Genomic DNA, 69230 nt, shown 5'->3' with positions numbered 1-69230 from the left:
ATCACCAAAAAAGACAGATTAAATCTGTGGATGAAGAGAAAACAAACGATAGGAGATTCAAGTTGGTAAAGAAGATATTTGCATGTTTTGATAAAAAGAAAAAGGGAAATTTTATTAAAACTCATTCAACCTCTTTTTACATCCAACTTTAAAAATATTTTATTCAAATTCTTAATTCACCCTTGTATAAAACTGAAAAACAAAAAACAAAATCAAAATGTATTTCCACACCCACCATTATTCTACCTCAAACCCCACGATTTTCAAGGCAACTTCAAATCAAACTGCCTTCCATGGCAGCCCATTTACCTTCCGTACAAGCTTTGACATCGAATGCCTTCCATACAACATAAAAGCACCCTTGGTCGTGATTCTCCACATCACCGTCAAAAACTCTATAAGCCCCCATGTGCGTCGGCATTTGTCGGTTGAAGGAAGTGAGCAATAAAAAGAGAGAGAGAGAGAGAGAGAGAGAGAGAGAGAGAATAGAGGATGAGAACAAAGAGAAAGGAAAAGGAGCCTGAAAATAGAAGACACCGACACGAAAAATTTACCCGATCAGTGAAGAAGTTGCCGGAAAGCGGTGAGAGTTGGGGGCTGATATGGGTTCATCTCCTTTCAATATATTTTTCTTATCTCACATTAATTTTGGGTTAAATTGGAGAGTTCAATGATAAAAATATTTAAGTTGGGTGTGGAAATAAGGTTTTAGGGTCTAAATAAAATTTCCCTTAAAAATATATATGGCAAAACGATTGGACCCATTAATCGCTCGGTAGTGTTCAGGTTGTAACTTATTTTGTGGTGTTGAAAAATGGTTGGACTTATTAGTCACTCGTTATAGAAAAAATATAGATATGAATTTCTTTTTGGTGAGGCGGTGTTGACCCTAAAATCTACCAAGCCTACGTGGCGCGCAGGCCGAATATATTCTAAGCTAACTACGTCCTTCGGTGATTGCGGGGCGTGCCAACTCGTCGGCCGAGGCTCGGCCGAGGAGTAAATTTGATGATGCTGCGTTGGGTCGCGCTACTGACTTCTGCGTCTTGCGATTGCGGCCGAGAAAGGAACGCGTCTCGGCCTCTTGGGTTCTCGAGCCTGAAGACAAGGCTGCTATTTCTTACAAAGTTCACGAACCGAATTCGGCTTACAATGTGCCGAATGTAATAACTGTAACACCTCACCTCGCCGAGAAGGCTAATGAGATGACCTCGACCAACAAGGATTCGAAAACCCTTCTCGACCGAGACTTGGATAGGCAATCGACCGTTCTCGCCGCAGTGCTGTTGATGCCAACGGAAGATACTGCGAGACCGACCGACTCTACGGTGACAGAGCTATCTATGCCGACTTAAGATATCACCGGTTGCTTCCACAGTGCTGTTGATGCCAACGGAAGATGTGTCAGCGAAAAAGGAAAAGAAAAAGATCTCAAGTTGTGAGAGTTTGCGCAGGGCAATTTTGTATTGATTTTTGTGGGGCTTTTCCTGATGCACAGCTTCCGCTATTTATAGCACTGGACCCCGAATCTGAGATAGAATCCCATTCGGACTAGGTTTTCCCTCTCCGGATCAATATCACCTCGACCAGTCCTGTTTTCATTAGGATTGTGAACCTAGTCCTTATTCGAGCCCTATCCGCTTCTAGGTTGTTAATCCTGCCGAGAATCCCTATTGTATCAGGACTCGGCTTGTCATTGCATTTTGACCTAACTGGCCTAGGTTTGGAAGCCCATAAGCTGAACGATCCATGGTCTTCTTGTCGCAAGGCCTTCCGGGCCGAGAATGGCTCTACACTCGGCCCAAACTATTATTTTGGGCCCAAACATTGCCCCCTCGCTTCTGAGGTCCTCGGCCTGCAATCTTCGGCCGAGTTCCGGCCTTGAAGAAGCGAATCTACCACTCAGAATCCTCATACCCGAGTTCCAAGGCGCATTTATTGAGCACGATCGCACGATCTTGATCCTGCTAACCTACTCACCACGTGGCGTCCTCTAATATGGCCAATCCTACATAATGACGTCTAAGGCGTGCGGCAGCCTGAACTGTCTTGCCATTATGACCACTATCTCAATCCGCGAGCCACTACCTCAGTCCGTGAGCCCATTTGTCATCGTGCGGTCGTCGAACCGTCTTTTCGTCATTAATCTAGCCGTCACACGCAATCGTGCGCCCCCAAAACCCTAAAACCTTCGGTCTTCTCAACCGCATTCCCCAAATGTTCATCATGATCAACAATTCCTTTGGTCGATTTTGCCCTTTGTTTTGAATTTCGAACGATTGCTCTTCCCCCCACAACTCTATAAATACCGAAGTTTCCTCCTTTGTACTTTTACGCTCTCAAACTTCCCGAAATTCTCTGCCATTGATTTCTAGTGCCTCTCCTATTCCGAGTCTTCGTCTTTAAATCCCCAACCCAGAAAAACCCTTTTACTCCGTGCTTCTTTTTTCATAATGGCATCCTTCATCTCCAAGCTTTCCAGGGAATGTGACCAACATCCGAAGATCCCTGATCGGAGCTCGATCAAGACCATCCGGTTTGAAAACGACATGAACACCCAGTACCAAATCCTGGGTCCTCTCTTCAAGGCTACAATACCGCCGACTATCATCGGCCTTCTACAGGAGCACTGCCTAAAACCCTTGCTTCGAGGGTTTGAATGGTCGCGATGGGATGCGGCTAAACCCCAGGGCTCCTGGCCCTCGACGACCACATCCTGGGCAGCCTGGGTCGTTCGAATGGAACGCCTCTTCGGCGAGCAATGGAAGGCCCTTGGCATCTACGACGCCATCCTCCTTTCGTCCATGGAAATCGTCCCCGACAAGGAACTTCTCCAAGCCGCTCTGTGCTTCTGGTGTTCGGCTACCAACACAATGGTCCTTCCTCTGGGTCCCATGGGTCCCACCGTCCTGGATATTACTGCCATTCTGGGGACTTCGGCGACCGGGATCCCTGTCGACGTGACCCTCTCTGGGCATCCGTCGAATATCGACCTGAAAACGCTCTTCGACCGTCGGGCCTTCGAGACCTTGAGCCGTGACGGTCATATCCCGTCGAAGGAAGATATTCAGAAGCTCCACAAGAACTTCTGTAATTACAACACCCTCTATCTTCACTTCGCCGGCCGAGGAGAAGAGGACCTGCGAGAGGGAGAGCATGAAGCTTTCCTCTTCTACTGGTACAACAAATACATTTGTTGTACCAAGTCAAACAAGTGTTTGGTCGAGAACATGCCGGTAGCCGAAGCCCTGGCCAGTGGTCACGTCTTGGCGCTGAGTTCCAACATTCTCGCCCAACTTTTCCGCTGCCTGGCCGAGGCGACCCTCCAAAAGGTCGACCCGCACCAGAATGGTCCTCTCTGGGTCTTCCAACTCTGGTTGCAGGTATACTTCACCTCCCTTCGGCCGGCCATAGCCGAATTCTCACCAACAGAGGCGCTTGGGTCTCAATTGGCCTCTCGACCGACACCTCCCCATCAAGCCGAAGAGGTATTTCGGTACCTCTTCGCCCTCGACGACTTCTCCAACGACGAGTTCCTAATATGTCGTCGTCGAGACTATCCTTCCTCCATCAGGCTGCCTATCTCCTCATGGAGCGCGGAGGAGGACGCCGATCTCCGTCAGACCTGGGGGTCGTTTGTGCTTGCCCGCGACCTCCCTCTCGGCTGCGATGGGAAACGGTCAGGATGGGAAGTATATCATCCGAACTTCCTCGCCCGACAGCTCGGCTACCTTCAGGGCTGCCCTATCCCCCTTCTCTTCTCCCGAACGGTCCTAAGCCGTGGACGCGAACCTCGTTCCTCTGAGAAGGAATGTAGAATCGCCGTGAAGGAGTTCCAAGAGCGCTGCCAAAAATTCCGCCTTCGACCAGCCACCCCGGAAACCCAATGCACCGACACCTTTGGTGAGTGGTGGGAGCAATACACCCAGGAATTCTTTGGTGCGCCGGTCGAAGACGTGCTTAGCAGACTCTTTGGTGACCGGCCTAAGAAGGCCTCGGCCCCTCATCCTCAAGGTACCGGTTTCATTTTCTTCCTTTCCATCAACCTTGCATATTGAGTTGCCTTACTGAGTTGTCTTTATCTTTTTAGGTAGTCGGCCTTTGAGAAAGACGGAGGCAGTTGCCGCTGCCACGACCGGGAAAAAATCGGTCGTGGCCCAAAAGGACAAACCCGCTGGTAGGGCCGTGCTGATCAAACGGCCTCGCCAAGAGGCCGAGCCGGCTGTCGAGCCTTCCCCGCCAGCCAAGCGGGTCAAACAAATGGCGAAGAAGGGTGCCCGGGAGATCCACGTTATCTCCAGTCACACGACGACTCCCAGTGCTTCTTCTCCCGCCGCCGGCCATTCTGGGGTCGAGACACAGCCGGCCTCGGCCGCAGAGACGGCACCAGCGCGGCCTGCCTCTGTGGCCGGCGCATCAGTTGTACCTCCTTCTGCCGAGAAGGCACCTGTCTCTCAACAGGCGGTTTCTACGACCGAGGGAACTTCTCCCAAGAATCCAAAGCCCTCGGTCCTTGTGTTGGACGAAAGCGAGGGGAGCGACGAGGTCCCGCTGGCGCACCGTCCTCATACTCGTCGACAACCTCCTCCAATACCCGAGATGGCGGTTCAAACCGGCCCCTCCCCGGTTAATCGTGGCAAGCGCACGGTCGAGGAACCGATCCCGGTGGCCGAACCTCTCGTTCCTTCTCAGGACCAGGGCGTCCCTGCCTCCTCTGAAGCAGTTGCGCCAGTCGGCCCATCGGCAGCCGACCGGGGCAAACGGCTGCTCGAGGAACCCGAGGCTACGGCGGAATCGCCGGTCCATCCCCAAGACCAAGGCTTCCATATTCCTCCACAGGAGGTTACCTCGGCCTTTGTAAGTACCTTCACTCGTCTCCTCCTGATTACTTTTCCGCTTTAGACCTCTAAACAAAGAAAATACCAAATGTCAGGTGCCTATACATTCTTTTCACCGTCAATTCTATGCGCCGAAGGGCGTTATCTATATTTCCTGGCCGCCTCAGTGGCCATCAAACGTAGATAACCTCCATCGGCCGCGTGAAGTGAGAAGCAATCTGAGACACTGGGCTCGGCCATTGAGTTCTTTAGGTTCGAGCAACGATCCTGGGGACATGGCCGAGGTCTCCTCTCGGCAGGTTAACACACGACACCTTCTTGCTATTCTTGTCATGACTTCCTTTAAACTTAACCTTGTTTATTTGTGCAGGCTTCATGGGAGGTTGAATTCAAAGCCCTCCTCTCCAGCACGACTGCAGAGTCCGGCCCTTCGGCCGCTTCGACTGATGCTGCCGATCCAAGTGCCCTAACCCAGCTGCGAGAAGTCCTAGCGCTCTCATCATCGCAAGTTCTTGAGCGCAACGGTCTCGATTTGCTCGGCGTGTGTCTGAACGACCTTGGAGCCGATGGTCGCCTGAGCGGAGATGCCATTGTCCGGGCATCGTCTGCCTTGGAGCGCGTTCGGGAGACATTTAGTATCTTCCAGACTGCTCTGAAGGCCGAACAGGACCTGCAAGCCGCCATGGCCGTTCAAGACACCCTCCGTCCGAAGATTGACGATCTACGGGCAAAAGGAGAAACGTTAGCCGAGCTCGACCGTCAGATGGCCGAACTAGCAAAACGTCGGTCGGCCATTGCTTCTGAGCTTGCGAGGGACTTCGAGTCAGGCGGGAAGGATCGCCTAACTGAGTATGCGGCGGCCAACAAACGAGTCGAGCGGCTGAAGCTGGATAAAAAGAATCGGCAGGCCGAAGTCATCATGGCCGACGTGCGGTGGTTGGAGCTGAAGGCTTTGCTCAGCACTCTTCTTCCCTCTTCTCCTTAGATATATTTGAATGTAAACCAACCGTCCTACTCATTTGTAAATACTTATCAATTTTAATGGATTGATTTTTTACTCACGCATTTCCCAAGTAACTGGATAGTATTTCTTCAAAAACTTCCCATTAATCGGTAATTTGTGAATCACACCAGTCCGATCTTTAAGATGATACGCCCCTTTACCGTATACTTTATGCACAATGAACGGCCCTTCCCAATTCGGCGACCACTTGCCGAACCTAGGATCTTTTAGTCCTACGGGCAACACCGTTTGCCATACCAATTCACCCTCGCCGAACGTTTTCTGTCGCACCTTTTGATTATAGGCTCGCTCGGCAATCTGTTTTTGCGCCACTAGTAAGTTATACGCGTCAAGTCGCGCTTCTTCCAAATCTTCTAGTTCCTGTCTCATGGACTGATTGTATTCGGCGCTAAACAAACTACTTTGTTCAATTAATCGCAACGAATTTATGCTCAACTCGACTGGTAGCACTGCATCGTGTCCGTAGGTTAATGCGTATGGGGTTGTTGCAGTCGCCGATCGGGGCGACGTTCGGTATGCCCATAATGCCTCGTTCAACTTCAAATGCCACATGCCAGGCCTGTCTTTTATTATTTTTTCGAGGATGCCGATCAACACTTTATTACTTGCTTCGGCCTGCCCATTCGCCTGTGGATAATACGGTGTGGACTGCTCCAACCGAATGTTCAAATTTGCCGTGTATTCTTTAAACCTTTCGGCTGTGAAGATTGTTCCATTGTCGGTTATGATTGTTTCTGGTACACCGAACCGAGTCACAATGTGTTCCTCCACGAAGTCGCAAACTTCTTTAGATGTTAACTCGGCATATGATTTTGCTTCGACCCACTTAGTAAAGTAATCAGTTGCGACTATTATCCATGCATGCTTAGCAGCTCCAGAAGTCGGCGTGATTTTGCCGATTACGTCCATGGCCCATCCTCTAAACGGCCACGGCTTAATGACCGAATGTAGTGATTCGGCCGGGACCCTTTGTATAGGCCCATGGATTTGGCACTGCACGCATCCTCGTGCAAACTCGATACAATCTTTCAGTATTTTCGGCCAAAAATAGCCGTGTCGTCGGAGTAGCCATCGCATTTTCCGTCCAGATTGGTGAGCTCCGCATACCCCTTCATGAACCTCTGCGATCGCCCGAGCACTCTCTTGGGGGCCGAGGCATAGCAGTAACAAACCATCTTCGCCCTTTCGGTACAACTCGTTCTGGTACGTGACATAGTTCATGGCGTGAACCCGTGTCCTGCGACTATGTGTCCCGTTAGGATTATCAAGGTACTGCATAATGGGTTTCCTCCAATCATCTGGTATAGCCTCGGCCGCGCAAATTTCTATAGAGTCCTGCCGATCCAACAACGAAGGCAAGAACATGACCCTGGTGCGGATCACATTGTCTCGACGGAGGATTTGCTGATTAACCAAGGCCGGGTATAGCTGTCGTAATATTGGTATCTCCCGGCCTAGCTTGCCCCCCATGAGTTGAGCACCGGAGGCGATCTGAGCCAACTCGTCTGCGTCGGTATTATGAACCCGAGAAATATGCTCGAATGTAATACCGTCAAAAGACTCGGCCAAATAGCTGGCGACCATGTGGTAGGGCGCCAGAGTACAACTCATGCAACGAAAAGACCCATTAATTTGGTTAATCACGAGTTCAGAATCACCGAGGACGAGGGCACGAGTGGCTCGAAGGTCAAGAAGGAGGCCAAGACCAATGACAAGAGCCTCGTATTCGGCCTGATTATTGGTGCACTCGAAATCCAGTTTGAGCGAAAAATACCAGCGATCGTTGTGAGGAGATTGAATGACGATGCCCGCGCCGGCCGAAGACGAAGTACTGGAACCATCAAAATACATCGTCCAATAGTTGTCGCGGGTCACCACCATGCCGATTTCGACGTCAGCATCCCCGAAACCATAAGGCGAAGGGTGCTGAGCAAGGAAATCGGCCAACGCCTGTCCCTTCACAGCTTTCTGCGGCACGTACTGCAAACTAAATTCGGACAACGCCATTGTCCACTTCCCAATTCGGCCTTTGACGATTGGTCGGGTAAGCATGTACCGGATAACGTCGGTCTGGGCAATGACTTGGGTGACCGACGGGAGCATGTAATGCCGGAGCTTGGATGCGGCGAAAAATACGGCGAGACACAGTTTCTCGACGGCGGGATAATTGATCTCTGGTTGATTGAGATTCCGGCTTAGATAAAATATAGCCTGCTCTCGGCCGGCATCATTGTCTTGCGCGAGGAGGCAGCCGATAGATTCTTCGGCCGCCGAGATATAGAGCTTCAGAGGTTTACCACGCCGAGGGGGAACTATGACAGGGGGTTTCGTGAGGGATACTTTGATCTGTGTAAACGCCGCCTGATGCTCGCCGTTCCACACGAATTTATCCGAGTCCTTGAGTTTCAAAAGCGTGGAGAACGCTTTCATTTTACCGGCCGAGTTAGCAATAAATCGGCGGAGGAAATTGATCTGGCCAAGCAAGGACTGGAGTTGTTTCTTCGTCGTTGGGGGTGGGGCATCGACGATTGCGCGTGCTTTATTCGCATCGACTTCAATTCCACGGTGATGCACGAGGAAACCAAGGAAATTTCCGGCCGACACGCCGAAAGCACATTTGGCAGGATTCATCTTGAGGTTGTGCTGACGCATGCGGAGGAAAGCCTGTCGGAGGTCGTCCAGATGTGTCCGTCGGCGTTTAGATTTGATGACAACGTCGTCGATGTAAACTTCGACGATGGTTCCGATTAAGTCGTGGAAGATGGTGTTCATCGCTCGTTGGTATGTGGCGCCGGCATTTTTGAGGCCGAATGGCATAACAACCCACTCGTAAGTACCGAGTGCCCCCGGGCAACGGAAAGCAGTTTTATGCACATCGGCTTCGGCGATGAATATTTGATTGTACCCAGCATGCCCATCCATAAAGGATAACATCTCATGATTCGCCGCGGCGTCGATTAACAGGTCTGAAATCGGCATTGTATACTCATCTTTGGGAGTTGCCAGATTCAGATTTCTGAAATCGATGCATATGCGCAGTGCACCATTTTTCTTTAAAACAGGAACGATATTCGCCAACCATTCAACATATCGAGCTGTCCGAATAAACCCGGCTTTCAAAAGCCGAACCAGCTCGTCCTTGATGCTGAGTTGCACTTCCGTCGAAAATCGACGCGGTGGCTGACGGAAAGGTTTACATCCGGGTTTAATACGTAACTCATGCTCGACAAGAGTACGATCTAAGCCGGGCATCTCATGGTAGCTCCAAGCAGAGCAATCTTTGAACTCCGTAAGCAAGGCACGAAGCTCATCTTTCATTTGTTGGGGAAGTAAAGCACTAATAAACAAAGGCCGTGGGTCCTCGGCCGTCCCAACATTAATCTCTTCCAGGGGATCCTTAACTTGGGGCCGATGGTCTTCGAGCGCGGCCGGGGCGGCTTGAATTTTATCAAGAGACAAAACAGGACCATTATCTCCTTCGGCCAGGAACTCGACGAGGTTAACGCCCGAATTTGGCTGTTTAGATATAGTATACCAATGGGCCAGCAGTCGTTCCATAGTAGATGAAACCGCGGCCCTACGTGCTTCTCGATCGGTGTCAGACATCGGCCTCGGGGAGGAAATTGGCTAATCCGAGTCTCGCCGAATCCTGGTGGACAGTCTCGGCGCCAACCTCGATAGCTTTCTGTACAGAAATCCGAGTCGGCCGGCCTTCATCATTGAAGCCTTGCAAAGTAATGTAGCCGACGTGGTCATCATAATACCGTGCTTGGATCATGTTAGTTTCAAAGGGCTGGTTATCGGCTGGGTGAACAGTGACCGATTTGCCGTCCCAAAAAACAAGCACTTGATACAATGAGGAAGGAATACAACTGGTTTGATGAATCCAATCTCGACCGAGCAGTGCATTATACTCGGTTTTGGAATCAACTACAAAAAAAGCGGTCATGTGAGTGCGACCGGCAATAGTCACAGTTAACGGAAGTACACCCTTGGTTTGCGATTTGTCGCCGACGAAACTACTCATTGTGATCCCTGACGGAATAAGTTCGTCGTTCGAGCGACGCAAGGCCTTCATGATGTTCAGAGGCAGGATATTGACGGTCGCGCCACAGTCGACAAAAACTTTAGAAACGGGATATCCCTCGATGTGGGCCGTCACATACAATGGCTTTAAATGGTGGAGTGCGGCCGATGACGAACGAGGAAATAATTCGGTCAAAGCGGCCTTCAGACTGTCATCTTTCGTTGTTGACTCATCTTCAGCAATAGACACAAAATCCACATGGCCAGTTTCCTCGGCGACTACATCACCATCGAGGAAATTCGGTTGAGCCGTGCTTGATTGAAAATCAGCAGGTAACACATGGACCATACTAATTTCCATGTTATCCAAGACTGACGGGCCCATCGGGTTGGGACCCTCCTTGCTAACCTCATCCCTCGTTTGGTCGACGACTGCGGGCTCTGTTTTTGTCAGAGTTGGACAAAAAGACTCCTCTGTCCCTTCTTCGAGGGTTTGAACCTGCGGTGCTGCTTCGGCAGCTTGTTGGTTCTGTGTGACCGCCGCAGGCGAGGTTGAGATTGACAGTGTGCTTGGGGTCAGGACCTGCACCTGCTCTTGGTAGTATAGCCGGGCATCTCTGGTATCGAGATAAGCATCCAGACGTGCAACACGTGCTACTTCATCGGTCGTGAGGCCGAAGAGAGAAACCGCCGAAAATACTTCGAAGTGATATCGTAAATACTGAAGATCCTCCATTGAGAAAGGAAGGTCGGCTGCAACGATATCAGTGTATGGGTCGACTTCAAATCCAAGGACACGGGCTTCTCGTATGTGCTGGAACCTTGCCTTCAATCCCGGGTCAGAGGTCTTCTGGATGACGCGCTCGGCGTCCGGACAAGTCAGGACTAGATCAATGGTGTCCTGGCATGCTTTCGGCAAACCATACAGATCGTTGGCCGAATGTTTCTTATGGAATTCGCGCATATATTCTAAAGCCTCCCCAAGGAATGGTGGATGCAAATTCCGTCGAATTTTAATCAACGGTTCTTGTATAGCTGGCTGGGCTAATTTGCTCTCGGCCTCTTGCCTGAAATGCTCGAGGCGTGCCTTCATCTCCTCTGGGCGAAGAAGAAGTTTGATCCGTTTATCGGCTTCTTCGAACGTGGTCTCGATATCTCGGTCGACCAACCGTTTCCCCTGACCCAACTCTGTCATAATAGCTGGAGATGGTCGTTCATCACCAGTAGCAACTGTGTCCTTCGGCCGCCATTTAGGGGCCGAAGTTTCTTGGGCTGCCTGCCGACGGGCCATGCAATCTATCCTCTGGTGCCGGCATTTCTGGGATTTGGACAACGCGGTGTAGACGCCTTTCAAAGAATGATACGTGTACCAACGTTGATCTTTAGGCTCGGGAGGTTTGAAGGTTTTTTGACTCCGCGACGATTCCGAACTACCAGAATTACGCGTATAATAGTCCTCGTCATAAAATGAAGCGCCAAAATCGAGGCGCCGCCTGACTGAGGATGTCTCTTCCATCTTCACTTTTGGGCCGAGCCTATCAAAAACCCCTTGGTGTCGGCCGACGCCGGCTGCTTTTTGCTGAATTGCGGCCGTAGGTCGTTCTGTGATAGGCGAAGATGGTTTCTTCTCTGGCTCACTGCCGACCTTCGCTCTACATTTACTGCAAAAAACCGCCGTCCCACTATCTTCATCGGTGCTATAATCCCTCATAGGTTTAACAATAGCAGGTCCTGTTAAAGCTGTAGGTGGTTTGTTCGAACGAAAATCGGCCATGAAACGTGGCCGAGAATTCTGAGTACGAAAGTCTTGCGTCGCAACAACTTCGGCCTTCCCTTTTCCTTTGTCCTTAGGTAGGTATGCACCGACCATATTCACGGTTGCTGTGGGGAAAGGATCAGCATCAATACTCATCTTCTTCTCTGGAAATTTCAGTTTTCCATTATCAATCCAGCTCTGGACGTTGTCTCGAAATACGACACAATTGTTTGTCGTATGTTTACTTGAATTATGGTATTTGCAATACACCTTTCCTTTAAGCTCTTCGGCCTTGGGAATGTTGTGACCAGGCCGAAGTTTGATGATCCTTGCTGACAACAGTTGATCAAAAATTGCGTCAGCCTTTGTAATATCAAAAGTATACACTTTTGACGATTTCAATGTTCCTTCAGTGGCCGAGCGGCTTTTGACTTCCCTGGAGTCAACTTGAGTCAAGGCCTTGCAAACGTATGGCTTATCTATTACTATCTCAGCCGCATCCACACTAACGCATTCATCCTCGGTTGACGCATAACTGACGGTAGGATTCTTGTAAATCGTCCCCCGAGACGGAGTTTTCGAAATCTTTTCCTCGCGGAGCAAATAATCATACTGTTCGACATGTTGGGCTAATTCATACATATCCCGAACATTTGCCCCCAAGAATTTCTTTTTGTATTCGACGTCGAGGCCGTTCAAAGCAAGCCGGACGAACTCGACTTCGGGCAAGGGTACTCGGCACCAATTCCTGGCTGATTTGAACCTGGTAAGATAATCCATTGGGGACTCATCTGATGCCTGAGCCATCCTTGCTAATGAAGAAACCGACACCTCCAACCCTGGTCGATAAAACTGCTCGTGGAATTTCTCGACCAACTCCTCCCAATTTTGGATGGAATTAGGAGGGAGATTGATATACCAAGCAAATGCCGAGCCGGTCAACGAGAAGTTGAACAGCCGTAATTTATGGAAATCACTATGAACATCGCCGCATTGCGCGGTGAAACGAGCCACGTGCTCCAACGAAGACAAGGACGATTCACCGGCAAAAAGGCTAAAATCCGGAATCTTGAAACCTTTCGGATATCCGAACGTTTCTATGTAGGCCGGGTACGGATGGATAAACTTAGGAAACTTCGGCCCTTTCTTCATGGCCGAGTCGATCATCCGCTGAACCTCGGTCATATCAACAGGTGTTGCTTCGACCCTCTGGTCGATTCCGTCCGACCTACTATTTGACCCTCCGACCTTTTCCAAGTCAATTGGTTTGGGCCGAGCAGGAATTGGCTCGGCCTGTACCATTGGTAACGGATTATTTCTTGGTGGCAAGCGCTGGAGAGGATCGAAAGGCCTGCCGTCACTGAATTTACTAACCAGCATTTCGAGCAGTCTGGTTTGCTGCTCAGTGGAATTGAGTATCACGTCATGTAGCTTGTCAATACCTCGGCTAAACGTCTGCTCAACTGACCGAGACTGCTCGTCGAGTCGCTTTCGAAGAAACGACCTTGTTGGTGGGTCAGATCCTTCACCGCCATCCTCGTCGCAATCCTCCACTATCCCTTCATTGAGAACACAAGTGTTCCTGTTAGGGATTTCTAGACTGCGGTGTTGACCGCCGAGATTAACTTCCCTTTCTCGGCGAGTCGCACTTGTGGACTCAGGTGTCCCGGTGCTAAGGGGATTCTGCGCCTGTGGCACACTTTGTCCTACGTTCTGAATCGGTAAATCGGCTGTTGATTTTCCCATAGCTGTTTTCTTTTTTACCGATCGCGTTTCAATTGGCATGAACTTCGTAGTTTTAGCACTGGGTCCCACTGGGCGTGCCAAAATGTTGACCCTAAAATCTACCAAGCCTACGTGGCGCGCAGGCCGAATATATTCTAAGCTAACTACGTCCTTCGGTGATTGCGGGGCGTGCCAACTCGTCGGCCGAGGCTCGGCCGAGGAGTAAATTTGATGATGCTGCGTTGGGTCGCGCTACTGACTTCTGCGTCTTGCGATTGCGGCCGAGAAAGGAACGCGTCTCGGCCTCTTGGGTTCTCGAGCCTGAAGACAAGGCTGCTATTTCTTACAAAGTTCACGAACCGAATTCGGCTTACAATGTGCCGAATGTAATAACTGTAACACCTCACCTCGCCGAGAAGGCTAATGAGATGACCTCGACCAACAAGGATTCGAAAACCCTTCTCGACCGAGACTTGGATAGGCAATCGACCGTTCTCGCCGCAGTGTTGTTGATGCCAACGGAAGATACTGCGAGACCGACCGACTCTACGGTGACAGAGCTATCTATGCCGACTTAAGATATCACCGGTTGCTTCCACAGTGCTGTTGATGCCAACGGAAGATGTGTCAGCGAAAAAGGAAAAGAAAAAGATCTCAAGTTGTGAGAGTTTGCGCAGGGCAATTTTGTATTGATTTTTGTGGGGCTTTTCCTGATGCACAGCTTCCGCTATTTATAGCACTGGACCCCGAATCTGAGATAGAATCCCATTCGGACTAGGTTTTCCCTCTCCGGATCAATATCACCTCGACCAGTCCTGTTTTCATTAGGATTGTGAACCTAGTCCTTATTCGAGCCCTATCCGCTTCTAGGTTGTTAATCCTGCCGAGAATCCCTATTGTATCAGGACTCGGCTTGTCATTGCATTTTGACCTAACTGGCCTAGGTTTGGAAGCCCATAAGCTGAACGATCCATGGTCTTCTTGTCGCAAGGCCTTCCGGGCCGAGAATGGCTCTACACTCGGCCCAAACTATTATTTTGGGCCCAAACAGGCGGCTTCAAACGATAGATCGAATTAAAACAATAAACATAAGAACTCAAAATATGGTTTCATATTATTTTTCAAGGAACACATTTATGATTCTCTTAAGGCAATCATGACACTACAAATTTTATAGAAAAAACCTTCAGGAAATTTGGAAAAAATAAAAGAAATCCTCGTTCATTCAATTATTATGTTTTGATTGATTTTTAGTTATAAAATTTTTGTGTTGTTGGAAAGCATGAAACTTGTTATTTAAGTTTGAGAGTGTGTCTCTAAACCACAAATCACTGGTGCATTTTTTTTTCACTACCATATTTATTATTATTGACTGAAGTTAAATTTTAAAATTTGTATCTGTCCATTTCACAAACTTTAAAACTTAAACTGATCCAATGATGAAATTAAGCGATGAGCATAACCATTCCCTACAATCAGGTGCACTAACTGTTTATCCAATTAAAAATCGATTTTATACTTGTCAATTTTGGCTCTTAAATTTATATAAATTTCTTAACCATTTATTTATCAGAACTTTAACAAAAAGCACCCGGTACTGTTCACTTTAACGAAAAACCACATTTTTACACTAAAAAGTCAATCATGGTACTATTCATTTTACTCTTTATTTTGTCCTTATCATTAAAACTCAAAATTTTCAAACCCTTTTTATTGGTTTTCTTTTTATTTATTTATGAAAATGACTTGGATTCCTATTTTGAGTATAGGTGAAAATATCAAAATATGTTACGAAAGTCAACCAAAATCTGATAAATTTAATTAGACAAAATTAAAAATTTCTCTGCTATTTAACTAATATATCGAAAATATCAACAAAACTTGTTATTTTAATCAAAATTAAAAAAAATTCAATTGTTTGAAATATCAAGATTTGAAACTATGGCACCTTCGCACATTTTATCCAAAAAATAAAAAATAAAATAAAGCTCGTTGTTCCAGGAAGGCCTCAAAGACATATGATTTTATCATTATCTCAATAAAATGAGATAATCAAGCAATGTAGGCAAAATATGTTTTGATCATCACCGGCCTCACCCAACAAAATTGCAAAAAACCCATATGATTTTACTTTTCGGATAAAAAAAACAAGCTGAAAATCTGAAATATGAATGGCAAGGATAAAGGAAATTGCTCAAATAATTAAGTAAATAAATAAAAAAGAAACAGAGGCGATGGTGCAAAAAGATGGAGCAGTTGGAAAGGTTTCTCCGACGGAGAAGCAACTGGGAATCCCATCGCCTCTGCGAGGGATTAGTGTGTGAAGGGGAAGAGAAAGGAGCATTTGGGTGCCTCCTGCGGCGGATGTGAAGGGATTTATAGGGCCGAGGTTTTGCTAGGGTTTTGTAAAAGAGAGGGAGCGTGAGCCGCATTTTTTGACTCCGAGGTGGGTTTTGCCAATTACCACCGTTGGATCAAATGTAATTTGAATTTGATTATCAAATGTGAGCTCGAACTTCGGAACCCGACCCGATATGCAGAATCCGGATGCATGAGCTAATGTGCTCAAGACCTTGGTATTCCCTATTTGGTTGTATCTCTTTCCTTGTGTGACTATTTCTGTCATGATATGATGTAATGTACAATTTATTAAGGGTGATGAATTTAAATGGGATTTTGAAAATTTTTAATTTTTTTTAATGAATTTAAGGGTATTTAATCAGATTTTTAAGCGATTCTTTAAAATTCAAAGTATTCAATAAGAATTTTAAGATGATTTATTAAAATCTTTAGAAATCTGGGTGCATTCAATTACGATTTTAAAGAAATTTACAACATTCAACATGTATTCAATTAGAAATTAATTTTACATAATTTGAAAAAGTTGAAGAATTCAATTTGAGATATTTCGTAGTGTATTTTAAGCATCCTCAAGCCTCACATCTCCTTATGAGATTTCGAGAGAATTGAATCAAAATTTTACATGGAATATCTACAAATTAATTAAACTCCATAAAAATCTATAGATTTATAACTCTATTAAAATCTCTCAAATCCCAAATTGAAAACACCCTAAGTATGTTAAGATGTTTGATAAAATAAAATTAAAAAAAAAAAAAAAGGTATTTAATGATGAACTTTGGCACTCAAACATGACACTAGAGAAATGCGACCCAAACCCATGGTTCGAATCCAAGAGTCGGATCTTAGGCTTTTATTCACTGATCGCGAGAAAGATGATAGTGACCTCCAATGGTTACCTTACCGAATAATGGAGCTTTCGGTATGGTAGCAGTATTTTTTTATTTTTCTTATTGATATATGCTCTGTGATACCGTTTGGATTTGCCTTGTTGACACTTACTGTTAGATTGTTCAGTATATCATTTGTGGTAAATCTAGTGATTCATGTTTGCTTTTTTACCCTTTCATGTTTCACCTGGAAAGTAGTACTAGTAGTTTTTGAATCCGGATCCTTTGTGTGAGGATCCCTAGGATCCATAAATCTTGTTAGTTTATCGTATATTGTGCGATCAGAAATTATTTTAAATATTTTTATTTAAAATTAAACACAAACAGTACTTAACAAAAACTGACCGCATGATGTACGATAAATGGACATAATTCACGGATCCTATGATCCTCACCAAAAGAACCCGGAGAGGATCCTCTTGGGTAGTTTTTGATAACCTCGTAAAATAGTTGGATAGATTGAGTGTTTATGGACTAACTGAATGGTAATCAATTAACTTTGGACTACTAAATGAGAATTCTTTGGATTAAAGCTTGGATGTGTAGTTTTTCTTTTTATATTTTATTTTAACATGATTATTACATCCATGGAAGAAAATGCCGATAATATCGGCGAAATATCGCCGATATTATCGGTTTTTCGGGGGATGGATATTTTAAGTGGTATCCGAATGGTTTTCGGCCAAATATCGCGATATTATCGATAATATCGCGATATTTTGGAAATATCGCGAATTTTTTTTGAGTTTGGTGCAATCGGACTCCGAGGTGACGTCGGAGAAGAACGCCGGAGATGGTGTGCCTATTCCCGGGCCGATTTCGTCCCAAAAACCTTGCAAAAACACGATTTTTAACATCAATTTCACATATAAACTTCAGATTTCACGCATGCAAGAGGTAATAAACGATTCAACATATGTGAAGTCGGTTTAGGGTTTAGGGTTTCAATGGAATCTCACCTGACGAAGACGAAGACGAACCAGATGACTGAACGTGATCCTTGCTCAGCGGCGCACCACCACAGACGACTGAGCCAACTCCGACTTCGCCAGAGCCACGATCAACGGCGAAGGGAGAAGAAAGATCGAGAGATCTGTGTGTGTGTGTGTGTGTGTGTTTGGGAGAAGAGAGATCGGAGATCTCTCTTTGTATGTGGGTGTTTGGGAGAAGAGAGATCGGAGAAGGGAGAAGAGAGATCGGAGAATGGAGAAGAGAGATCGAGAGATCTGTGTGTGTGTGTGTGTGTGTGTTTGGGAGAAGAGAGATCTCCGATCTCTGTGTGTATGTGTGTGTTGGATCGGATGTCAACCTGTGGAGCTCTCTGTGTGAGTGTGTGTGTGGGAGAAGAGAAGGGAGAAGAGAGATCGAGAATGATCGAGAGAGAGAGAGACTGATGAGCTCTCTGTGTGAGTGTGTGTGTGGGAGAAGAGAAGGGAGAAGAGAGATCGAGAAGGATCGAGAGAGAGAGAGACTGAGGTCGTGTCTGCGTGCGTGCGTTGTGTGCGTGCGTTGTGTCATTTGTGTGTGTGTGTGTGTGTGGGTTCCTCCTGTCAGGAGGACACATGACTCACTTAATATTCCCGACAAGTTTTACAATTATTTGGACAATTTCATGCAGCTTTTACAATTATAATTTGTATTCTTTTCAGACCATGGATGGTGGTTTCATTCAAAACCGTGTGCCGATATTGTTTTAAAAGGTGGAGTATCAGAGCCATTGTGATATTCTTTCAAAGTTGTCATTGTGAAAAAATTTCAAGAGGTGGAGTATCAGAGGAGCCTTTTCAATTATTTTATTTCCCTTACCCCTTTCAAAGTCATTCCAGATCCAGAGTTTAAACACAAAGGGTTCCATATTTAAAGTAAGTTTACAAACTTATATTTATATTCTTATAATTTATACAACAACAACAACAACAACAACAAAGCCTTTTCCCACTAAGTGGGGTCGGCTATATGAATCTTAGAACGCCATTGCGCTCGGTATATTCTTATAATTTATACAACAACAAAAAAATTTGTGTGAACTCGTATGTTAATTTTTTAAGTAATTAATACTTGCATGTTAGTTTTTGTAAGTAATTAAGTAATGTTAACAATTACATGTTAATTTTTTTTAAGTAATTAATACTTGCATGTTAGTTTTTGTAAGTAATTAAGTAATGTTAACAATTACATGTTAATTTTTTTTAAGTAATTAATACTTGCATGTTAGTTTTTGTAAGTAATTAAGTAATGTTAACAATTACATGTTAATTTTTTTAAGTAAGTAATACTTGCATGTTAGTTTTTGTAAGTAATTAAGTAATGTTAACAATTACATGTTAATTTTTTTAAGTAATTTAAGTAATTAATACTTGCATGTTAGTTTTTGTAAGTAATTAAGTAATGTTAATACTTGCATGTTAGTTTTTGTAAGTAATTAAGTAATGTTAACAATTGCATGTTAATTTTTTTAAGTAATTAATACTTGCATGTTAGTTTTTGTAAGTAATTAAGTAATGTTAACAATTGCATGTTAATTTTTTTAAGTAATTAATACTTGCATGTTAGTTTTTGTAAGTAATTAAGTAATGTTAACAATTACATGTTAATTTTTTTTAAGTAATTAAGTAATGTTGTATAATTATTCCCTAGGATAATTTTAATATGTTTAATGTTATTTATTATTTTATTTCCCTTACCATTTTCAAAGCCATTCCAGATCCATTCCAAAGCTTGAACACAAATTGTTCCATATTTAAGGTAAGTTTACAAACTTATATTTATATTATTGTAATTTATACAACAACAAATAAATTTGTGTGGACTCGTATGTTAATTTTTTTAAGTAATTAATACTTGCATGTTAATTTTTGTAAGTAGTTAAGTAATGTTAACAATTACATGTTAATTTTTTTAAGTAATTAAGTAATGTTGTATAATTATTCCCTAGGATAATTTTAATATGTTTAATGTTATTTATTATTTTATTAATATTAGGTTTTATTATCAAATAGGATTATTATTCATTAATATTAGGTTTTTTTATTATCAAATTGGATTATTATTCATTAAATTAGATTATTATCAAATTGGATTATTATTCATTAAATTGACTTATTATCAAATTGGACTATTCATTAAAGCCCACTCAATGTAGTCTCCAAACTTGAGTTTGTTGAACTTAGACCTTAGGCCCAAATCTCAAACATAAGTTAACCACACTTGGGTTGGGTTGGGTTGAACCAAAAGGTCCAAAACTTAGGCAAAAAAAAAAAAAAAAAAAAAAACAGATGGGTATTCTTAAATATCCTCCAAAATTGTCTCACTTGGTGTCTGGCTTTTTATTCATTAATATTAGGTTTTTTTTATTATCAAATTGGATTATTCATTAAATTGGATTATTATTAAAGTGGATTATTATTAAATTGGATTATTATCAAAAAGGAATATTATTCATCACTATGTTTTATATTAGGATTATTTTCATGAAACATAATTATCATCATTTATAGTAGGATTATTTATATTAGGATTATTATCAAAAAGGAATATTATTCATCATTTATATTAGGATTATTTTTTTATCAAATTGGATTATTATTCATTAATATTATGTTTTATTATTCCATATTATTTTTTTAATTACTTAAATTTTTACAATCATTTTCTTTACTTCATATTTAATTCTTCTGTAGAATAACTTTATTATTTAGGTTCTCTTAAATAACTTTATTATTTAATTCTTTTGTCTAATTTTCATGAAAAATAAATGTAGGTACATTTACGATGTCCAGTGGAGCTATTAAACGTGATCCAGCTTGGGAACATGGATACCCAATAGACGGAAACAAACATGGCACAATTTGCAAATATTGTGGTCGGGTAATGAAGAGTGGCGGAGTGACACGACTTAAGTACCATCTTAGTGGATTAGATCCAGCAAAAAATGTCCAACGATGCAATAATGTCCCCCCAGAAGTGAAGGCATTCATCAGCACATTATTAAAAAATAAAAAACAGCAGAAGGAAAAGATAACACAGGGAATGAAAAATATTCGAGCTGGGCTACGGGGAGAAGTCTATGGCCAAGAGCTTGACAGTGATGATGATGACGATGAGGACGAATGTGATGATGACATGGGACCTGAAGAACGACGCAGTTTGAAACAAGCATTACGTGCCTCCAAACAGTCAGCATGGGAAAGAGAACACCTTCATAAAATTCCTAACAGAGCACAAGGTTCCGGGACAAGTGGTGGTGCACAAATGAGACGGGGAGGCAGTCTTAGAGAATCACAACCAACACCACCACTAGCCCCAAGTTTATATAAGTCATCCAAAGCACGTCAAAAGAGTGTTTGAAGTTATTTCACTGGAGGTAATGTGAAGGAGGGAATGGGGCGTCTAATTAGCAAGTTCTTTATCTATGAAAATGTCCCTGCTGCGAAGGCATCATCACATCATTTCAAAAATATGGTAGTGGGATGTCAACAGGCCGGTGTTGGAGTACAACCTCTCACTCCCTATGAGATAAGAAACAAATATTTGGATATGGAGTATAAAGACATTAGCCAATATGTTAACAAGTTGAGGTCAAAGTGAGAAACTAATGGTTGCACAATCATGTGTGACGGATGGACCGGCCCGACCAGATTGTCTATCATCAACTTCATGGTATACTCCAAGGGAAAGATAATTTTTTTTAAGTCTGTTGATGCTTCAGACCATATAAAGAATTACAAGTATATTTACAAATTATTGAGGGATGTAATCATGGAGGTGGGAGAGCATAATGTTGTCCAAGTCGTGACCGACAACGGTTCTGCATTTGTCAAAGCTGGAAAAAAGTTAATGAAGCATCATAATGTGTTTTGGACATCATGTGCAGCACATTGTATTGATCTCATGTTTGAGGCAATGGGGAAGAGAGAGAATATTGCTACTGTGGTCAAAAGAGCTAGAACGATCACAAATTATATTTACAATCACGGTTGGTTGTTGGCAAAGATGCGTGAATTTTGCAAATGAGAAATTATTCGTCCAGCTACCACTCGATTCGCCACCACTATATTGCATTAGACAGCCTACTCAAGAAGAAAGCAGGGTTGAAACAACTATTCACTAGTGACGATTGGGCCAACCACAATTTGAGCCGCTCAAATATAGGTCGTATGGTGGAAAGTATAGTGCTTGATCATGCTTTTTGGACTCAATCAGAACATGTGTGTCAACTGTTTGAACCTCTTTACAAAGTTTTACGGATCGTTGACACAGAAGTGTATCCTACTATGGGGGCAGTATATGAGTTGTTGCGTGTAGTGAAGGATGAATTGGAAAGAAAACATGGTGCAAGATGGGTCATAAAGATAATTGAAGACCGATGGTATAAAACATTATACCACGATTTGCATGCAGCAGGTATAAATTATGTCATAATTTGCAATTCATTTCTTTAGTTGCATAAGTATTATTTCTCTTATTAGAGTATGTGTTTCTTTGAACAGCATATTATTTGAATCTCTGATACCAATACAGACCCGGTGTTGGAGATGATGGTAACCTTATACGTGCTGTACATAATGTATACTCTAAATTAGACCCTGCATCACCAGCAGTTGGCCAATTTGGAAATGAGGTACACAATTACTTAAATTATAATAATTACTTTGTTGGATTAAACTAACACAATTTATTGTATTCAGCTAACATGGTTTAAAGATGCAAGAAGAACTTTTGGAGAACCAACATCAGTTGCTGCTCGAACAAATATGTCTCCTAGTGAGTATAAACATATTTCACTATAAGTTTATAATAGAATTTGTTGGAGTTATTAGGCTTATCAACATTATTTTTCATTGTAGCTGAATGGTGGATCATGTATGGGACCAATGCACCAACTGTGAGAAAGTTAGCAATAAAAGTATTATCACAAACAGCTTCCTCATCTGCTTGTGAAAGAAATTGGAGCACATTTACACTCATACACACAAAGCAAAGAAATAAGTTGGCTCATAGTAGCTTGGAAAAATTAGTTTATTGCTACTACAACATGAAGCTTCAAATTCGAGATAAGGAAGCAGAAATCGATCATGTCGACCGTGGTGACCCACTAGATGTGTTTGATATTGTTGGTGAAGATGATGATACGGAGGGTAACCAACTTTTTCAATGGATTAGACCTCTTCATTTAGATGATGATGAAGGCAACCCAGCTCCCAGAGTTGCTGAAGAAGCACATAATGAAGGGATAAATGTAGAAAGATTATTAGAGGAGGAGGTGGGATCTAGCAGCTCTGACTCTTTGGAAGAACTTTTGCGCCCAAGACCAAGAAACACTGGAATTCCACCTTCTTCCAATCCTACACAACCACAACATCGTGCTGATACTAATGATAGCTCTAGTACAAGATCAGGAGACTCACCTACCACCGGAGGTGGGAATGATGAAGGACATAGTGGAGCTGGAGGTAGTGGTGGTGGATATGGAAACTATTATGGACCACCACCTCCCGGATATATGAGCCCCTTTACTGGTGAGGCAAACTTCACGCATGCAACACAGGATGATGACCATGGCAGTAGGCGGGCAGGACCAGGAATTGGTGCCATAAGGAAGGACTATACTCGCAGAGAAAGAGGCAAGGGGATTTTGTCAAGTCAAGAAGATGACTCGTTATCTAGAACTTCAGACTCTGTTGGATTGGGAAGTAGTAACTATGGTTATACTCATAACCAACCATTTCCCTACCCTTCATATCCCATTCCTGTTGGGATGGAATCGAGCGACTCATGGAAACAATCCCAGACTCAATCTTCAAATGATTTTTCTTATGGACAACCTCAACCAATCTCGGATCCATATGGGTGACATATTAACAATTACATGCAAAACTATTTTGGGGATTTATCATTTGATAACTACTCTTCACAATACACTCATTCTACACATAGAGATGATGAAGATAGTGAAAAATTTGAACCTCATAGGAACTCTATGTGGTACTAAAGTGTAAAATATTGTACTAATTCATTATATATAAATGATTATAGTGTGTTTAGACTTCTTTCATTAATTACTACATATTTTCTACACTCACAATGTTTGTCAGATCGCTATATAATCAACTTGATAATGTTAAATCTATCATGCAATGCATTTCCTTCCAATTTTTTGTGATAAACTAATAGATAAGTGACTAAATAAACATCCTACAAAGTTTCAATAAAAATTTCCAAGTTTTTCTTACAATTTCCGTGGTTTCCATGTAATTTTTATCGATATCGATATTTTACCGATATTTCTATCGATATTTCCGTGTTTTCGGACTACCGATATTTCCGATATTACCGATATTTTCTTCCTTGATTACATCATAATGCTTGTGTACCAATTGACACTTGACAAGATCATCATAATGCTTGTGTACCAATTTGATAGCCTGACAAGATGCTGAATACAATTCTTTCATTTTTCATATTCGTGTTCTCATGCTCTCTCTCTTACACAAGATGGAATTGGGCTTCTGATGGATACGATCCCAGAGTGTGTCCAATTGTGTACGAGAAGTCGAGCAAGATTATTGGTGGTGACTATGGCACTCAGAGGTTATCTTTCAACCCATCCATCCGGGAAAAAGAAAGCTGAGTTGTTGGCTCAAGCTAAGATCATAGAAGAAGCACTCGCTATATACCAGGATGTAAGGCCATCTCCAACCGAAGGGTCCAGAGGGCCAGAGGGCCGAAAATAGCCCTAAAACCGTCTCCAACCGAGGGCTAGGCCAGAGGGCTCTGGAATCTGGGAAGGCTGGAGGGCTGGCTATTTTTTTTTTTAATGTTTCCTATTGCTGTCGGCTAAAACCGACAGCATTAAAGAGCTTTTTTTTTAATAGTTATACTATTAGTGTCGGTTATAACCGACACTAATAGTTTGAAATGTTTTTTAATATAACGGCTAGCTGAGTCAGCTAGCCGTTGGTTTTTTTTTTTTTTTTAAATTTATTTTAAACATTTTTTTCTTCTATAAATATGGTGAAGTTCTTTCAATTCTTCACTTCATTTGCAATATTTCCTTCTTCAATATTTTTCAATATTTCCTTCAATAAATTTTCTAATATTTCCTTCATCTATAATATTTGTTTCAATTTTTCAATATTTCCTTCAATATATTTTCCAATATTTCCTTCATCTATAATATTTGTTTCAATTTTTCAATATTTCCTTCATCTATAATATTTCTTCATTTCATTTGCAATATTTCCTTCAATATTTCCTTCATTTTTTTTCAAAAAAAATGGCCTCATCTGCAATGAAAGGTAGGACTTGGACCCGAAAAGAAGATGAAGCTCTTTGCAAGGCTTATAGATGGATCTCAGAAGATAGTGTGAGGGAGATTTCTCAAACAAGTGAAGGTGTTTGGACTCGTGTGTCCAAAAAATACTTAGAGTTCTACGAAGGCACCATTCCACCGAATACCCGAAACCACGAAAGTTGTTCTTCAAGATGGAAGAAACATCTTCATCCAAGTTTGAATAAATGGCATCAAGCACTATTAGCAGCAGCAAGTAGACATGAAAGCGGCTCCAATTACTATGACAAAGTTAGTGTTTTTACAGTTTATTTTAAATGTTTAATTATATTACATTAATTTCGTGAATTAATTTCCTAAATTTTTTTTAATTATATTTTCTAGGTACGCCAAGCGGAGGAATTGTATATGGAGGGCAGCTCAAAACCCTTTCAGTTTCACGGTTGTTGGGAAATTTGTAAAGGGTGGGTGTTATTTGAAGATCCACCTCAACATAGAGTGGATCCTTTGGAAGCTGCATCCCCATCTGTAGATATGAATGAAGATGAATCTCCTACCATTCAACAAACAAGGGTAGAAAATCCGACTCCATCCGAAATTTCTTTACCTAGGGCTATGGGACGAAACAAGGCCCGAAGGTTGAGGGAAAAGGGCAAGGCAAATGCTGATTACGCCGCTCAACATGAAGTGGCGGCCTCATTTCGATTACTGGCGGAGCAAAATGCTCGTGAGGCGGAAGAAAGGAAGTGTAGACATGAAGAGCGAGCCAAACAAATATAAGAAGAGATGGATGATAAGAATATGGAAAGGAACGCTTCGAATTACACTCCAATGAGTAAGGCCTATTTTGATAGGAAAAAAAAAGAAATTATGGCTAGGCGGCAATTGTTTACCTCTGACTATACTCCTACAATGGCGGATGATGAAGATGATATTGATTATGGATATTAAATTTAAGTCGTTGTAATTTTTAAATTTAAGTTAATGTTGTTTTTAAATTTAATTTGTAGTGTTTAAATATAAGTTGTTGTTTCTAAATTTAAGTTGTTGTAGTTTTTAAATTTAAATAATAAATTATGTTTGGCCCTATGACCCTTTGGCCCTCGGTTGGAGACGGTTTTTTGTGACAGGGCTAAAACGAGCCATTTGGCCCTCTGGCCCTCGGTTGGAGACGGAGGCAAATATGGTCCTATACTGTTCATTAAAATATTAAGGCCATCTCCAACCGAAGGGTCCAGAGGGCCAGAGGGCCGAAAATAGCCCTAAAACCGTCTCCAACCGGGGGCTAGGCGAGAGGGCTCGGGAATCTGGGAGGGCCCCACGGGATCGGAGAAGGCTGGAGGGCTGGAGGGCTGGCTGCTTTCGGCCAGCCAGCCAGCCTCGGGCTGGCTATTTTTTTTTTAATGTTTCTTATTTCTGTCGGTTATAACCGACAGAAATAATATAATATATATTATTTCTGTCGGTTACAACCGACAGAAATAACATTTTGAATTCAAACTTCCAACGGCTAGTGCCACTAGCCGTTGTAAATCCTTTTTTTTTTTTTATGAATTTAAACTTTTTTTTTTTATGAATTTAAACCTTTTTTTTTCTTTTTTTTTCTATAACTTCCTATAACTTCTATTTTACAAAATTTGTTTCATATTTTTTTTTTTTAAATTCCATTTTTTCCTATAACTTATATTTCACAAAATTTGTTTCATATTTTTTTTAAATTCTATTTTTTCCTATAACTTCCTAAGCCATTATACAACATTAAATTAAATTAAGTAACATGAAACAACATTAAACAATATGAAACAACATTAAATAACATTAACCGACATAAAAATTATACAACACTAACCAACATGATTTTTAAATAAAATTAAGTTGTAGTTTTTAAATAATAAATTATGTTTGGCCCTCGGTTGGAGACGGTTTTTTTTGACAGGGCTAAAACAAGCCCTCTGGCCCTCGGTTGGAGACGGAGGCAAATATGACCATGTACTGTTCATTAAAATATTAATATCTTGGAGAATCTTGGAGGGCCAGAGGGCTAAAACGAGCCCTTTGGCCAGCCATCGGTTGGAGATGGCCTAATATCTTGGGGAATCTTGGAGGGCCAGAGGGCTCAAACAAGCCCTCTGGCCAGCCCTCGGTTAGAGATGGCCTAAGAGCAAGACGTGGGGTTGAAGGCTTTTTTTAGGACAGTCAGTAATCACCATGCAACTACTGACACAGTTCCACTTTTTCATTTTTTTCTCTTTTAAGATGATTCATGTACTAGTATGTAACTCTTGCATGTGTTCTCAATTTCACATCTCACTGGTTGTCAACAATCACAAACTCTCTCGTTGTCATTTCTGTGATTTAGTAACGCGTTTGTATATAAATACGACCTAAGTTTCTTTTCTTCATCTTCTCCATAAGTGCCATGAGTGCCATGGATTTGCTTTCCACTACTTTACCTCCCATAGCATTAAGCTTAGCTTTAATCATTAATAATCGCATGCCATGAATAAAACGTAGATTATGCAAGTTCTAATCTAGTCAAATTTTTATTTTATTTTTAAAATTTCATAATAGCAAAAGCAATGTCTCCTTACATAATATGGATTCCATAAACATGCATTCATGATCTGGATATATGAATGAGTCAAATTACTTATCCCTCGGTCTATTACTGAACTAGCTCTTCACGGATTGTGAAAGGTGTTCCATTAGAAATATTCTTGTTATTGCTTCGACTTGTATTTAAGCAATTTGTGAAGTTCTAGTAGTTTGTAGTTAAAAACATGAGAACTTTAACGAAAAGCTTCCGGTACTGTTCACTTTAACGAAAAACCACATTTTTACACTAAAAAGTCAATCCTGATACTATTCATTTTACCCTTTATTTTGTCCTTATCGTTAAAACTCAAAGTTTTCAAGCCCTTTTCATTAGTTTTCCTTAAAAACATATACATCAAATATTTCAGAGTAGTACCGTCACTACCATGACATCAGATTAGAGGCCAAACAACCATTAATCGCGTGCTTTATGTCTGCAATAATACCGTTGGATATGGCACATATGTAGTATGCGTACACGTAATCAGATACTTCCAGTCACTCTAACTCACTCTTCATGTGAATAGGGAGATCGGAATATATTTCTAGTTTACAAAGAAGCTGTTGGGTAGGGAAGTGTAGATTCAATGTGTGTATTATTAATGCTGTTGAATAAATAATTTTTCAATGTAAAGTAATGCATTTAATATTCCAGATGCCTAAATGTCATTCGATAGTTATTTGGATTTACTATGATGTGATATGGTGGTATTAAAAATTAGGGATAAGAAATGTGTTTGGAAGAGTCATCTTAAACATGTTACGTCCAAATTTATTAAGAGAAGACGAGAGAATTACCGTCGGATAGTGAATGCTCGTGCGATTTCCAAATAACACCAGTTTCATTGTGCATTAACTCTAATCTGAGCATCTCTTCGACCGATAATCAGTTTCATTCATATAAGTCCAATACACGTAAGTTCTTCATGTGCTGGCACGCCATGGCCAAACTTGCAGCTCACTGGGAATCAGTTGTTGTGCTAGGATAACACCAAACCAATTGGAACCAACTTAAGCTAACCCACAAGAAATATATCAAATGGAACGCAAGAACAAAATATAAAAGACACCAAGATTTTAACGAGGTTCCTCAACAGTTAGTGTAACTGGAGTACGTCATCGGAGCAGTAGGAGCTCACCTAATAATCCACTATCAACCAAATGAGAGTTTACAAAGTGTTGGTAATCTCACAACCCAAAACCTCAATACACCAAATAACTCTCACTCACAAAATAAAAAAATAGATAAGAAAATATAATGAATAATTTCCTCTATATACAAAGTTCAAAGCTAATACAACAATTATAACTTAGGAAAACTAATGAAAAAGGGCTTGAAAACTTTGAGTTTTAATGATAAGAACAAAATAAAAGGTAAAATGAATAGTACCATATTTGACTTTTTAGTGTAAAAATGTGATTTTTCGTTAAAGTGAACAGTACCACGGTCTTTTCGTTAAAATTCCTTTATAACTTTGATGGAGTGATAGCTAACCAATGAGAGGGCACTTTCTTCTTCTCTTCAAAGTGGGCTGCAGCACTCTTTTCTTTTTTCTTTTTCTGCTGCTATGCGGCTGCCTTGCTACCATCAGAAGCAGCAATTGCTGCCTAATAAAAACCCTAAGCCACCCGTGACTTTCACATGGGCCAAAGAAGAAAGGCCCTTTAAATGGGCTATTGGGTCAATAGGCGGCCCACTACAATTTGGCCATTAATTCAACATCAGTTTCCTTTCATATTAGTTCTAGCGGTTGCCACAGTAATTACATTGGTAATTGCTGGCACCAACCTGTATTTTCCTTTTGCAATAACCATAAGTCAAAACTGCAGTTTTGTAAGCTTGCTCTTGTGATTCTGTAACACGCAGGGGACATGTATCTAAACCAGCTGCAACATATCGGACTGTGTGTGGAGGCTTGGCGTGGAAGGTTGGTTCACAGGGTAATTACTTTATGCTAGAAGTTTAATCCTAATGCGCATTTTGCAATAGTTCTTAGCAGTGGAGCCTTATCAATTTGGGTCTATTATATGGTCTACCTTTATATATAATTTCTTTTTCTGTTATCAATAAAATTTTCCTTTGTACCACCGAATTTAGAAAAAAAAATGATTCACCCCCACATGCCTCCTTGAAATTCCTAAGAATTATATTAGAACACCACTTTACTTAATACAAAAAAATAGTTAATACCACGATCTAGTAGATTGTGGTCCTAAGTTCGAATCTTGTAAACTGCTGATCTTGAATAACTGTTCTTTATTATCCTTTCACATTTGGATCTTTTCTCTTATCAGTTTTGTTTATTGTATAGTAGTTGTTACCATGCTACCTCTCAGATGCTTCCACATTTCAACCTAAGATAATGCATTATCGATAGTTGAATAGCTGTAACCACCACTAGGAAGTCATTGTTATTGTCTATTTGATAGTCTTTGTCCTTTTGTGTTCGTTTCTTTCCTCTTTTCCTCTCTCTTTCACTACACCTTCCTGGCTGGCGGTATGTCATTTCTCAAGTCTATATGCAAACATTATAGTATTACAAACTTTCATTTTTGTGAACTGAAGAAGCTTGACTTGGGTTTAAGTATTTCATTATCATTCGTTCGGCAACACAAACACAACCACTGCCATTTTTTTCATACATAGATATATTCTCTATACACACTTTTTGTTATACTGAGTGTAGCTTATATTGAAGTCACCGTTTACAGTAGGTATATTGATATCATAGACAAGAACCACTGGGACTTGGAGTTGAATGAAGCAGCGGCGAAGTTAGGAATTGTCGGGAGAGGCGTCAAATTTATAAAGGTAAAATGTTCTAAAAAAATGTAGGCATCCAAATTCTTTTAGATATTAGACAATATTAATGTCATTCATAATTTATCAACACAAATAAGTTACAATTGTTGTTGGCGAGGTTTTATGTTATGAAAACATTGCATATATAGACTCATTATTACTAGAAGTAAAAACATCTTTCTCATTACAAACAATAAACAACCAAACTATCAGTCAACCATGATCTCCTATTTTGTTATGCAATGATATTTTTATTCATAACAGAAAATGCTTTCTCTCCCAAGCGGTCACAACCGATAACACAAAAGCCAATATAAAAATGCACAGGGTCAGACGCCCTATTGTTGTAGTGTAGCTGCTACCACTGTAAATCCTTCACTGTATTATTTATTTTTGGCGTGAATTAATTTCAATGTGTGTTTTTATTAATGCTTTTGAATAAACAAATTTTCTGTAATAGTTAGCCTCCTCTGCTTCTTTGCTGTGACCTTCTAGCTATTGTCAACTTTAGAACACGAGCGGAGCAACAATGTGTAGTGAAGATGTAGATTACACAAGTTCAAATCTAGTCAATATTTTTTATTTTCATAAGCAATTTGTGGAGTTTTAGTAGTTTTGTTGCTAAAAGCAAATATATCAAAGATTTCATAGTACCGTTACTACCGTGACATCAAATTAAAAACCAAACAACTATATTAATTGCTCCTTTGTCGTTACAATTGTTGTGTTTGGCTCATATACTTATGAGTTATTAGTTGGCAACAATTTTGATAGTGTAACTTTCTGAATGCTACAGGGAAATGGCAGCAGCTATTTGTGACTTTGTATTTGGCTTTACAGGGAAATGGCAACAGCTATTTGTGACTTTGTGTTTGGCTTTCGGTTGTGGCATGGAAGTCTTGTTTCAAGAAAAGACATGGTGTCTGCCACAAGCAAAGTTGGAAGCAAGCAAGTCTTGACTTTGTGTTTGCTTGCACGCAACTGTGCATGTTTTATTTTCTATGCATTAAATGACAAATAGAGAAAAAGTTGTACTCTATAAGGTAGGTATAGAAAAGGGTGTTGCCATGTGAACTTAAGATTTTCTTGGTCTTTGGTTGTTGGCATAATTGTTGGTGCATAACTTTAAGTAAAGGAAATAGTTATGCTTTGATCCGGAGGAACACGTAGGAAAGCAAATAGAGAGTAAGAGTGAGAAACTCTTGTGGGGTAGAGTGAGGCTCTTGGGAAAATTATGTAAGTGTACAAGGGATTGGGTTTGGGTTATGTCGATTTAACTTAAATGTATCTTGTACTAATTATTCTCATAATGAAGAGCAATATTTCTTCAGGAACATAGGCAGGGTTTTGCCGAACCTTGTAGTTCTCTCTGTACCTTTATTTCTTGTATTTTAAACTGTTTAACTGTGAGTTTGTATTTTGGTGGGATACTCTGAATTTGGTTTTGCACTGACCGGCCAAAGCACAAGAGGTAATTACACTTAACCAGAAATATTTCCCGTCGCCCTACTCATTTTTCGTGTGAATAGGAAGATCGGGATATATTTCCGGCTTACAAAGAAGTTGTTGGTAGGCAAGAGTAGATTCAATAGAGTACTTTTGACCCAGTCCCCTCATGCAAAGCTGCTAAACCATCATTTCTTAGCATTTTCTGGGGTCAAAACCAAACCAAAGTATGCAGATTCGTTTCACACTGAAACTTCATATGTCCATATCTGGAAGAATATTTTATATTTTGAAGTCAATTTTGCCTGCCAGAAAATTATTTTGGTTGAATTTCCTAGAAGATGTGAAAACACATAAACCATAATTTTCTTTGTCCTCATTGACTTCGTATCGATCAGACCAGTTTTTTCGGTGATTCAATTTATAGATCAATCGAGTATTTCTGTTCTTACATTACTCTTAATCTTAGCTGCTCGATCATCGCTGACCAGGTGCGATCGATTAATGGCTTCTTCTTCTTCTTCTTCTTCTTCTGGCCTTGGTTGGAAATACGATGTGTTCATCAATTTCAGAGGGGAAGACACTCGCAAGGGCTTCGTCAGCCATCTCTACAACGCTCTGGCTAAGAAACCAATCAACGCCTTCATTGATGCCGAGAAGCTCAGAAAAGGCGACCACCTTTCCCAGCTCCTAACAGCGATTCGAGAGTCGAGGATTTCGATTGTAGTTTTCTCTCAAGACTATGCTTCTTCCACTTGGTGCTTGAAAGAACTTGTGCAAATCCTGGAATGCAAGGATACCAATAACCAGATTGTACTCCCCATTTTCTATGAAGTTGATCCGTCTGATGTTCGTAAACTCAAGAGAAAATTCGCCGAAGCTTTTGCTCAGCACGATCCTGATTCTAACGCCAAAATGGAAGAGGTTCAGAGCTGGAGATCCGCTCTTACGACTGCCACCGATTTAACCGGCTGGGATTCGCGAAACTATGAGTAAATTCTAATTTGTTTTAGTTTCCTTTTAATTTTTGGGATTTTTGTAACGTTTAGGGTAATTTGACAAATATTTAGATTTTAGTTTTAATTTCTATTTTTTTTGGAAACTAACAGATGAAAAAGACCCATTAATTATTATTTGGAGTTGTTGTTATATTGTTTTTAAAATTTGACAGGAATGATGCAGTGCTTATTGAGGAAATTGTAGAAGATGTTTATTCGAGATTGATCAAAATCTCATCAACATCAAGCAAAGATAATGGCTTGGTTGACATGGATTCTCACATGCATGAAATGCTTTCATTATTATATCCCTCCGAAGGTGAAACGAATAATGTTCGCGTTGTTGGAATATGGGGTATGGGTGGTTTAGGCAAAACAACCATCGCTAATGCTGTTTATGATAAAATCGCTTGTCGATTTGAAGCTTGTTGCTTTCTTAAAAATGTCAAGGAGGGTTTCATGAGGCACGGCGAACTACATATGCAGACACAACTTCTATCTAGTATCTCGGACAACAAGGTGGGGAGCTCTGACATATCGAGAAGAGGTTTTCAGGTGATGTTAAGAAGCCTTGGTCAGAGAAAAGTTCTTATTGTTGTTGATGATGTGGAAAAATTAGAACAAATTGAAGCTTTACTTGGAGAGCGACAATGCTTTGGTGGTGGAAGTAGGATTATTATCACAAGTAGAGATTCGCAGTTACTAAGCATAGCTGATGTGATATATAATCCCAAGACCTTGAGTGATTATGGAGCACTGGAACTCTTTAGGCGGCACGCCTTCAGAAAAAACCAACCCACCAGAGATTATGATAATCTCTCGACTTGTGCTGTAAAATATGCTCAAGGTCTGCCTTTAGCACTCAAAGTCCTGGGAGCTTTTCTTCATAACAAAACTATACGCGAGTGGGAAGATGAGTTAGAAAAAATAAGGAAAATTCCACGAAGGGGAATTCATGATGTGCTTAAATCAAGCTTCGATGGACTAGATGACACAGAGAGGGACATCTTTCTAGATATTGCATGTTTCTTTAAAGGGATGGAGAAAGACCATGCAACCCGAATTCTAGACGGTTGTGGTTTCCATCCTCATATAGGAATAAGAGTTCTAATCGATCGAGCTCTCATAACTGTCTCAGAGAAGGGGGAACTAGAGATGCATGATTCATTAGAGGAAATGGGTCGGGAAATCGTTCGCCAAGAATCTATCAGAGAGCCTGGGAGACGAAGTAGGTTGTGGAGTTATGAAGATGTTCATCACGTGCTAACTCAAAATACGGTGAGAAGTCTTTCTTATGTGGTTGTTAGTAGAAAGCTTCAACTTTTGACCAAAATCAATTACTTAGGCCCGTTTGATAACCATTTTTGTTTTTAATTTTTAATTTTTAGGTTTCATTGTTTTAATAATTGAAAATTGAAAACAATATTAAACTGAAGACGAAATAATTATCAAACGGCTTCTTTAAGAAACAAGCATTAATTTCATTATCTAAACTAAGGTTCTCTGTATTTTCTAATACTTTGATTTGCACAGGCTACGGAATCAATTGAAAGCATATTCGTGGATTTCTCGTACTCAGACTGGGTATGCTTAAATGCTGAAGCTTTTGTTAGTATGACTCAACTAAGACTTCTCAAGATCGGTCATAAGGGCTCAATTTTTGAAGATTACTACAAACACCACCTGATTGGGCCCCTTAAGTTACTTAACTTGAGGTATCTCTCCTTGTTTGAATTCCCTCTCAAGTCTTTGCCGTCCAACTTTCAATTGAAAAATCTTGTTGAACTTGACATGCAATTTAGTCTCATTGACCGACTTTGGGAAGGAACCCAGGTACGTACAATCATTACATGTTTTTATTTCTTTTAAATGTTTGGGTTTTGAGTGAGCTGTTTTACTAAGTAATGCATGTTTTCTTGAATGTTTTAACAGACGCTGAAAACGTTGAAATTCATCAATTTAAGTTATTGTGAATACCTTAAGGAAACCCCTGACTTCACAAATGTGCCGAATCTTGAGAGGCTAATTCTTCAATGTTGTACAAGGTTAGTTAAGGTTCACCCGTCTACTTCGACTCTTACAAACCTGGTTTTATTGAATCTGAATTCGTGCCATGACCTTAAGATTCTACCCAGCAACATTCGTATGAAATATCTCAAAACCTTTAATCTTTTTGGCTGCTTGAGCCTTGAGATGTTTCCAGAGATTTCAGAAGTGATTAAGGGGTTAGAAGAGCTTGATTTATCCAGGTCAAGAATTAAAGAATTGCCCCCGTCAATTAATAATCTCACGGGGTTGAGTCATTTCAACCTAAAAGATTGCAAGGAACTTAAGAGTCTACCCAGCAAAATTCGTATGAGATCTCTCAAAATCTTTAATCTTTCTGGCTGCTCTAGTCTTGAGATGTTTCCAGAGATTTTAGAAGGTATGGAGAAGTTGGAAGAGCTTAATTTAACCTGGTCAAAAATTAAAGAACTGCCCTCGTCAATTAATAATCTCACGGGATTGAGTCATTTGAACCTAGAACATTGCGAGGAACTTAAGAGTCTTCCAAGCAGCATTCGTATGAAATCTCTTAAAACCTTTAATCTTTATGGCTGCTCCAATCTTGAGATGTTTCCAGAGATTTTAGAAGGTATGGAGAAGTTAGAAGAGCTTGATTTATCCGGGTCAAAAATTAAAGAACTCCCTTCGTCAATTAATAATCTCACGGGGTTGATTCGTTTGAACCTAATACTTTGCAAGGAACTTAAGAGTCTTCCAAGCAGCATTCGTATGAAATCTCTCAAAACCTTTAACCTTTATGGTTGCACGAGTCTTGAGATGTTTCCAGAGATTTCAGAAGGTATGGAGGAGTTAGAGGAGCTTAATTTATCCGGGTCCAAAATTAAAGAACTGCCCCTGTCAATTAATAATCTCACGGGGTTGAGTCATTTCAAACTAAAACATTGCGAGGAACTTAAGAGTCTTCCAAGCTGCATTCATGTGAAATGTCTAAAAACCTTTAATCTTTATGGCTGCTCTAGTCTTGAGATGTTTCCATCGATTTCAGAAGGTATTGAGGGGTTAGAAAAGCTTGATTTATCCGGGGCAAAAATTGAAGAACTACCCCCGTCAATTAATAATCTCACGGGGTTGAGTCATTTCAACCTAAAACATTGCAAGCAACTTAAGAGTCTACCCAGCAAGATTCGTATGAGATCTCTCAAAACCTTTAATCTTTTTGGTTGCTCCAGTCTTGAGATGTTTCCAGAGATTTCAAAAGGTATGGAGGAGTTAGAAGAGCTTAATTTATCTGGGTCCAAAATTAAAGAATTGCCCCTGTCAATTAATAATCTCACGGGATTGAGTCATTTGAACCTAGAACATTGCGTGGAACTTAAGAGTCTTCCAAGCAGCATTCGTATGAAATCTCTCAAAACCTTTAAGCTTTATGGCTGCACCAATCTTGAGATGTTTCCAGAGATTTCAGAAGTTATTGAGGGATTAAAAGAGCTTAATTTATCCGGGTCCAAAATTAAAGAACTGCCCCTGTCAATTAATAATCTCACGGGGTTGAGTCATTTGAACCTAAAACATTGCGTGGAACTTAAGAGTCTTCCAAGCAGCATTCGTATGAAATCTCTCAAAACCCTTAATCTTTATGACTGCTCCAATCTTGAGATGTTTCCAGAGATTTTAGAAGGTATTGAGGAGTTAGAAGAGCTTGATTTATCCGGGTCAAAAATTAAAGAACTACCGCTGTCAATTAATAATCTCACGGGGTTGAGTTATTTAAGCCTGAAATATTGCGTGGAACTTAAGAGTCTTCCGAGCAGCATTTCTCAGCTCAAGTCCCTTGTCTCTCTCTCTCTTTCCGGTTCTACAAAATTTGAGGTGTTTCCAAGCATTGAAGAAAATATGGAAGGATTAAGATATCTTTTCTTGGATGGAACATCTATCAAAGAGCTTTCCCCCTGGATTGAACAGCTTACGGGGCTTCGGTATTTAAATCTGAGAAACTGCAAAAGCCTTGTACATCTTCCCGACACACTCTGTAATTTGGCACACCTTATCACAGACACATAGCTCTGTCTTGGCCTGAGTCCCTCTCCACCCCAACCCCCCCCCCCCCCCATTTCTAGGTAATCAAAATTCAAATCCTATTTTTGGTTCGGAATTAAAATTTGAAATTTGGGAAATTTTATTATCTGAATAAAGAAATAATTTTCAGGGGTTTTGGGTACTCTCTGCTGATAAACACATGGATACGAAGCTCTGTTTTGAAGCAATCAATCGGACACTACGCCGCGTTGCGGCGGCTTTGGTGGAATTGGCGTGGTCAGACGGCTAGCCACGGCCGCATATTTTGAAATCCACAATTCTTTTGATTTGTGCTTGTGCAGAAACTGTGAAGATATTGGTATGTCAATTCCCGTTGCTAACTTGCTAATGCCACCGGTGCTCTTCCAATTTGGGTGAAAGGTACTTTGCATTTCCTTTTATCTTGACGTTTCTATATCTGCAAATTACAGTGGATGAATGCTCTGAATTTGTGTAAATGATGGGGATTTTCAATTGCTTGTCGTATGAATCATCAGCAAACTCTGCATTCATCGGTTAAACCACGGTATTCAATACAACGAACAAGAGCTGCTATGCAGCCTTCTAAGTTTTACAGAAAAATGCATAGATGACATCCGTCTTGCCTTAACAAATACAATGGAGAAGTTACAACTCAAACTGTTATGCCAGTTTTAGTTGCATGCTCACATAAAATCTGCCAAAAATATACATATGTCAAGATTTTAACACCCTTGTGCACCATTTTTAACACCCTTGTGCACCATTTATTCCGCAGGCGAGTTTGATCTTTAAGTTTCTTTTGTTGGAAAATTTTGATCTTGAAGTCTGGCACACATGCTTTTGCAGGGAAGATGTATGAGATTGGATCGTCTGGAATTAGCAGCCTAAAAGGACACCTCAAGAGGAGGAATAAATAAGAGCCTCAACGAGTTCATCTCCCTCTTTAGAAGAATGTCCCTTGTACCAACTAATGCTAAAGCTGTAGACGCTAGAATTGAATGGTTCTAGTAGTTTCAGGTGACATTTATTATTTCTAGCATCTGTATATGTACTGTTTGGGGGACGTTATCGCCAGTGCCGGCCCTGGTCCAGTGCAAACAGTGCATCTGTTCAGGGCCGAAATTGTTTTGGGGCACTTCTTCCTTCACAAATTGCGACAGCGGTGACCAGAGCCTTTCTTCCAGACCAGTGTCCTTCAGTCGCAGCTTTCCTTATCAGCCTCTTGAACTCCGAAATCGCTGCAGAAATTGCCGAAAACTTGACTGAATTTTACAGAATCGGTCGCTGTCGTTCACCGCTGCAGTCCTCTGTGCACAGCTCATTGAGCTTTCCGGGTACTCTTGCTCCGAGCACACAGTGAGTAAGATACTAATATTTCACTAAAAAAATGCCCATTTATATGTTTAATTGTTAAATTTGTGATTAAAGTGAGTAACTTTGAGATACCCAGATTGTTAAATTGAGTGCTCTGCTTATTTTCCAGATTCAGACGAAAGATGGGTACTTCCTGGATTTTAGATGTGAAGGACTAATAGGAGTCGTGTTTGTTAGTGCAATTTCTGTGCCGTTTGAGATGTGAAGGACTAATGAGATTGCTCTGGTGGGGAGTGTTCCCCGTAACTGATACGTGAGTAAAATATTGATTCTCTAGACGCCTGATTAGCGAAAAGCCTTACTTTCATAGCTCCTTCCAATTTTTTCAACATATTGGCCCCACCAAGTTGATTTGAAATATTTCAAATTCTGAATGTGTAGCTCACTATTTGGTGCCCCCTGATCTGAAGTTTTCAGGTTCTGTTGAAATTTCCTTTCTTGAAACTAACTATTGTGTAAATTGATGAACATCCATCGGATACATTTTAAATTTGGCTCTAATTTGCTTCAAACTCAATTGTAATTGGTTACTGGCTTTTCTTGATCTTGACCAGGTGGTTCATGGTTCTTAAATTCTTCAGAAGAATAAATGGGATTCGTCCTTGCAGATGAAGGTTTCGATTTATGGGTAGGGACACACATCTTTATCAGAAGAGAATAAGATTTATGCTATACTGTAGGATTTTTGGAATTGGAGTTGGCAGGACTTGGTTGTATTTGATCTACCAGAAATGATGCGCTGCAGGTATTCGACAACAAGCTCCGAAGTCTTTGTTGCTGGACATTCACAGTTCTTACATCTCTTCATCTACTTCACATCTCCTTCCCTTGCTGCTACTTTTGGTGTTTACTCAATTTATTCATGTTATTAGGGAACAATCATGTCTTTAGCTGCTCTCATCCAGCCGGATATCGCAGAACTGGCTGAAGTTGCCGCTCGTTTGTACTTTATATGCAGCCAATGGGGCGTTGACATTTTGGATTCAATATGTGATGGCCATGTTGACTGCTTGGAGTGGTTGTATATATTTTGCTTTTGATCGTCGGGATTTCGATACTATGTTCCCCCAGTTGTATGTTTATTCTTAAAAGTAATATAATATGGGCGTGAGGGCCTAGCCCCCCAGCTTCGACTGGGTTCCAGCCCTCTTTAAATATTTCTTTTTAATTTATGTTGTTGTACTGGAAAAGGGCACATTATTCGCTCCAGGCACCAAAAAATTCAGGACCGGCACTAGTCTAATATCCTAGTGGAGAAGCATTTGGGTTCTACTCAGAAGTCCCGAGTTCGAAATTCCCCCTCCCATAATGTAATAGTTTCAAAGTCTCCTTAATATCTTTTTTTTTTTTTAATGTTTGCAAAGAATTTGTCTAATTTTGAACGCATAAGAAATGAAAATGGTTAACTAAGTCACTCATTAAAAGTAATAATTTCAGACTTGATCATCTTATATATGAATGAGAATGTATCATTTTTTTATTTTTTTATTACGAACAATATTTCATTAATATATACATTAAAGAGAGGGAAAAATGTTTAAACTCGAAACATAATGAGTTAAAAAATAAACCTTATCATCAGAACAATTCATCACTTGCAATTCATAATGTTTGCATAAGGCAAGTAACCTTCTCAACAGTGGCGGCTTTGGAGGAGGACGAAGTATTCGATCACACAGAACCTTCGATATCTCAAGGACAATCACCGCACCTAAAGTCATCTCCAACCGATCAAATCAAATGGTCATAGGGCTAAAAATAGCTTGGAATGACAAGAAAACCGTCTTCAAGCAAGGCTAGGCCAAATGGCTTGTTGGGCCCCATCTGGCCAAAACCCCCAAATCAAGCCAACGGGTTGGCCATTTCCAGTCAGCCAACCAGTTCTCCAGCGGCAGAATGTCAAGCTTGACTTTATAGCAAGTGCAACAATACCACGCTTTCTTCGTTATTGTGGCAAGTGGCACTCAAAATATGTCAGAAAACCTTATTTTAATACGGTAGTTTAATTTAATTAACTATATTAATTCAATTAAAATAATAAATTCTTTAGGGGATTATTTTTGGTCTATGACATTTTGGCCCTCTCGGTTGGAGATGCGTTTATTGTCAAAGGGCTATGTTTGGCCCATGATTCTTTGGCCCCCCGGTTAGAGATGGTATAAAATATGACATGCATTGTTTATTAAAATATAATTTCTTGCAAAACTATAAGGATAAACATGATCTTTCAGACCTAATTCGATTGGAGATGGCCTAACCTTATGCTTCCTATAATAAAATTTTAAATGTGACATACCGAACGACTACTCGAATCTAACGACTAATTACTATTATTATTTTTTTTTTTCTGAAAAACAATAGGAAAAAATGAGAGAAGAATCAGCCACTTCCCTCCATATTTTTTTTATTTTTTATTTTTTTCCGGTCACTCACTCTCTCTCCCCTTGTTTCTCTCCTAATCGTAGAGTTCGGTAGTTTACCAAAAAATAAAAATCCTAGAGTTCGGTAGTTGATAAGTGTTCTGCACATGGTCGGTGCTTCAAGATTTACATTTGTTTTGCCTCCATTTCTCAGAGAGCCTTCTTCTCTGCTTCTCTGGAATTTACCAGTGAAAGAAACCTCAAGAGAAACAGAAAGCTCTGCCTTCTGGTTTGAGAGAGAGAGAGAGATGCTCTGCTGCGGCAGACTTTTGGCCGTGTCTTTCCCCGTAAATCGGTGCAGTCCGTACAAACTGCATAGCGCCGGCTGCTCCAAATTCAGCTACCCAAGAAGCCCCATATCAACAAGCAGCTCCAGATGGCGATCCCTGGCCATGGCTTCGGAGCCCGACTCCTCCTCTTTCGCTCCGTCTGTCGATTCTGATCCCAATCCCGCCGCCGATACAAACCCCGCCGGGTACCACCCCCCCTCTCTCTAGGAAATTAACAGAAAATGGAAATTTAAAGTTCCAAGCTTTGGATTTTTACTTTGCACTGTGAAATTTATGAGATTGCAGACAGCTTACTGGTCTTTGAAAGTTTGTAACTTCATTTGAAAAACCCATGTGATTTATCTGCTGTTGATGTTAATTAACCGAGCAATGATACGGAAATTGCTTTTTTAGCCTGTAATTTTTAGTTTTTACATGCTTAATTGTGCAGATTTTGTATCATAGAGGGGCCTGAAACAGTGCAGGACTTTGCCACAATGGAGCTGCAAGAAATTCAAGATAATATTCGGAGTCGGCGCAACAAAATTTTCTTGCATATGGAGGAGGTGAGAGCAATTGCTAGTTGCTGCCACTTTCTCAGTTTAGCATGTTTTAAATTACTCTCCAATTGCCATTAGAAATGTGTTCTTTAAGAATGAGCTTCGATATGCGAAGGTTCGCAGGCTGAGGATACAACAGCGGATTAAACGCGCAGAGCTTGGAGCGGTAAATGAAGATCAAGAAAACGAACTTCCTAGTTTTCCATCATTCATTCCATTTTTGCCTCCCCTGGTAAGCTGCTGACCCTGTGAAGACATGTATTTTCATATCCCGGACTTGTTTTAGCCATATTTTGTTGTAGCCTTTTGTCGGTTCATAAAAAACTGCGAAAACTAGTGTTTGTGCAAAGTATTAATCACAAGGTGAATGCATTGGTTGCAGAGTTCAGACAACCTTAAGCAGTATTATGCTGTATGTTATTCAATTATTGCGGGGTTTATCCTTTTCGGTGGCCTCATAGCACCCTCCGTAAGTTCTTTATGCATTAACTTGTTGTGATTAGTTTTAACAGTTATTAGTAAACATTATTTTATTTTACTGGTCCGACAATACGGTTTTGAATTTGCAAGTAAAAAAACGAGGAAACATGTCAAATAAGTGTAGTTTCTGCTTATAAAACATGGATTCGGTTATGTTTCTAACTCTCTGCCGACAATTACGTTTACATCTTTCAGTTGGAGTTGAAGCTTGGAATAGGAGGCACATCGTATAAAGATTTTATAGTAAATATGCATCTGCCGTTGCAGTTGAGGTATGGCTCATATCTCAGGCTATTAGCCCTCCTGTTCTCTAGTAATTATCGTTTTGAAATTTTGTACCATCTATCGTGTTATGAATCTAAAAATTCAATTGTTACTGTTTTCGGTCTGTAACATAGGAATCAAATACTTTGGGAACTGATATAGTCAAATTTTACAAGGATCCTCAATTTTTACACATTAGAAAAACCCAGGATGTCAGCTATCTTGAAACGAAGCTAAATAATGTTGATACCATGTTGTTACCAGTTTCGTTTATTGATCTCCTATACTTTCAAACTGCAGTCAAGTTGATCCCATAGTGGCGTCGTTTTCTGGAGGAGCAGTTGGAGTGATCTCAGCATTGATGGTAGTTGAAATAAACAATGCGAAACAGCAGGAGCATAAACGATGCAAATATTGTCTTGGAACTGGTGTGATAATGTCCTCTATTTCTGACTTTTAGTTTTATGTACTGTAGCTTTAAATATATACGATGGAGATGTTCGGATTGGTTTCATATGTCAACTTACCTGTGTATTTGATACTTACGCAGGATATCTTGCTTGTGCTCGTTGCTCCAGCACTGGAACCCTTGTTCTTACTGAACCATTATCGACAGCTGATGGCGGAAACCAACCCCTATCTCTGCCAAAAACTGAACGATGTTCAAATTGCTCAGGAGCGGGAAAGGTTAGACATATAATTATGTCCGTTGAATGTTTATTGCATACTAAATTCCTTTTAGTGCCTGCCGCTTAGATGCACTATATTCACATGTTTGGTGATACTTTTATTTGTCGGGCATGTGAAAGACAATTCAGAAGAAAAAAATTGCACTGGAAATGACGTTTAAGATTAATTTAGTAGCAAAATTTTGAGAGATGACTTCCAAATGGCAGCTATATCTAACATTGCGTCCGTAAATGTGGCAGGTAATGTGCCCGACATGCCTTTGCACTGGAATAGCGATGGCAAGTGAACACGACCCTCGGATCGATCCCTTTGATTAGAAGTGGAGCGGCATCGGTAGTCGTTCCCTTACCACTTACAACCTTCTTTCTTTCTTTTGATGCAAATGCAATACATACATCCTCTCATAAGTCGTGTCATAAGCAAGGAACGTCTGTATACATCAACTGTTCAACTTTGTTTTAAAACATCTTTCTGGTGAAGAATCAATTTCTTTCGAGGTATCGCCGTTGTGCACGGAATCAAAACTGCCTTGTTGCTCGTCCCAATGGTTAACGAGGGAATTGTTATTAGCATTCACCAAAGTTAGAACAACACCAAAATCACAATTTTGGAGAAAACGTTGGAAAAGTGGCGAAGTGACAACACACACACACACATACATAAACATAACTTGAACTTAGCTTGCATTTTGCACAACAAATACTTGTAATATCAAGATATACGGACAACAGAATGAAAACGCCTAGCTCCAGGGTTTCCCAGGGTTTCTCAATTTCACCGGAGAGGCGGCCGGGAGCCATTACGCCAAGTTTGAAGTGGAGATAGCAAAGAGTAACGGGAATGAAGGACTAGTCCGCATCAGATGCTGTTACAACAATGGAGGTGGAGCTCTCGCATACAAAAACTAGTAGCACATTGAGGTTTGGAGCCGGCTTTCCGGTCTTTTAAGTTTGGAGATGACGGCTACATCCTAGCCAGTTAGGTAGGTTAACGGCAACATCCTAGCCAGCTTTCCTGTAATTGCAGATGACGGAAAGGTCAAGAGTGGGTTTACAGGAGCATTCAAGTTTGGAGAAACTGAGACAATATTAAGTAATGCACAGGAGGCTGCGTGCAAGGTTGTTCCGACACCCTTGGTAGCTGGGAAGTAATTACCATCAACATGGATGATGACGTTTACACTGGTGCCAATACCTTCGACAAGAAGTTCGACACCAACAAAGAAATGTCTTCTCATCCAATGCTCAGCGATATATTCTCGGAATTTCACGATACAGTTAAATGGCTACATTATTGTTCAGAAAATTTACATATTTTGTGTCTTATTACCAATCCTACATTCGATACCATTGAATTTACTGGTAAAAATACATTTCTGTAACGATCCTCCGATGGTAGATCTTCGTCTTTCTTCTTCAACCACTTTCTTCAGGGAATTGCTGATGTCACCCAATGCCCAAGCTACCGAGATGTGAGGGCGCGGATCCTGTGATCACCAACACCCCATGAAGTGATTTAGTTTTTTGAGCAATGAGTAGTATTCAGGCACAATCTTGTTTTTCGAGTTTGAAAAACACGAAAAAGCTTATACACCTCATTCACAGCTTGAATCTGCTTTGTTATCTGAAATCAATGGAAGTTGAAATATTTCAGACTTGTAGACAATGAAAGCTGCTTCAACCGTGCATTAATACGAAAACAGGTATGCTTCTAGTAACCACGTTTCACCTCTCCAGGATATCAGAGTGGTCTGACGGGCCTCAAGGGGCGTGGAGGGTACGAGAGGTGTTGCAAGTCACGAGCAGAGTTGTTGGGTGGGCGGGTCATCGTTGGGATGTCGCAGATCTGTTTCACGTTTTAAATCCCATCGTTAAGACAGTCTACACCAATCTTTAGACCAAAAACCTATCCTATCCAGTTCAATCCTAACCTAACTAGTCTGAAATACCAATTCCAATCTTGTCCGGCCCGCCAAACATGCCCTAAGTATCATAGGCTTATACTCACATGACAGGATTAGGAACATGATTTACGCCAGGACAACACATGTTAAAACCATGAGCATATCATGCATTAGTTTTCGTTTGTGTTTTTCATGTTACAAGTGCATCGAAGACCAAATCTAAGCTAATAAGCAAGCAAGATATCAATATTTCAAAATCCCATGACCTTCGGCAAGTACTTACTAAATCTTAAGCCCATATAACAACTGAAAACATTTAGAATTGCACCAAGAGAGAAAGCTAGCAATCATACCTCAGCTAACCCAGCAGCAATGATTTCGATAGACACAAAGGTCCGGGTCTGATCATCATTAACAAAAACCTCCCACTTGCTAAAATCAATCCAATACCTGTTTCACAATAACAAAATGTGTTAAACCGAAAATGGACAAAAAATTTGCAGGCTTACAGAATTATGTTAAATAACAGAACTAACTTCACGCAATGCGGACAAGAGAATGTAAATGTAACCATACCGCCTCTGAATCTGAAGCTTCTGCCGCAGCATTGTCACCAAGGAATCAATCTGGTGCACCCGAATCGGAACAGTTCTTCCGAGACTTATATGGAACTCTCTGCCTAAAGCAACTTGTTCAAGCTTGTGCTCGTCCTTACGCAGAATGTCAAGCGGGAAGTCAACGTCAACCGCATGGAGACCAGGCACCAGAGAAGCTAGCTTGTTCAAAAACAAGGCCATCTCTTTCCTTGGTGCTGGTGGTATATAAACTGGAACCACACAATTAAACAAGCAAAAACTAAGTGCAAAGCGATCGCATTTGCTAATGGAGCTGAAAATTTCGAGAATTTTGATAACCTGGGATGTATACATGTACTGCGTAGTTCCCTTCGACGTGAGGAAAGTTCCGAACTCTGCTCGGCTGGGCGCTTGCCGATAAGTCCAGAAATCCTTCAGAGGCAAAACATCAAACACTTGGTGGGCAACTCGGAAAAAGCCATCACAGCAGAAAGCTAAAAGATGAAATTGATGGGAATCAGAGGTTACCGAAGGAATTGGGGCTGTCGAGAAGTGAAAGAGGAGGTGGAGGCAGCGCAGGGGTCGGTTCTTGAGGGTTGTTGAGCTCCGGAGGTGGTGGTGAAGGTGGAGCCGGCGACTCGGAGTCTGAGCCCGACGACGAGTCTCCGTACGAGGCAATCAGGGCCTCCATTTCTCTCTCGCGCTAAAAGCGAACCAGTACGTTCTTAATTTGGGTAACTAGAAGTAGAACGAGAAGACCGGAGATAATGGGCCTCATAATTGGGCCCACTAGGCCGAGGCCCGAGGTCCGTGATTTCGAACTGCGCGATTAGGAGGGAAAAACAATCAAAGAGAAACGTACACATTTGGTCTTCTTCACTCCTTCTTCTTTCTAGGGTTGCAAAGGTCATTCTGCAAATATGTGATCGCAAAGGTCATTCTGCATTGAATTGTTTTCAACATGGATGTCAAATTTGTCACCATGTTGCTGCTACTTGCTTTGATTGGAATAAGAATTTTACAGGCACATCAGAGCATTTCTCTCAGGGTTTATCCTCATCTATGCCAACTCCAATGCCTACTGGGTTATATGGTGAAGCACCTAGCTAGAATCCATGTGGTCCTTCACAAGGCATGATTCCACAGTCTAATAGCTCCCAGTTTTAGTATCTTGTCATACCATATCTCTCAACTACATCCTCACAAAATCTTCATCTTGCTATGCAAGCACGAGCTGGTGCATCATCCTCAACTCTTCAACAAGATTTCTGGTTTCTTGACTTGGACCATATGACCTCAGATTTGTCAAACTTGCACATGGCAACAAATTTATCCATCAAATGATATTGTGACCAGTGCTAGTGGTGAAGGTTTAGCTATCAAACATATTGGTTCCTCTTCTCTTCTCACTAAGTCACATAATTTCAAGTTAAACTCTATGTTACATGTTCCAAAACTGTCACAACACTTATTATCTATGAATCAGTTGTGCAAAGATAATCAGTGTCGTTGTATCATTAATGATGTTTCTCTCTATCTACAGGACAAGGTCACCGGGAGAGTGCTATTCCAAGGGCTGAGTAATAATGTTGTCTATCCACTTCCCATAATCAAACCACAGAGGTCTATTTCTCCTGTTTTTAATCCAGTTGCATTTGTGGGATAAAAGATTTCTTCTACATTGTGACATTGTCGATTAGGTCATCCTGCACATTCCATTGTCACTGCAACACTTGATAAGTCTTGTATATCTTTTCCTTGTAACTCTCAATCTCATACTTGTAAAGCTTGTTTGCAAGGCAAGTTTACCAAGTTCCCTTTTCCTGTAATTGCTTCGAAGTTACTTACTCCATTTAAAGTAATTCACATAGATGTTTGGGTCCCTCACCTAGTCTGTCTATAGAAGGTTACAAGTATTATGTTTCCTTCATTGATGAATGTACAAGATATACTTGGATTTTTCCATTAAATAATAAAATTGCAGTGTTCACTGTTTTTGTCAACTTTCTTACTTTTGTCTCGATTTATTTTGATGCTCATGTAAAAATTTTGCAAAGTGATAGGGGTGGGGAATATGTTAGTACTCAGTTTAAGCAATTTCTTCTTACCAAAGGCATTGTTCATCAAAAATATTGTCTTTATACCCTATACCATAATGGGTTAGCTGAGAGAAAAAATCAACATATTGTTGAAACAGCTATTACCTTTTTACAACAAGTTTCATTACCTTCAAAATTCTAGTTCCATGCCTGTGCCACTGCTACTTTTCTTATAAACAGAATGCCCACACCTACCCTACATATGCAGTCTCCTTTTGAAATGCTATATAAATCTCCACCTAAGCTTGATCATTTGAGAATTTTTGGGTGTTTATGTTATGCTTCATTGAAACCCTATAGAAGCACTAAACTTGAACCTAAAACTACTAAGTGTATTTTTCTGGGGTATGCTACACAATACAAAGGGTATATTTGCTTCTCTCTCAAAGATCAGAAACTGTTAGTATCTAGACATGTTATTTTTTATGAATCCAAGTTTCCTACAGACTCTAATGCTTTGGGTTTCAATCCTCAAGTTACTTCTGGTCATTCTTCCTCACCAGTGTCTGTTGTGCATTCAAACACATTCATTCATCCACCTAGTGTTTCTTCCACATTTCCATTTATTGGTCCCACTTCTCTTACCTCTAAATCACGGCATGTTACTCAGTCATCATCCTCTCAACCCACTAGTTCTGGTGATCTTGTCTCTTATTCCACAAGTGGTGTGCCTTCTTCAGAGGTTTTGCCTACTGTGTATTCAAAAGATCATCCAAATACTACAATGTCTCAAGTGGATGATCTCCAACTAGTGTGTATCAATGCTCAAAATTGTCATCCCATGCAAACCCAGTCTAAGTCTAGGATTATGAAAAAGAAGGTGTTTTCTGCTAAGGTGGATCAGGCTTCTGAAATCAAGGAACCTAAGTCTTTTTCTAGTGCAATCAAGTGTGTTCAATGGCAAAATGCCATGAAATAAGAGATGGATGCTTTGATTCAACAACGTACTTGGAAGCTTGTGCCCTTACCATCTGACAAAAATCTTGTTGGTTGTAAATGGATCTACAAGATTAAAAGAAATCCAGATGGTTCAGTGGCTAGGTACAAGGCTAGACTTGTAGCTAAGGGGTATTCTCAAGAAGTTGGTATTAACTATTATGAAACCTTTAGCCATGTGATCAAACCAACCATAGTTCGATTGGTTCTATCGTTGGCTGCATCTCATAATTGGAAACTCATACAGTTAGATGTCAATAACGCTTTTTTGCATGGCTTTCTTGAGGAATAAGTTTTTATGTCTCAGCCCTAAGGGTTTGTGGATTCTACCTATCCAGATTATGTGTGCAAACTGGAGAGGTCTTTATATGGTCTCAAGCAAGCTCCCAGAGCCTAGCATGACATGTTTTCAGGTTATTTGCCTAAGCTTGGGTTCAAGTCATCATATGCAGATCCTTCTTTATTTGTCAAGTGTGATGGTTCATCAATTATTGTTCTCTTATTATATGTTAATGATATCGGTGGATAACTCCAGATGAACAAGAATTGCAAATCTGATTTCCAACTACGAAGACAATCACTCTACGATCGCAGAGAAGCAAGAATCACATATATACTCCAACAATGGCAATCGTCCTTGAATCTATTCAATTACTTCAAGAAACTAAATTCTCAACAAATTTTGGCATCGGCCTTTCATCAAATCAACATATAACTCTTCAATTAACCAAAAAACTATGGCATCGGCCTTCAATCAACTCAAATCACTTCAAGAAATTGAAAATTCTCAACAAATTTTGGCATCGGCCTTTCATCAAATCAACATATAACTCTTCAATTAACCAAAAAACTATGGCATCGGCCTTCAATTACACTTCAATTCAAACGAAATTTCAGAAGAAGAACACTAAACTCTTTTAGGGTTTCCAACGCAAAGAACAAATATCCAGAGACAAAGCCCATAAGCAATATCACCTTCTTACCAGTCGAAGCAATGGAAACGATGAACCAGTACCATTGCGCAAGCAAGAACGACTCTGGATACCATCTTAACAGTAGAGATGAATTCCATAGAAATTAAGAAATACACTGAAGAAGGAAGCTTAGAGGAGAAGTCAGAAAGAATTACAATATATTTCTCTAACTGTTTTAGGTATTACAACCTCTTACAAAATAAAGGAAAGGAAAAGGTATTTATACTATTCTATCTAGTAAGCCATATGTGCACATGTTTTGCACGTGTAGTAGTAATGACACAGCCTATATACTTATCCAATAGTAATTATTGTAGACAAGTTGAATGAAAAGAATAGGCCTAATCGGATAAATGGTTTTCGTGGTCATAAGGTATTCGGATGATAGCCCCTGTGGTAAAAAATTTCGGATTTAAACCCCTGTGGTCTAAGTCTGTTAGGATTTATGCCCTTCTGTTAAATAATGTTGACGTGCCTGCCACATATATGCCACGTGGCAAAAATAATAATTTTTAATTTTTTTTTTAAAAAACCTGAATTTAAAAAAAAAAAAAAACCCAGAAGCTCCCCCCGCCCTTCGCCCTTCCCCCCCCGCTGGACTTCTTCTTCTTCTTCTTCTTGCCGGAGACCAGCTCCCCCCCCCCCCCCCCCGCCGGAGCCCTCTCCCCGCGCGACCCTCCTCCCTCTCCTTCTTCCTTCTTCTTCTTCCCGCCGGTCTCCCCGCGCGACTTCTTCTTCTTCTTCTTCTTCTTCTTCTTCTTCTTCTTCTTCTTCTTCTTCTTCTTCTTCTTCTTCTTCTTCTTCTTCTTCTTCTTCTTCTTCTTCTTCTTCTTCTTCTTCTTCTTCTTCTTCTTCTTCTTCTTCTTCTTCTTCTTCTTCTTCTTCTTCTTCTTCTTCCTCCCGCCAGAGACCAGCTCCCCCCCTCGCCGGACTGGGTTTTTTATTTTTTATTTTTTTGTAAAAATTCAGGTTTTTAAAAAAAAAAATTAAAAATTATTATTTTTGCCACATGGCAGACATTTGGCAGCCACGTGGCATATATGTGGCAGCCACGTCAGCATTATTTAACAAAAGGGCATAAATCCTAACAGATTTAGACCACAGGGGTTTAAATCTGAATTTTTTTACCACAGGCCTATCATCCGAATACCTTATGACCACGGGACCATTTATCCGATTAGGCCAAAAGAATATTATTCAGGTTTAACAAACTTTTCCTCTCTACTGGTTTCCAAAAAGAAAAAACTTTCCCTCTCTACGATCTCTCTCTTAGTTTTTCCTTAGCTCCTAAGGTTTTACACTGTTATCAGCCTGGTCAGGCCGTCAGGCCAAATCCTCCGTTGGAATCTTCGAAGCAATGTCCAAGGAAAACGTTCAGGCGTACGGCGGAGGGCTCACGGCGGAACAAAGAAACCGCATCTCTCGGAATTTCAGAGCCGCCAAGGCCCTCATTGATCGCAAACGCCCCCGCAACGACGCCGTTTCACCTGATCATCACCTCCCTCATACCAAGTAAGTCGTTCAGGAATCAAAGGTTTCATCTTCTTACTATTTTTTGGCTACTCGGCTGTTTTCTTGCTTCAATTTAAATCAATTCAATTGTGTTTTTCAAATTCCAGAATCTGTGGCGGAAATGGAATCCAAACGCCAACTCAGCTCAATAGAGTTCAAAGAACACCGCCTCCGATTTCCGCAAGCCGGTACAATTCAGCGCGTGGTGAATATGGCAGTGCTTCGTGTTCCGGGAGCTTAAGCGTTAGCCGGACAGAATCAAGCGTGTCAAAATCGGATTCTTTCACAACTCCAATCAGACATCAGTTTCTGACTTCATTTGATTCTTTCTCTGCATCTGGAATTCTTAACGATGATGATTTCGATGAGAGTATTTTGCAGGAAATTGACGCTTTAATTGAGCAGAAACCAAGTGTGGACATTCAGCGTGATGATATTGGGAGTTGTGGTAGTGACGTTCGTGCCGCATCAGCGCCGCCTTTGAGTAGTGAAAACCAAACGGATTCCGTTAACCATGGATTGCCTAACATGCCGGATGAGTATTTGAAGTATTAGCTTTCTCTCAACGAAAGGCAGCGCGAGGCAGCTTGCAGCGATATTTCAGTACCTTTGATGATTGTTGGGCGCGTTCTAATGCTGCTCAATGAGGTGTTGCTACTTCCCCCTAACTTTTTCTTTCATAATTGTGTGTTTCTCTACATTTCTTGTTTATGATCGAAATCTTATTCGTTTTTTTTTTTTTTGTGTTCTTAGGGCATCAGCACGTCGAACATTCTAGCAATGACTTTCACTACAGCAGCAGCTTCCGAGATGAGAGATCGAATTGGATCTGTGACTGGGAAAGCAACGGCAAAACTACTAACAATCAGTACATTGCATTCATTTTCATTGCAACTTTGCCGATCACATGCTGAGAAGTAAGCTATTGATTCACCTCCCTTGATTTTGAACACCATACATATGGTGGTACAGCTGAGTCTGTTATGTTGGCTTGTGTTTTAGACTCGAGCGCAGACCAGAATTTTTGATATATGGACATGGGCAACAGAGAAGAGCAATCATTGAAGCTGTGCGGTTATCAGAAGATGAAAAGAGTAAAACGAATCTTAATGTTGCTATAGATGGGGAAGAGTCTAACGGCGTAACATCTCCACATCATTTTAAGGATGCATCAAAGAAATGGCTGAAGTTTGTGACACAGGTTAGTCTTGAATACGAAATTTAATGTTCAGATTATTGTGGATTAAGAACTCTAATCATTCGATTTAAAAAATATTAGCTACAATCAAGCTAGAATGACCAATACAATGGTGTGTCTTACAATATGTGGCATTAGGCAATAAATTTATTTATGTTTCAGGCAAAAGCTTCTGGAAAGACTCCCGCTGAATGCCGAAGAATGGGTGATGTGACAGGAGTACGCTCAGAACTAGAATTTCAGATATCATTTCAGTTCTTTGAAACTATTGCTTATGAGTTTTAGCTCTCAATCTGAATCAGGGTGAAATTCTTAGGAATTACAATGATATCTTGAAATCGTGCAACGCTTTGGACTACCACGACTTAATTAGCTGCTCTGTGAAGCTGCTAAGTGATTTTCCTGAAGGTCTCTATCATCTAAGTATATTTCATTGATTTATCTAGTTTTACAAGTAATGCTAAATGTTGATACATGGTGTTCTCTTAATTAGTGTTGAAGGAGTGCCAGGAGTCATGGAAAGCTATTGTAATAGACGAGTTTCAAGACACAAGTGCTATGCAATATAGTCTTTTGCGGATTCTCGCCTCTCATAACCACATAACCATTGTTGGTGATGATGATCAGGCATGTTGTTGATTTATTATGGAAATCCAATGTTATTGCTCCCTCTCTCCCTCTCTCCCTCTCTCTCTCTCTCTCTCTCTCTCAGCTCATTCTAATCCAGCCCTTATCTGTTCTAAATCAAATAACATATATCCTGCTGCAGTCCATTTTCAGTTTCAATGGGGCGGACATTTCTGGATTTGATTCTTTTCGTAAAGATTTTTCAAATTACAAAGAGGTTCGCTTCGCACTTGACTGCTATGTTATCTTATGTCATTCACAGTGTCTTTTTTCATTATATATAGTATAGAACAAATATATTGTACAATTACAGGAAAGTAAGTTTTATTTTATGGGGTTCTGTGGGATTTGACATAACTTTATGGTTCAGATTAGGCTTAATAAAAACTTTCGGTCCACACGCTATATTGTGGAAGCTGCATCTTCTGTTATAAAAAACAATAAGAAGCGATGCCAACTAAAGAATGTTGACACGGACAATTCTTCTGGGTCTAAGGTACTTAATCTTTCCTTGCTCCAACAAGTACAATTTGATGTCATTTTTCAGTCCTTTTAGTTAGTGACACTGGTTTTACTGGCAAAATGTAGGTAATTATCAAGGAAAGTCACAATGAGGATGCACAATGTGCCTTTGTTGTCGACAAGATCCTGGAGACTGCATCTAAACGGTCAGAAGCAGGGTGCTTCTATGGAAATATAGCAATCCTTTACCGGAGGCAGGTCAAGCTTACTTGCCTTAGTGCTAATGTGAATGAGGTGAATCATATAAGACATTTTGGTCACATTTTCTTTTGTATTTTATGCTACAGGTATCAGGAAAAGTCTTCCAGACAGCCTTGCGTGAAAGGAAAATACCATTTAATGTTCATGGAGTGGCAGTTTATAGGAAGAAGGTAGTTAGCACTTGTCCAGATTATGAAAACCTATCTTCTCAGTTGTATGTATCTAATTTTTCCAATATTGTTGTGCATAAGGTGGTTTTTGCTACGTAGAACTTAAGTTATAAAGAATGCATACAAGAACTGTAATAGACATAAGCTTTTCACCTTTTCCACCAGAATTTTGGCATCACTGGTCCTTTTCATTGTTTTTCGTGCTTGCTTTTCCATTCCCTTTTGGCCAGCTATTTTATCCAAGATTTTGCTACATTACGGTTTCTGGTACACTCTGTGATCTTGTTGATGTAGCATGTTTCTTATGGCAGGTAGTTAGAGCCATTGTTGCTATGATTAAAACAACTTTGCCTGGTTGTGATGATGGATCATATAGGCAAGTCTTCAAGGCTCTACTTGCTTTTGAGAAAGAGGAAAAGAAGAAGGTACACGTTCAATGGGAATGATGAATGAACATCATATTCAATGTTCTTTTCAGCATTAAAGTTGTATATTCTTGCTATCCATTTAATCTTCTTTTTTTACACACTCAGCATTTAGGCTCACATCTCTGGATATCACTGTCTTTTTCTCTCTCTCTCTCTTCAGGTGATCGATTATATTGACAAAATTTCAACTCACAGAAAATGCAGCTTCATATCAGCTGCTTGTGACATCTTTAGTGCAAAAATTTCTGGTACCTTGAAGAGGTCTGTATGACAAGATGCTTTAACATTACATTTTTGCATGGTTAATTCAAGATATACTCATGTTTCTTTCTTATTTGGTATTACAAGCATTTAAGATCTTTTGGATATGTACTGATTGGTCTCTTTACTTGATAATAGGACTCAGCTTACCCAAGGACGCAAGGTGCTGTTAACACTAGAGATGATTTCAAAACTTGTTCTCAGGGTAAATATATTCGGTAAATTGTAGCACCTCTTACGCATTGCTTATTGGCATGATGTAGTAGTAGTAGTTCATGAATCTCAATGGATAAAAAGGATATATTTTCAAATTTTTGGCGAAGTGAGATTCTGTCTACTTTGGTGATTTTTTTAGTTTGATTTTAGTTCTCTAATTGTTGGAACTCTGTATACTTTTCACACCTCCTTGTTATTAGAAGGAAGAGTATCTCTTGCTCCCTTGCATTATTCTTGATTCGTCAATATTAATCCAAAATGTTATAGTTTTTGTTAGATCTGTGTTTCCAAAGAGGTAAAGGTTGTTCTGTGGAATACCTGTCTTTATTTAGTTGTGAATCTCTATGGTAGTCTCACTTATTAATGCACACAGGAACAATCGATTTCAGCTGTCATAACCTCAGTTGCGAATATGGTACCACAGGTTTGTCTTCCATTTCTCCAGAGTTGATATGTCATTTTTGAATCAAATTGCTTTTAATCATCTTTGAGGATGAGGATCACCATTCCATAACATTTTCTTCGTTTCATGCTTATATTCAATACTTCTTAATCATTTATCGTTTGACTTTCAATTTTTAGAAGTACCGTCTTGAGCAACGTGCAGTCGTTGATATAGAGGGAGGAAAACTGCTGAATGAAGACAATGACGTGAGATCTGTAAGTTTGCCGTTTGTGATGATTGTCATTTATACAATAAGCTTAAATGACCCGCTGCTTGGAAAACCCTTTTTTCAGTCAACAAGGTCTTAAATGAATAATTTCTCTGTTTTAGTTAGTTAATCATTGTTGTCACTTAAATCTTGGTCCAACTCTGTTGTTGTGATGCGATTATTCTCATTGCAGGTTCTTCAGTACCTACTAGACGACGTATCTGATTTCTTATCAACTCATTTTGTTGCGGGAAAAGGGGAGAGAGAAGTCGTAGCAGAAGAAAAAGGCTGCGTTAATTTACTCAAAGCATTCATCGACTACATATCTGAGCGGGAGAGTGAAAATTTTCACTCCCGAAGACATGACAACCAAAGTTCTGTCACTTTGACTACTATTCATCAGGTTATAGATCTTTTTGATATCCTCTTATGCGAACCTCGCTAACTCTTGTACTTGCGATGATTTCCCTATTGGACTTCCTTTGGAGTTCTACAAAACATTCTTGGCTTACTGTCTTTCTTTTTCATTCTCTTGCAGTCAAAAGGTTTAGAGTGGGATATAGTTTTCATAATTAAGGTATTTGCCTTAACAAGTGGCTGTAATATTTTTCAGGTTGTTTATTTATTTATGTGTAGAGGTCGCACTTGGTGCGATGGCAAGTGCCTTCGCCCATGAGCGGTAGGTCTCGGGTTCGAGACTTGGGAGCAGCCTCTCCATAAATGGGGGTAAGGCTAGCCGACATTCACCTCTCCCAGACCCTGCGTAAAGCGGGAGCCTTGTGCACTGGGTACGACCGTTTATTTATTTATGTGTAGAGTTGAGGTGTTCTGTCATTAGATTTACTGATTAAACATGCCAATGCTATACCTAATTGATGACTTGAAATTGGTATTCTGTTCTACTATAATCATGACGATATCAACCTCTTCAAATCATCTTAGCTTGCTTTAATGCTCATGCCAATAACACAGGTAAATGAATCTGAGATCCCGTTGTTGCATGAATTCAATGGCGTTGCAAAAGAAAATGGGACCTCCATTGAGGTGTGGGGTAAATTGTTCAACATTTTTCAGTTATATGCAGAGCTTTGAAGTGTTTTTCACAATAATCCCACTCTTTTTTCTTTTGGTCAATAACTCAATAATCCCACTCTAATCATAGGAGGAAAGACGCCTATTATATGTTGCAATGACTCGTGCTCGAAAAAAGCTTTTCATTCTTTATGTTACGATGGATTCCAGTTGGCAGGTACGTTTTAGCTTGAATTCCTGTCCTCCTTATTTGTTGTTGTTGCTCTGACTGAGAAGGTGACTCCTTCAGATGCTTCAACCTTCGCGATTTCTGAAAGAAATTCCAAATCATCTACGAGAAGTCCAGGTGTGTATTACTGTTCATTATCCTCAGTTGTTCTGCTGTTTAGTCAAACTTACAAATAATGAAGAATCTGAAGTGTTTCTAATCTTATTAAGTCTAGTGTGGTTGAATGCAATTTTTGTTTTGTAGGCTGACGTAAGTACAGAAGGCTTGCAATCAAAGCATCATGACCCTTCAAAAGAAACTACTCCGTCAACAGATGATCTCAAACCAAATCTCCTACCTTCTGAAGTTGTTATGGTTCAAAATGATCTCCATCATAGTAAATTTGACGTTGCCTCTGCAGAATTGATGGAATTTGGGGAGGAAAACCATGGAAATGGCTTCTTAAAAAGGTTTTGCTTGCAATTATGGGTGTACTATTATAACTAGCATTTTTGGTTGGTTATGTTCATGTTTAACTTTATTATTCTGTCACTGTACAATAGATTCAGTGTGGATGAGAGATCGATTATCTCGCATGTATTTAATGACTGGGCTAAGAAGCAAGCATTTCAAGATCCTAAGAGATTACTTGACAAGGTGAATTGGATTTATATATAATCACAGTACTCAGTTGAGGCAGTAGAACTTATTTCATTTATGTCTGGGGTATAGTTTCATTTTTGTTTGAGAGATAAGAATCATACTGTTTTGCCTTTAGACTTTTAACTTTGGATTGGCGGCAATGTGAATGCCGATGCTTAATGTTCTGACTACTGCTTATATTTTCTGTTGTACCTGTTACAGATTGGTTTTGTAATAGATGAACGCATACGAGCCAAGAACTACAAACACAAGGTCATAAATTTAGTCCTTTAACTTCCTATTCAATAACTGTTCTTCCCTATTTTTTAACATGCCTCACCGCATGAAGAAGTTGTCGGTGTTTGAATACTTGTGTTTGGGTGTGATGCATCTACGTTTTTATATTACCGATTGACTCTATGTAACTCTCAGGACGGTTTGCGCTCACTCAAATCTTGCTTGAAAGATGAAGATGCATTTCATTATGCCCAATATGTAAGTATCTTGGTACTTTCCAGTTTGTGCTCTGAAAATTTCTGAAACTAAAAACAAAAGAATCATGGGATTTAGGATCTTGAATAGGCGAGCCTTCTTTTGTTTTCGTTAATATCTGTCGTAATATGCAACTACAGCTACTTTATTTCAATAGGTTTGTACACATAATTGGTATAATATGCTATCCAGCTCGACATCAACGTTATATTTCTTTGTAACAGGTTTTGAGATGGCAGAAAATATCTGCAGATCAACGCGCTCATTTGATGAGGGAAAAACAGGTTAGGTGTAAGACGGTTCCCTTTGTCAGACTTTGGTTGTTTTCGGTAGCGAACTATTGCTTTGTGTTTGAGAACCATTTGCCTTAACGCATGATGGACTTCCCTGCTGAGTGTACTCGTTCATTGCTCCCACTGCCAGTCCCATTCTTGTTTGATCCAGTGCTGTCCTGCCAAATGCCGCCCGGAGGGCTGAGGCCGGCTTGAAAGGTGGTGGTGGGATTGGAGTTTGCGGGAATTGGCTCGATTTGATCTATCAGAAATGATGCGCTGCAGATATTCGACAACAAACTCCGAAGTCTTTGTTGTTGGACATTCACAGTTCTTACACCTCTTCATGTCTCTGATTCGTATGACTTATTCCAAATATAAAAACTACGTGGAAGAGAGTTTTAGTTGAAGTGAATGCTAGCTGTAGTAGTAGATTTTGTAATTTTTATTTATTTTAAATGTATTTAAGTATCACAATACATGGTTAACCTATTTATAATTAACATAAATATTATTGATCTATTGTTAATATTGTAACTTTTTATTAATTTTTCACAAAATCACCTATGATAAAATGTGCCTAATATATATGATGATACATACAAAATGAATTACTTACATAATAAATGAATGTTGTTCAATTCAAAATTAATTTATTTACAAAATAAAGTAATGTAATTTGATTCAAAATTAGCTTATTTCCATTGAATTTGGATCTTTTTCGGATTTTTTTGTAAGGATTTTGGAGATTTGTGAATTATATCTGTTCATCGTACATCTTGTAGTTAAAAATTATTTTAAATTATTTTATTTAAAATGAAACACAAATAATATTTGATAAAAAATGATCACACAATATACGATAAACATAATCAATTTACGTACACCCCAAAATCCTCACAAAAATTTGAAAAGATTCTGTTGGATTTCCATCGATATTGAATTACAACAAAACACTCCTTCTATAGCAACTGAGTCCTATAACCAGCTGTGGAAAATAGGCCGGTCCCTAGGAGCTATCTGCCAAAAGAAGACAAATAGACAACAAGAAACGGAGATAGCTTTCGATGCTCCCGCTTTTCATCATGGATGGCTATCCACACACTCATTTTTACTTCTTACACACCCTTTGTTGATTTTTATCCTTTGATATTCTTCAATTAATTTGATCCGACGGTCGAAAATTAAAACGATGTGTAAGAAGTAAAAAAAAAGATGTGTGGATATCATACCCCTTTCATCATTTGGAGTGCTCCCTTTCATTCAACACTTTGTGATTTAGTTACGCATTTATAAATAAATAATAAGTTTAATTTGATTATAATTTTTATGGTGATAAGATAGTTAGAAGATATCTAAATTAGAATTTAAGCTTATGTGGTGAAGTTTATTTGAATTTATGCTTAAAATAAATTTTTTTGTTAATATTCCGTTAATTATTAACACGTGAGTCACATATATTAAGCTAAAACGGAACTTTCTTTTCATTGTTAGCACGTGAAGATTACATGTGAGGCTAACTTTATATTTTTAGTTTCATTTGTGAGTCTCATGTGCTAACAATTAATGGAGTTAACGAAATTTTCAATTTTGAATCTAAATCGTAACAGATTTCACCACAAACGTTTAAATCATAATTTTTTTTAATCTTCGAACTACTATATCACAACAAGAATTAAGAATCCAATTAGACCTAAATAATACGACCTAAGATTAAGCTTAGCTTTAATCATGATTAAATCGCACGCGGGAAGATTGACTGTTCGAGAGAGAAGAAAAGGAGATAACATCCTTCCTCTAAACTACTTTTCCCAATTAAATATATATTAAATCAAGAGGTTGTTGGGTAGGCAACTGTAGATTAAATTTACTACTTTGTACCCTTTCTTCGCATTTTCTTGGGTTGAAAAATCAAAAGTATGCGGATTCCTTTCACACCGAAATTTCCTGAAGAAGATGTGAAAACGCAAAAAGCATAATTGCCCTTTTCCCTTTTGCATTGACTCATTGACTAATTTCTGGTGATCCAATTTGTAGATCTATTGAGTGTTTCTGTACTTACAATTCTCTTAGTCTTAGCTGCTCGATCATCGCTGCCCAGGTGAGATCGATTAATGGCTGCTTCTTCTTCTTCTTCTTGCCTTGGTTGGGAATACGATGTGTTCATCAGTTTTAGAGGGGAAGACACTCGCACGGGCTTCGTCAGCCATCTCTACAAAGCTCTGCGTCAGAAACCAATCAACACCTTCATTGATGCCGAAGACCTCAGAAAAGGCGACCGCCTTTCCGAGCTCCTGACAGCGATTCGAGAGTCAAGGATTTCGATTGTAGTTTTCTCTCAAAACTATGCTTCATCCACATGGTGCTTGAAAGAACTCGTGGAAATCTTGGAATGCAACCATTCCAAGAACCAGATTGTATTCCCCATTTTCTACCAAGTCGATCCGTCCAATATTCGTAAACTCGAGGGAAGTTTTGCAGAAGCTTTTGCTAAACATGAAGGTCGTTCTAACGTTGACGTGAAGGAGGTGCAGAGCTGGAGGTCCGCTCTTCCCAGAGCCTGCAATTTTTCCGGTTGGGATTCGAAAGAATATAAGTAAGTTCAATTTCTTCACTCACGCGCACTTGCTATTAAAGTATTTTTACTATACAAATATCAAATAACTCGAAAATGTTTATCCGGCTGGAGGTCCTCTCTTACAACGGCCACCAGTTTATCCGGCTGGGATTTGCGAAACCATGAATAAATTCTAATTTGTTTTAGTTTCCTGTTAATTTTTGAGATTTTTAATAGCATTTAGGGGCCATTTGATATATATATATATATATATATATTTTTTTTTTTTTTTTTAAGTTTGTAGTTTCCATTTTTATAAAACTAACGGATGAAAACATGTGATCTGGCTACAATGGTACAAAATTCTCAGGAAAAAAGGTTGTAAATACCCATTAGATCTAAATGCAAGATCTAACTACTGATATTTGGGACTACGTACTGTATACCATGAAAGAAAAATTGGAAAACTTGTTTAATAACTACTTTCATTGAAACTAAAAACTGAAAACAAAATCTGCAAACTTAAAATCTAGATTTAAAAAAAATTGCAAACGAAATTGTAATCAAAACGACCCATTAAGTATCATTTGGTGTTGTAATTATATTGTGTTTTAAATTTGACAGGGATGATGCAGAGCTTATTGAGAAAATTGTAGAAGATGTTTTTAAGAAATTGATCCACATCTCATCATCATCAACAACAACAACAACAACAAAGCCTTTTCCCACTAAGTGGGGTCGGCGATACATCTCATCATCATCAAGCAAATATAATGGCTTGGTTGAAATGGACTCTCATATGCATAACATGCATTCATTACTGCATCCTCCTGGAGTTGAAACTAATGATGTTCGCATTGTTGGAATATGGGGTATGGGTGGTTTAGGCAAAACAACCATCGCTAGAGCTGTTTATAATGAAATCTCTGGTGGATTTAAAGCTTGTTGCTTTCTTGAAAATTTCAAGGAAGGTTTCATGAAGCATGGCAAACTACATATGCAGGCAGAACTTCTATCGAGTATCTCGAACAACAGGGTGGGGAGTTCCGACGTTTCGAATAAAGGTTTCCAGGTGATGTTAAATAGTCTAGGTCGGAGAAAAGTTCTTATTGTTGTTGATGATGTGGAAGAATTAGAACATATTGAAGCTTTACTTGGAGAGCCACATTCCTTTGGTGGTGGAAGCAGAATTATTATAACAACCAGAGATTCGCAATTACTAAGCATAGCTGGTGAGATATATAATCCCCAGATTTTGAGTGATTCTGGAGCTCTGGAACTCTTTAGGCGGTACGCCTTCAGAAAAAACCAACCCACCAGAGATTATGATGATCTCTCCCGTCGTGCCGTAAAATATGCTCGAGGTCTGCCTTTAGCACTCAAAGTCTTGGGAGCTTTTCTTTATAACAAAAATGTACGCCAGTGGGAAAATGAGTTAGAAAAAATAAAGAAAATCCCGCAAAAGGGAATTCATGATGTGCTTAAAACAAGCTTCGATGGACTAGATGACATGGAGAAGGATATCTTTCTAGATATTGCATGTTACTTTAAAGGAATGAGAGAAGACTGTGCAACCGAAGTTCTGCACAGCTGTGGTTTCTATCCTGATATTGGAATAAAAGTTCTAATCGATCGAGCTCTAGTAACTGTCTCAACGAAGGGGGAACTGGAGATGCATGATTTACTAGAGGAAATGGGTCAGAAAATCGTCTACCAAGAATCTATCAAAGAGCCTGGGAGACGAAGTAGGTTGTGGAGTTATGAAGATGTTTTTCATGTGATAACTAAAAATACGGTGATAATTTCTTTTCTTATGCAATGTTTAGTAGAAAGCTTCAACTTTTGACCAAAATCAATTTCTTAAGCTCGTTTGATAACCACTTTTGTTTCCATTTTTAATTTTTAATTTTCATTTTTTTAATAATTGAAAATTGAAAATTGAAAACAATTACAAACAAGTTATATGTTTTCAATTTTCAGATTTCTAAATAAATAATCAAAACAAAAGTGAAAAGTGAAAACAAAATTATTATCAAACAACTCCTTAAGAAACAAGCATTAACTTCATAATCTAAACTAAGGTTCTCTGCTTTTTCCTTCCCTTTGATTTGCACAGGGTACAGAAACAGTCGAAAGCATAATCCTCGATTCGTGGAACTCAGATGAGGGATGCTTAATGGTTGAAGCTTTTGATAGGATGACTAAACTAAGACTTCTCAAGATCAGTGCTCACGGCATACAACACCTGACTGGGCCCTTAAAGTTTGTTTCTAGTGAGTTGAGGTGTCTTTCCTGGTCTGGATACCCTCTCAAGTCTTTGCCATCCAACTTTCAATTCGAAAATCTTGTTGGACTTGACATGCAATATAGCCTCATTGACCGACTTTGGGAAGGAACCCAGGTATGTACAATCATTTACATGTATTTGTTTCTTTTAAATGTTTGGGCTTTGAGTGAGATGTCTTATTAAGTAATGCATGTTTTCCTGAATGTTTTAACAGACGCAGGAAAAGTTGAAATTCATCAATTTAAGTCATTGTCATAACCTTGAGATAACCCCTGACTTCACAAATGTGCCAAATCTTGAGAGGCTAATTGTTCAAGGTTGTACACGCTTAGTTGAGGTTCACGGGTCGATTTTGGCTCTTACAAAAATTGTTTTATTGGATCTGAGTTTGTGCGGGCAACTTAAGATTCTACCCAGCAAAGTTTGTATGAGATCTCTCAAAACCTTTGGTCTTTTTGGCTGCCGGAGTCTTGAGATGTTTCCGGAGATTTCAGAAGTGATTGAGGGGTTAGAAAAGCTTGATTTATCCGGGTCAAGAATTAAAGAACTGCCCCTGTCAATTAATAATCTCACGGGGTTGAGTCATTTGAACCTATCAAAATGCATGGAACTTAAGATTCTACCCAGCAAAGTTTGTATGAGATCTCTCAAAACCTTTGATCTTTCTGGCTGCTCCAGTCTTGAGATGTTTCCAGAGATTTCAGAAGTGATTGAGGGGTTAGAAGCGCTTGATTTATCCAGGTCAAAAATTAAAGAACTACCCCTGTCAATTAATAATCTCACGAGGTTGAGTTATTTGGACCTAAACAATTGCAAGGAACTTGAGAGTCTTCCAAGCAGCATTCGTATGAAATCTCTCAAAACCCTTGATCTTTCTGGTTGCTCGAGTCTTGTGATGTTTCCAGAGATTTCAGAAGTTATTGAGGGGTTAGAAGAGCTTGATTTATCTGGGTCAAAAATTAAAGAACTACCCCTGTCAATTAATAATCTCACGGGATTGAGGTGTTTGCTTATGATGAATTGCAAGGAACTTGAGAGTCTTCCAAGCAGCATTTGTCAACTCAAATCCTTTTACCGTCTCTCTCTTTACAATTGTACAAAATTTGAGGTGTTTCCAAGCATTGAAGAAAATATGGAAGGATTAAGAATGCTTTTCTTGGGTGGAACATCTATCAAAGAGCTTTCCCCCTGGATTGAACGCCTTACGGGGCTTCAGGTTTTAAGTCTGATAAATTGCAAAAGACTTGTACACATTCCTGACACTCTATGTAATTTGGCACGCCTTAGCATATACACATAGCTCCGTCCTGGCCCGGGTCCCTCTCCACCCCAACCCCCCAATTTCTAGGTAATCAAAATTCAAACCCTATTTTTGATTTGGAATTAAAATTCGAAATTTGGGAAATTTTATTGTCTGAATAAAGAAATAATTTTCAGGGGTTTTGGGTACTCTGTGCTGATTAAACACATGGATACGAAGCTTTGTTTTGAAGCAATCAATCGGACACTACACCGCGTTGCGGCGGCTTTGGTGGCATTTTCCAAGGAGAGGTACATAACTCCACCGCAGAAACTGTGAAGATACTGGTAATGTCAATTCCCGATGCTAACTTGCTAATGCCACCGGTGTTCCTCCAATTTGGGTGAAAGGTACTTTGTATTTCCATTTATCTTAACATTTCTATATCTGCAAATTGCAGTGGATGAACCTTCTGAATTTGTGCAAATGACTTGCTTTTTTGGTATATGTGGGGTATAATGATGGGATTTTCAATTGCTTGTCGTATCATCAGCTAACTCTGCATTCATCAGTAAAATCATCAGCAAATTGCATGGTTGACACCGTCTTGTCTTTAACTAATACAATGGAGAAGTTACAAATCAAACTGTTAAAAATTTTTCCCAATATGTGGACAGATTACTTAGTACATTTTGCTTTGTGATTGCTTCCCTTTATGTTTTTCCGCCAATCTTTGTCCACCATTTATAGTGATGCCAGTTTTAGTTGCATGCTCACTTAAAATCTGCCAAAAATACACATATGTCTAGATTTTAAATCCCTTTGTGCACCATTTATTCTGCTAACGAGTTTGATTTTTAAGTTAATTTTATTGGAAAAATTTGATCTCGATGTGTGGCAACCCTTTTTCAGGGAAGATGCATGAGATTGTATCGTCTGGAATTAGCAGTCTAAAAGGGCACATCAAGAGGAGGAATAAATAAGAGCCTCAACGATTTCATCTCCCTCTATGGAAGAATGTCCCTTGTACCAGCTGATGCTAAAGCTGTAGACGCTAGAATTGAATGGTTCTGGTAGATATTTCTAGCATCTGTATATATACTGTTTGGAGAAGGACGTTATCGCGATTCAGGGCCGGCCCTGTCCCAGTGCAAACAGTGCACCTGCCCAGGGCCAAAATTGTTTTGGGGCACTTCTTCCTTTGCGAATCGCGACAGCGGTGACCAGAGCCTTTCTTCCAGACCAGTGCCCTTTGGTCGCAGCTTTCCTTATCAGCCTCTTGACCTCCGAAATTGCTGCAGAAATTGCCCAAAACTCGACTGAATTTTACAGAATTGGTCGCTATCGTTCACCGCTGCAGTCCTCTGTGCGCAGCTCATTGAGCTTTCTGGGTACTCTTGCTCCTAGCACACAGTGAGTACTACACTAATATTTCACTAAAAATGCCCATTTATATGTTTAATTGTTAAATTTGTGATTAAAGTGAGTAACTTTGAGATACCCAGATTTTTAAATCCACTGCTGCTTGTTTTCCAGATTCAGACGAAAGATGGGTTACTTACTAGATTTGAGATGGGAAGGACTAATAGTATAGAAGTCGTGTTTGTTAGTGCGATTTCTGTTTGGTTTGAGATGTGGAGGACTATTGAGATTGCTTTGGTGGGGATTGTTCTCCGTAACTGATCCGTGAGTAAAATATTGATTCTCTGGACGCCTGATTAGTGAAAAGCCATACTTTCATAGCTCCTTCCAACATGTGGACAGATTACGTCGTACATTTTGTGTTGTGATTGCTTCCCTTTACGTTTTTCCGCCAATCTTCGTGCACCATTGATAGTGATGCCAGTTTTAGTTGCATGCTCACATAAATCTGCCAAAAATACACATGTCAGGATTTTAAATCCCTTTGTGCGCCATTTATTCTGCTAACGAGTTTGATCTTTAAGTTTCTTTTGTTGGAAAAATTTGATCTTGAAGTCTGGCACGCATGCTTTTGCAGGGATGTATGAGATTGGATCGTCTGGAATTAGCAGTCTAAAAGGACACATCAAGAGGAGGAATAAATAAGAGCCTCAACGATTTCATCTCCCTCTTCGGAAGAATGTACTTTGTACCAACTAATGCTAAAGCTGTTGACTCTAGAATTGAATGGTTCTATTAGATATTTCTAGCACCTGTATATATACTGTTTGGAGAAGGACGTTATCGCGATTCAGGGTCGGCCCTGGCCCTGTGCAAACAGTGCACCTGTCCAGGGCCGAAATTGTATTGGGCCACTTCTTCCTTCGCGAATCGCGACAGCTGTGACCCGAGCCTTTCTTCCAGACCACTGCCCTTCCGTCCCAGCTTTCCTTATCAGGCTCTTGGCCTCCGAAATCGCTGCAGAAATCACCCAAAACTCGACTGAATATTACAGAATTGGTTGCTGTCGTTCACCGCTGCAGTCCTCTGTGCGCAGCTCATTGAGCTTTCTGGGTACTCTTGTTCCGAGCACACAGTGAGTACCATACTAATATTTCACTAAAAAGTGCCCATTTATATGTTTAATTGTTTAATTGTTAAATTCACTGCTGCTTATTTTCCAGATTCAGACGAAAGATGGGTACTTACTGGATTTGAGATGTGAAGGGCTAATAGAAGTTGTGTTTGTTAGTCAATTTCTATTTGGTTTGAGATGTGAAGGACTAATGAGATTGCTCTGGTGGGGAGTGTTCCCCGTAAATGATCCGTGAGTAAAATATTGATTCTCTGTACGCCTGATTAATGAAAAGCCTTACTTTCATAGCTCCTTCCAATTTTTTCAACATATTGGTCCTACTAAGTTGATTATTTCAAACTTTGAATGTATAGCTCAATATTTGGTGCCCCCTGATCTGAAGTTTGAAGTTTTCAGGTTCTGCTGGAATTTCCTTTCTTGAAACGAACTATTGGGTAAAGTGATGAACATCCGTGGGATACATTTTAAATTAGGCTCTAATGTGCTTCAAACTCAATTGAACTTGGTTACTGGCTTTTCTTGATCTTGACCAGGTGATGCATGGTTCTTAAATTCTCCAGAAGAATCGCTGGGATTCGTCCTTGCAGATGAAGGTTTCGATGTATGGGTAGGCAGTGGCGGATCCACAGTGGGGTCATTGGGGTCGCGCGACCCCTTGGAAGCCATGGAAGCAACCTTAGAGACCCCTTGGACTGGTGGTGCGACCCCTGGTGCGACCCCGTTCGCTGCACACCAACTGTTCGACGAAAGGTCGTCGGTTTGGGCAGGTTGGATGAAGAAGACGAAGGCGCTGTGGCGCCAGTTTGTTTTTAAAAAAAACCTGGGCAAAACGACGTCGTTTTGGCCCAGGAAATTTTTTTAAATGACCTGGCCAAAACGACGTCGTTTTGGGCCAGGTTTAAACAAAAAAAAATGCCCAGCGTGTCCTGGGCAGGTCTGAACAAAAACAAAAATACCAAGCGTGTCCTTTCGACCTTATTTTGCACATAGCCTTATTTTTGTGCCTTTGCTAGTGGAACCGAAAGGCTCTGCTTTTTATTTTATTTTTTCATTGTTCTTTGCAGATGTAGAGCTGGAATGTAGGATTTTGAACAAGGATTTTGGAGTAGCTGGTCGCGCTATCCTACCAAGACCCGATGAAATGACGATATGCATGCCGTTTTTGTTAAAAAAAATTTTCGCACTGCGCTCGCTATCCTTAATGACCTCCCAAACATTATTTCCTGGATCCGCCACTGTGGGTAGGGAATGTGCGTCAAACACGTTGGAGTCAGGGACACACATCTTTATCAGAAGACAATGAGATTTATGCTGTACTGTAGGATTTTTGGAATTGGAGTTGGCAGGAATTGGCTATATTTAATCTACCAGAAATGATGCGTTGTGATATTCGACAACAAGCTCCGAAATCTTTGTTGCTGGACATTCACAGGTCTTACACCTCTTCATCTACTTCACATCTCCTTCCCTTGCTGCTACTTTTGTTGTTTACTAGCTGCTACTTTTGTTGTTTACTCAATTTATTCATGTTATTAGGGAACAATCATGTCTTTAGCTGCTCTCATCCAGTCGGATATGGCAGAATTGGTTGAAGCTGCCGCTCGTCTGTACATTATATGCAGCGAATGGGGCGTCTAACATTTTGGATTCAATATGTGATGGCCATGTTGACTGCTTGGAGTGGTTGTATATGATTTTGCTTTTGATCGTCGGGGTTTCGGTACTATGTCTCCCGTTGTATGTTTTTTCTTCAAGTAATATAATATGGGTGTGAGAGCCTAGCCCCTAGCTTCGACTAGATTCCAACCCTCTTTAAATATTTCTTTTTAATTTATGTTGTTGTACTGGAAAAAAGCACATTTTGAGTGTTTGCGGGCACCAAAAAATTCAGTACCACCTCTGGTGGTCAAATATCCTAATGGATAGGTGTTAGGTTTTTACCCATGCATCTCGAGTTCGAAACTCCTTGCATAATGTAAATAGTTTCGAAATCTCTCTTTAATAATAAAAAATTTCTTTTTAAAAAAAATGTATGCAAAGAATTTGTGTAATTTTGACTGCGTAAGAAATGAAAATAGTTATTATTAATCTCACACTTGATCATCTTATATATGAATGACCTTACATGCCTCTTAAGATGTTTTGAACGTTTTTAAAAATAAAGAAAATAATATTTAATAAACAACTGATTGAATCATATTATTGCTAGTCCATTGTAAGGTTAAGCCCACCCCTCCCCCTTAGTGTAGATAATATCATTTGTTAAAAAAAAATCATTTGGCAACTAATTTAATCACATTATGCCTCTTAAGATGTTTTGAACGTGTTTAAAATAGAGAAAATAATATTTAATAAATAATTGATTGAATCACATTATTGTTAGCCTATTGTGAGGTTAAGCCCAACCCCCTCCCCCTTAGTGTAGATAGTATTGTTTGTAAAAAAAAAAAACAATCATTTGACAACTAATTTAATCACATTATTATTCGCGTGCGAATGACATTTTTATGATCGGCATTACACGCATCTTAAGATGTTTTGAACGTGTTTAAAAATAGAGAAATTGAATCACATTATTGCTAATCTATTGTGAGGTACTAATTTAATAAAATAAAAAAAGCAAACAAACCACAAAAAAAATCAATTATTAAAAAAATACTATTAAAATGACGAAAATGCCCCTACTTTATTTGATGTATTATTTTGGGATGCTTTTGAATTTTTTTTGGTCTTAAGGCCATTTTTATCAAAATATTTTTGTTAAAGCCGGTTAACATCAAAATCACTATTCATTTTTTCCATTGGCTTTAGATATAGATGAGAGTATCATTTTAATGTTTAATTTTTTTTATTA

At 40.0% G+C, this 69230-nt stretch overlaps 5 protein-coding genes and 1 long non-coding RNA gene across 43 annotated transcripts; 5 read left to right on the top strand and 1 right to left on the bottom strand.

The window, feature by feature from the left end:
- The first annotated feature begins 30074 nt into the window (after positions 1 to 30074).
- On the top strand, positions 30075 to 31642 carry LOC139197607 (uncharacterized). Its single transcript, XR_011583146.1, has 2 exons — positions 30075 to 30317; positions 31105 to 31642. It is a non-coding gene; the product is annotated as an uncharacterized lncRNA (long non-coding RNA).
- Positions 31643 to 31881: 239 nt separating this feature from the next.
- Positions 31882 to 39346, top strand: LOC103439003 (disease resistance protein RPV1-like). 16 transcript variants are annotated; one of them, XM_070825443.1, is made up of 10 exons: positions 31882 to 32746; positions 32926 to 34030; positions 34286 to 34585; positions 34685 to 36876; positions 36966 to 37216; positions 37664 to 38173; positions 38301 to 38444; positions 38573 to 38608; positions 38746 to 38819; positions 38937 to 39346. In XM_070825443.1, exons 1-4 carry the CDS (start codon positions 32259 to 32261, stop codon positions 36818 to 36820), a joined length of 4029 nt encoding a protein of 1342 aa, XP_070681544.1. In that variant the 5' UTR covers positions 31882 to 32258; the 3' UTR covers positions 36821 to 36876; positions 36966 to 37216; positions 37664 to 38173; positions 38301 to 38444; positions 38573 to 38608; positions 38746 to 38819; positions 38937 to 39346. The 16 variants fall into 16 exon arrangements, with proteins under 16 accessions (XP_070681544.1, XP_070681539.1, XP_070681548.1 ...); XM_070825438.1 differs by having other exon boundaries at positions 38746 to 38936; positions 39064 to 39346; XM_070825447.1 differs by having other exon boundaries at positions 37664 to 38177; positions 39064 to 39346.
- A 1267-nt stretch (positions 39347 to 40613) lies between these two features.
- LOC103427583 (protein ORANGE, chloroplastic-like) lies at positions 40614 to 43374 on the top strand. The gene is made up of 8 exons (XM_029106034.2): positions 40614 to 41086; positions 41332 to 41446; positions 41556 to 41672; positions 41823 to 41909; positions 42116 to 42192; positions 42485 to 42612; positions 42735 to 42871; positions 43114 to 43374. Exons 1-8 carry the CDS (start codon positions 40719 to 40721, stop codon positions 43189 to 43191), a joined length of 1107 nt encoding a protein of 368 aa, XP_028961867.1. The 5' UTR covers positions 40614 to 40718; the 3' UTR covers positions 43192 to 43374.
- A 730-nt stretch (positions 43375 to 44104) lies between these two features.
- Positions 44105 to 46125, bottom strand: LOC114826144 (uncharacterized). Of its 3 annotated transcripts, XM_029106047.2 has the most exons (7): positions 45881 to 46116; positions 45692 to 45784; positions 45354 to 45603; positions 45131 to 45227; positions 44603 to 44719; positions 44468 to 44497; positions 44105 to 44360 (listed from the first exon to the last, which is right to left on the bottom strand). In XM_029106047.2, exons 1-5 carry the CDS (start codon positions 46041 to 46043, stop codon positions 44615 to 44617), a joined length of 708 nt encoding a protein of 235 aa, XP_028961880.1. In that variant the 5' UTR covers positions 46044 to 46116; the 3' UTR covers positions 44105 to 44360; positions 44468 to 44497; positions 44603 to 44614. The 3 variants fall into 3 exon arrangements, with proteins under 3 accessions (XP_028961880.1, XP_028961877.1, XP_028961879.1); XM_029106044.2 differs by lacking the exon at positions 44603 to 44719 and having other exon boundaries at positions 45881 to 46125; XM_029106046.2 differs by having other exon boundaries at positions 44359 to 44497; positions 45881 to 46115.
- A 4435-nt stretch (positions 46126 to 50560) lies between these two features.
- LOC103440067 (ATP-dependent DNA helicase SRS2-like protein At4g25120) lies at positions 50561 to 58324 on the top strand. 3 transcript variants are annotated; one of them, XM_070825427.1, is made up of 27 exons: positions 50585 to 50873; positions 50981 to 51521; positions 51627 to 51790; positions 51876 to 52074; positions 52234 to 52290; positions 52374 to 52479; positions 52565 to 52698; positions 52841 to 52915; positions 53069 to 53194; positions 53287 to 53418; positions 53508 to 53591; positions 53903 to 54016; positions 54180 to 54280; positions 54419 to 54485; positions 54870 to 54920; positions 55079 to 55156; positions 55343 to 55552; positions 55688 to 55726; positions 56122 to 56193; positions 56312 to 56398; positions 56471 to 56527; positions 56654 to 56859; positions 56953 to 57046; positions 57254 to 57304; positions 57464 to 57526; positions 57748 to 57807; positions 57947 to 58324. In XM_070825427.1, exons 2-27 carry the CDS (start codon positions 51486 to 51488, stop codon positions 57998 to 58000), a joined length of 2517 nt encoding a protein of 838 aa, XP_070681528.1. In that variant the 5' UTR covers positions 50585 to 50873; positions 50981 to 51485; the 3' UTR covers positions 58001 to 58324. The 3 variants fall into 3 exon arrangements, with proteins under 3 accessions (XP_070681527.1, XP_070681529.1, XP_070681528.1); XM_070825426.1 differs by having other exon boundaries at positions 50561 to 50873; positions 57748 to 58324; XM_070825428.1 differs by lacking the exons at positions 53287 to 53418; positions 53508 to 53591 and having other exon boundaries at positions 50561 to 50873; positions 57748 to 58324.
- Positions 58325 to 59608: 1284 nt separating this feature from the next.
- Positions 59609 to 68405, top strand: LOC103428535 (disease resistance protein RPV1-like). Of its 19 annotated transcripts, none has more exons than XM_070825409.1 (13): positions 59609 to 60391; positions 60977 to 62147; positions 62469 to 62753; positions 62854 to 63987; positions 64077 to 64289; positions 64792 to 65292; positions 65416 to 65565; positions 65879 to 66376; positions 66465 to 66607; positions 66773 to 66810; positions 66910 to 67143; positions 67441 to 67808; positions 67913 to 68405. In XM_070825409.1, the coding sequence occupies exons 1-4, from the start codon at positions 59910 to 59912 to the stop codon at positions 63937 to 63939; spliced, it is 3024 nt and encodes a 1007-aa protein (XP_070681510.1). In that variant the 5' UTR covers positions 59609 to 59909; the 3' UTR covers positions 63940 to 63987; positions 64077 to 64289; positions 64792 to 65292; positions 65416 to 65565; positions 65879 to 66376; positions 66465 to 66607; positions 66773 to 66810; positions 66910 to 67143; positions 67441 to 67808; positions 67913 to 68405. The 19 variants fall into 19 exon arrangements, with proteins under 19 accessions (XP_070681510.1, XP_070681513.1, XP_070681516.1 ...); XM_070825412.1 differs by having other exon boundaries at positions 66910 to 67310; XM_070825415.1 differs by having other exon boundaries at positions 66730 to 66810.
- The last annotated feature ends 825 nt before the right edge of the window (positions 68406 to 69230 follow it).

Source organism: Malus domestica, chromosome 07 (assembly GCF_042453785.1).
Source record: "Malus domestica chromosome 07, GDT2T_hap1".
Classification (NCBI taxonomy): Eukaryota; Viridiplantae; Streptophyta; class Magnoliopsida; order Rosales; family Rosaceae; genus Malus; species Malus domestica.
The sequence above is the reverse complement of the archived record's forward strand: the minus strand, read 5'-3'. Positions and strand labels throughout refer to the sequence as shown.

Excerpts from the sequence above, each read along its gene's own strand:
- LOC103439003 (XM_070825444.1), top strand. The coding sequence starts at position 32,259 with ATGGCTTCTTCTTCTTCTTCTTCTTCTTCTGGCCTTGGTTGGAAATAC. Across the intron at positions 32,747-32,925 it reads TGGGATTCGCGAAACTATGA|GAATGATGCAGTGCTTATTG; the intron begins GTAAATTCTAAT and ends AAAATTTGACAG. Across the intron at positions 34,586-34,684 it reads GACTTTGGGAAGGAACCCAG|ACGCTGAAAACGTTGAAATT; the intron begins GTACGTACAATC and ends ATGTTTTAACAG.
- LOC103427583 (XM_029106034.2), top strand. The coding sequence starts at position 40,719 with ATGGTCGGTGCTTCAAGATTTACATTTGTTTTGCCTCCATTTCTCAGA. Across the intron at positions 41,087-41,331 it reads GCCGATACAAACCCCGCCGG|ATTTTGTATCATAGAGGGGC; the intron begins GTACCACCCCCC and ends TTAATTGTGCAG. Across the intron at positions 42,193-42,484 it reads CATCTGCCGTTGCAGTTGAG|TCAAGTTGATCCCATAGTGG; the intron begins GTATGGCTCATA and ends TTCAAACTGCAG.
- LOC114826144 (XM_029106044.2), bottom strand. The coding sequence starts at position 46,043 with ATGGAGGCCCTGATTGCCTCGTACGGAGACTCGTCGTCGGGCTCAGAC. Across the intron at positions 45,604-45,691 it reads AGTACATGTATACATCCCAG|TTTATATACCACCAGCACCA; the intron begins GTTATCAAAATT and ends GTGTGGTTCCAG. Across the intron at positions 45,228-45,353 it reads AAGCTTCAGATTCAGAGGCG|GTATTGGATTGATTTTAGCA; the intron begins GTATGGTTACAT and ends ATTGTGAAACAG.
- LOC103440067 (XM_070825426.1), top strand. The coding sequence starts at position 51,486 with ATGATTGTTGGGCGCGTTCTAATGCTGCTCAATGAG. Across the intron at positions 52,075-52,233 it reads GGCTGAAGTTTGTGACACAG|GCAAAAGCTTCTGGAAAGAC; the intron begins GTTAGTCTTGAA and ends TTTATGTTTCAG. Across the intron at positions 53,195-53,286 it reads ACAATTCTTCTGGGTCTAAG|GTAATTATCAAGGAAAGTCA; the intron begins GTACTTAATCTT and ends GGCAAAATGTAG.
- LOC103428535 (XM_070825423.1), top strand. The coding sequence starts at position 59,910 with ATGGCTGCTTCTTCTTCTTCTTCTTGCCTTGGTTGGGAATACGATGTG. Across the intron at positions 62,148-62,468 it reads ATGTGATAACTAAAAATACG|GGTACAGAAACAGTCGAAAG; the intron begins GTGATAATTTCT and ends TGATTTGCACAG. Across the intron at positions 62,754-62,853 it reads GACTTTGGGAAGGAACCCAG|ACGCAGGAAAAGTTGAAATT; the intron begins GTATGTACAATC and ends ATGTTTTAACAG.